Source organism: Pholcus phalangioides, unplaced genomic scaffold, assembly GCF_987345545.1.
Source record: "Pholcus phalangioides strain wild (caught in Gottingen) unplaced genomic scaffold, Ppha-v1.0 ptg000008l_1, whole genome shotgun sequence".
In the NCBI taxonomy this organism is placed as follows: Eukaryota; Metazoa; Arthropoda; class Arachnida; order Araneae; family Pholcidae; genus Pholcus; species Pholcus phalangioides.
This window is the reverse complement of record NW_028301601.1, coordinates 61,288,563-61,360,651: the sequence shown is the minus strand read 5'-3', so window position 1 is coordinate 61,360,651 and position 72,089 is coordinate 61,288,563. Positions and strand designations below refer to the sequence as shown.

At 38.3% G+C, this 72,089-nt stretch overlaps 3 protein-coding genes and 1 pseudogene across 3 annotated transcripts; 3 read left to right on the top strand and 1 right to left on the bottom strand.

The window, feature by feature from the left end:
• Positions 1-14,353: 14,353 nt before the first annotated feature.
• Positions 14,354-26,857, top strand: Rrp46 (exosome complex component Rrp46). The gene is made up of 5 exons (XM_089235128.1): positions 14,354-14,494; positions 14,741-14,854; positions 22,202-22,323; positions 23,600-23,740; positions 26,612-26,857. The coding sequence occupies exons 1-5, from the start codon at positions 14,416-14,418 to the stop codon at positions 26,813-26,815; spliced, it is 660 nt and encodes a 219-aa protein (XP_089091254.1). The 5' UTR covers positions 14,354-14,415; the 3' UTR covers positions 26,816-26,857.
• A 3,282-nt stretch (positions 26,858-30,139) lies between these two features.
• Positions 30,140-36,473, bottom strand: LOC149084707 (mitochondrial genome maintenance exonuclease 1-like). The gene is made up of 4 exons (XM_089235127.1): positions 35,509-36,473; positions 31,994-32,210; positions 31,653-31,785; positions 30,140-30,378 (listed from the first exon to the last, which is right to left on the bottom strand). The coding sequence occupies exons 1-4, from the start codon at positions 36,167-36,169 to the stop codon at positions 30,223-30,225; spliced, it is 1,167 nt and encodes a 388-aa protein (XP_089091253.1). The 5' UTR covers positions 36,170-36,473; the 3' UTR covers positions 30,140-30,222.
• A 6,029-nt stretch (positions 36,474-42,502) lies between these two features.
• Bka (FCF1 rRNA-processing protein Bka) lies at positions 42,503-60,020 on the top strand. Its single transcript, XM_089235126.1, has 8 exons — positions 42,503-42,538; positions 43,851-43,909; positions 46,610-46,675; positions 51,188-51,336; positions 53,096-53,168; positions 55,158-55,245; positions 57,708-57,802; positions 59,935-60,020. Exons 1-8 carry the CDS (start codon positions 42,536-42,538, stop codon positions 59,981-59,983), a joined length of 582 nt encoding a protein of 193 aa, XP_089091252.1. The 5' UTR covers positions 42,503-42,535; the 3' UTR covers positions 59,984-60,020.
• Positions 60,021-68,192: 8,172 nt separating this feature from the next.
• Positions 68,193-68,948, top strand: LOC149084705 (ubiquitin-conjugating enzyme E2 Z pseudogene; annotated as a pseudogene).
• The last annotated feature ends 3,141 nt before the right edge of the window (positions 68,949-72,089 follow it).

Sequence of the window (72,089 nt, the reverse complement as noted above, 5' to 3'; positions counted from 1 at the left end):
CTTTAGAGCCGTCCCAAAGCACAAAAGTATCGTCCACGTATCTTCGATAAAATGAGAAGGGCACAACGTTCAATGTTCAACGTTCCTATGCAACAGAAACTTTCGTCTTTTCGCACCTTTGTAGAGAGAGCATTTAACATCTGTTCAGATCGGAACACTTTAGACCATGAACTTGAAACCATCAGAGCAATTGCGATAGACAGGGGGTTCAACACCAAGATCGTTGACGAATTAAGTAGAAAATTCTTGAAACCGGCACGAGGAACCACTCTAGAAAATATTACAGAGAGACCACTCAGAGAAAGTGTAGTCATACCCTACGATCCAGTGCTCTCACTGAAGATCAAACCGATTCTTAAAAAGTTTAATCTAACAACCATAGATGTGCCCACTAAAAACTTTGGTTTCATGCCCCCTAAGGATGCTATACCGGAGAATAAACAATGGGGCATTTATTACATTCCATGTGGTGATTGCTCTCTTGGTTATATAGGACAGACAAGGAGACCCATAAAAGCAAGATTAAATGAACACGCTCGCTGTGTTAAGAATCAGGAATGTGAAAAATCGACCATCGCCGCTCACTGTTGGCAAGAAGGCCACAAATTCAAATTTCAAGAAGCGAGAGTTTTTCACAAAGTCAAGTCCACAGTTGATCTAGATTTCTACGAAGGCACATATATTCGGGCCTTCAAAAATATACTAGTGAACGATAATAAATCTACACCCCCGATCGCAACACCATGGCTTAAATTCATTTTGAGCGGGAATTACAAGAAAATTCGAATGGACCAATCGGATAGCACTATTCCGCAAAGGTCCAATCAGGACGCTGCATTAGTATCTCACGCAGGCTCACAGCTTCATTCTGACCACGCCATTTGAAGTGAACAGACGTACTTCTTCCGCTGAGCAACCGAGCGTGAAGATTTGGTATTCAACCCAAATGGGAAACTCGGTCAGCGCAACCTCCCGCTTTGGAAAATCGAACTGCCAGATAACGAAGAGTCAAAGGCCATCTTCGATCTCAAACAGCTAGCCTTCGTAGCTGTCACTATCTCTAGGTTCAAAAGGAACCCAAATAGACTTACGCCGAGACAGTGCTATAGGTGCCAGTCATGGGAATGTGAGGGGAACCCATGTGACAGACCTCAGCGCTGCCTCAAATGTAAGGACTTTCACGCAGCTCGGATGTGTAAGAAGGTACGAGGGATTGATCAACCAGAATGCTGTAATTGCGGGACGGTTGGTCACCCCAGTAACTACCGTGGATGTGCCGCTTACAAGAAAGCTCTTGGAAAAATACACGCGGAAATATACGGGAAACCTCTGGATGTCCACGACAAAAATATTGCTCAACCAAGACACAAGAAAACGAATGTTGAAGTGCGGACTGCCACTTACGAAAAGTCTGGAAGAGTCTACACCAACACGACTTTTCTTCCTCGTAGCGTGTGGGAAAATTTCCGAAGTCACAGGAAACTGCAAAACGGTAAAGAAATCAGCGAGACGTCATCTAAGTCCGCGAAATCCGACGCAAACCCTACGCCAAAAAAGCAGGACAAACTCGGAAAAAAGGGCCGACAAAATTCGCCCAAAGAAAAAACAGAGTCCCGCTCTACGGACTTGGTGAAAAATCAATCTACGGACTCCAGAAAAAACTTAGAAAAAATTTCCTCCGATGCAGAACTGACCTCCGTCAAACCGGCAGCCCAGATGCCGGCCAAGGAAGCTGACCAAGACGGCTCCACAATGATATCCTTCTCGGATGACTCGGCGGCCAGTTCAAATTCGACTTACGACATGTTTGAATTCGCTAAGTCTTGCATGGAGGACATTATGAAGTGCGCTTCAAAAAAGGATAAAAGATCAATCCTGGATAAGTTCCTGACTGAAGCAGGGAACATTCTCATAAAATAAGCGACTTCATCTCAATCTAAAAATTATTTATCGGAAAATCTTCTATTCCTTCATTTCCTTTCACCATCTTTTGCTATCAAAAAATGAAAAATTCTCTTCAAAAAAAAAAAAAAAAAAAAACCCTTATTTTACTCAATTCTGAGTTGGAAAAAAAAAAAAAAAAATTAATAATATTTTTTATTCTTCTCTTACTATCGTTTCCCAACTTTGAAATAATCGATTAACTCTATCTCTAAATTTTCCCTTCTTCTACTAATAGTATCGATTACAGGTCCAGCCAATGAGAGATGACCAGGACTCCGCAGCCAATCAGATGCGAAGCAGTGGCGTAGCTGATGAAAAATCGCCTTTCTAGCTTTCTTCACAGCAGAAAGCACTAAAATAATAATCGTACTAAAAAATTGGGGTTGTGCCGGCATCTTTTCTGCAAAATTCGTTTAAATTTAACTTAATTTAAACATGACCAGGACCATTTCATTTTTACCCGAACTTGACAACTTTCTTTTTACACATGCACTTTTAATTCACACATACTCTCTTGTCTTTCCCTTCACACGTAGTCCCCGTGGCTACAGTTTGTAAGCCCGCAGATGGTTCCCTTGAACCAGGCCCGGGAGGAAAAGTTTAATTCTGGTCTGGTCTGGTGCGTGAAGATTTGGTATTCAACCCAAATGGGAAACTCGGTCAGCGAAACTAGTGGTTAAATTTTTCCTCTGAAGACGGCACCCATTGGTGTTGAAATGCATTAGGACTTTTATTATTTTTTTGTGTATTTGCCTTATTCGTTGGTGTCTTCTAAATAACTCATGAGAGTAAACCCCGTGCTAAGTCGACCATGCTTCATGGACTTATCCAAATAACGATGCGATTTTCCCACGATAAGAATGCACCATGACGTCGGACATCAAATTGTGAGAGATTCGTTTTTGATTCTAGTAAATAAAATAAATATAATGAAAATTTGGAGGGGAGCACCAAAAAGTGAAAACATGAATAGATTGCGTTCATGGAATTTTTCATTTGATTTGCTTTCGCAACTGATTTTATGGCTCAGAAAATGATCCACGATTATAATATATTGAACATTGTGATTGCAAAGTTATTGGATTTGGGCATTGACTCGAAATTTTGAAAGTTAAAATTTTAAGTTTTTACTTTCTTGATGAGAAATTCAAAATTCTGGAAATTCTTGAGTAAGAATTCTGAATCTCTCTGGATTCTCTTGAGTAACAAATCAAAGCTCTGAAAGTTCTTGAATCAGAATTCAGGATTATAAAAGCCAATTTCAGCCATTTAATATTGGATATAGTCTCGTATTAAAATTTTTTCCTTTGACCACAATTCAAGTCATTTTGAAATAGAATTTCATTCTGGAACACGAATCGTATTATCCAGTCATGGATGTCTTATTCACAGCCGTTCTAACTGGAATGTGGTCATTTAACAAGAGAAATGATCAGAAATTAAAATTACAAGCATCCTTGAATAGAAATTAAAAAAAACTATTCTTCAAATCTTTTTTGGATCCGAATTTGAAACATTCTTCAAGTCTTCAAAATACATTTCTAGGACTAAAACTTGCCTTAGGCATAGAGGTCTCCTTCACAGCCGTGTGAATTCGGATACGTTTATCAATACAAATTCGAAATTATGGAATTCCACTGATCAGAATTCAGAAAATAAGATTTTGGAACTTGATGGATTACAATTCATTGGCGTTATGTAAGTTTCCGAGGAATGCTTCGGTCATAGCTGTTACTACCAGACGCAAATTCAAAAAATTCAGTGCCAAAAAATTTTATGGGAGAAGATTTGAAACATCCATTCATGCATAATTACCAGTACCTAAATCTACATCGAATCGAAATTCCTCAGTGGAATTTTTACGAGGTGCGTGTACGGTGAAGTTACGGTATTGGTATTACATGCAATTAAAGTATAACATACCACTGTATCAAATACATTCCCTGAGAATGTGGATTTGTGGATGAGGATCTGTAGATATGGATTCCAATATTTCTTAAAAGCGCCAGCATACTGTATAAGTAGAAATGGCGTATAAATCTACGCATGCAAATTCAATTTGCAAACAATGAGATGTTAAGGAATAAGGCTAGGATTATGCACTATAAAAGATTGATAAAAGTTCTTTTATGAAACTTGGAAAATGCAATCAAAAATCGTATTTGTTACATTCGAGCGAATATAACCAATAGGCTTATTTGTTTTGCACTTTTCAAGTCTTATAAAATATTTTATTGAACTTTTAGAGTGTAATATCGGCCCAAGAAACGTTATAGGTTACGTTTTCGTAGAAACAAATGTCGAATTTTTTCTACTCCGATCTATACATGCACTATTCATAAATCTTAAAAAAAATCACAGTCGACCCTCGTTTTACGATCATCCGTTAAAACGACCAGTGAGACAGGATTCAGATATTTTCCTATTCCCACCATGTTATTTTTATCCATTATAACGACCGGTAAATATCATTCAATCCATTACAACGACCGTACTCAGTTCGATGAAAATAAATAATTTTTTGGTACACCCTGATAACTTCTAGAGGATTCGATTGGAGAGTTTACTATTGCGGAAGCATTTGCTTCTCAGAATGGTACCTCTGGTCGGTAATGACAATATGGCCCTGAGACATCTTCAATCTTTCCAACAAATGCGCATAAACTATCGGGTATCTTCTTGAATCCACGAAGTTTATGTCATAAATTACACAAATTGAATCTATTTTTCGTTGCATACGACCCATCATTATTATGCGTATCTTAATCGTGGCTAAATGAGCATTGGAAAGGATTCTTTATTGTGTCCAAGATGCTGTGACGTCTTTAGATGCTACCGAAGTTTTTCAACGGGGGTGCAGTTAGTATCTTTGCCAAACATTCGTTTCACCTTTCTGCTGTTATGAAGCATATTCAATTCTGACCTCACAAAAGCCGAGATTGTTTCCGTTGGTGTCAGAATCGGCGATCAATAATCGGCAATTTCACCATGAGAAACATTAAATATAATTCTCATTACCTGACAACACAAGATGCAGACAATCTATTTCTGGCTTCTATTGCTAAACAGGGGATATTTTAGTTGGTTGACTTTCCCATTAAAAGTGATAACTTTTTATCTTTAGATTTCAAATCGAAAGTTTTGGCAGAAGTTGACAAGAAATCGATTTCGAAAGCTAAAGTAACCCGAATCATTGAATATTTCAAAAATAATTTTTTACCCTGGAAGTTTTGGTCACATACAGTATTTTCGGAAGTACAATTTACTTACTGTATTAAGCGTTAGAACATTTTCATTGCGACATTGTAACAAAATGAAAGAATTTTTTTTATTTATTCCGTGAATGCAACATGCAATTTTCTGGCGAAACTAAACGTTATGATTTTTTTATTGTTATATAACAACCTAACAAAATATAACACCCGTTTTCTGGAGAACGAGGCGGGTCGTTATTACGAGAGAGGACTTTATTCTTTAAAAATACTTATTTCTATTCTAATTTCTAATAAAAGGAATCTGAAGATGTAAAGCCGGAATTACACTGTAAAAGTTTGATGAAAGGTCTTTTCAAAAATTTGAAAAAAAAGCAACCAATAAGTCTATTTGTTGCATTCGTTCGAATTTAACCGATACGCTTATTGGTTGCATTTTTAAAGTTTTATATATTAACGTTTGTAATACTTTTATAGCGTAATCTTAACCTAATATACCTTATATACGTTTCCTCATAGTAAAACTGGTCAAGTCTTCAACAAAAACTAAGAAAATTTCTTCAGAGAACAGCTTCTCACACCTCAACACTAATACGGATATTTCCGTCACGTATTTCGTTAATTCACTTAAAATCGAAAATCGCTGGATTTTTTTGTTCTTTTTTTCTTCACTTCAATCAAAGGAAGTAAATCACAATTTTATCTTCTTCAGCAAAAAAAAACAAGAACAGAAAAAGTTGCGTCAGATGCGGCAGAAAGAAAACGCACTGATAATAATAATACACTCCTTGAGTTAAAAGATTTCCATCTTATTCATTTCTTTTTTGTCTTGGCTGTGTAATCCTTCTTACGCGGCTTTTTTGTGTGTTATCTTCTTATTATTTTCTCTCCAATGACGTGCAAAAAAGAAGAGAAAATCCCACTCTGCATTTAATAGAAGATCGTCCAAGGTTAATCAGTCGATTTGTATGGAGGACCATGGGAACTGCCGAGATACGCCATGGACCCCAAGGATTCTTTTATATATATATATATAATACTTAACTGGTTATGGAATGAAAGGCAAAGAAGCTCAGCTCATGAGGCTACTATAAGCTGGTGCTTCTTTTTACGGAAGGCAATGAATGTGTGTGTGTGGTGGCTGTGTGGCCACACAGATCATTATTGTATAAGTGAGCATGAAAGGGAGGGGAACAAGTTAAAAGGTAGTGATGTCCATTACGTGTAATGGCCGCTTTGAGGCTACAATCTGGGGGAGAGAAAAAAAAAAATAATAACGGTATTTATACCTGGCCTCACGCGTTTACGCTACACGTGCGCAAGTGTTCCATTCCGTATCCGACTTTTGTTTTTGTTTTGGTTGGTTGGTTGAGAATTTTGTTGGTCTGAGAAATGGGTGATCAGATATCTTGCAGTTTGTTTTCCAGATGCAACAGTTGTAACATTTTGTCTTGAAAAAAAATGATAAGACTATGGAAAAACACTTAAACACTGCTCATGGAACAAGTCAATATATATCAATCAGATCAGTATAATAGGTCCAAAACACGCAGAAATTTAAAACAAGTTAACATTTGTAGACCAAAGGAGTGTAATGGATATAAGTTAAATATGTGTTTGCGTTGAATAGAGCTTCGAAATTTGCAAATCCATATCCAGGAGTTTCAAATCCAAATCGCAGAGCTTTGGTGCTTTAAATTCAGATCCGAAAGTTTTGAAATTTTAGATTCAGCTCCAAGAGGTTCGAAATCTTTGATTCAGATCTAAGAGCTTTGGCATCTTTGATTCGGATTTGATTCAGATCTTAAAACTTTAAAATTGTTGATTCAGATCCAAGTGCATTAAAATTATTGGTTCAGATCCAACTATATTGGAATTGTTGATTCAGATCTCATTCTAATCCAACAGCTTTGAAACCTTCGTTTCTGATTGAAGAGCTTTGAAAAATTCGATTCTGATTTGATTCAGATCCAAAATCTTTGAAATCTCTTATTTGGATTTGATTCAGACCCAAGAGTTCTGATATCTTTGATTCAGACGCTCTCAAACTCTCCCACTCCTCCAAGAGCTTTCAAACTATTGATTCAGATTTGATTCAGATCCAAGTGCATTGCAAATAGTCGATTCAAATCTAAGTGCATTCAAATTGTGAATTTATATCCGAGTGCTTTGAAGTCCTTGATTAAGATTTGATTCAGATCCAAGTGAATTCAAATTGTAGATTCAGATCCGAGTGCTTTGAAATCTTTGATTCAACTTTATTCAGATCCGAGCGTTTGAAATTCTTGATTCAGATCCAAGTGCACTCAAATTGTAGGTTCAGATCCGAGTGCTTAGAAATCCTTGATTCAGACTTGATTCGAACCTGATTCAGATCCGAGTGCTTTGGAATCGTTGATTCAGGTTTGATTCAGACACAACAGCTTTAACATCTTGGATTCAGATACGACAACTTCGAAACTTTGATTCAGATACAAGAGCTTTGAAGTCGTTGATTCAGATCAGACAGCTTCGGAGCCTTTGATTCAGATCACAGGGATTTCAAGTATTCAATTCCGATCAGAGACTTTCGATTTTTTTCAATAACAAATGTGCTAAAAGCTTTCAGCTGTCAGATTTTCATTTCGAAGTTTTTTTCACCGTAGTTATAAGTGACGAATATGAAATTTTTGTTTTTATCGGACGATTTCCAAATTTTCAATTTTTTTCCGTTTGAATTTCAAACTTTAAATTCTGATCTAGGGATTGAAAAAAAAAAAATTTCTTTACAATCCTGGTACATCCAAAGCTGTTATTATGTGCGAAATGACTTGCGCAATGGATAGAACTATCCAGTCTATCGAGAAATTTACTGATTAATACGCCGTTTTGAATTTTTGCGTTATTTCATTGGTGTCAATTGTACCCGAAACCTGTTCAACGAGCGTTTTTCTCCCCAACAAGGAAAATTTCGAACTCGTAACCAAAACATTCAAGACAGAAACGAAAATTGGGTTCAAAATTGTAGAAGTAGGAGAAAAGAAAAGCGAAAAAGAGCACTCTTTTGGTGCTTGATTTTATATGATAACAAGTGACCCGTCAAACGAGTTATCAAATACATAATTCATTTCGAAATTCCGCTTGTGCGGATGAAAAGAAACACTTCCGAATTTTCATTATTTTTCTTATTTCGAGCAGATTTTTAAGAAAGATACCCATGGTCACTCAAAGATGAAAAAAAGCAGAAGAAATTATAACATGTGGAGAGAAGATTCCATCAGTCATCACTGATTTTGATTTTTTTTTTAAAAAAACCTGTTTTGAAGTGTAAGTTCATACAATTTATTCAAAATATTGAGAATGGCAATGACAAGTGCACTGAATTCGAAATATTCATTTCCATGGAATGACCATTTTTGAATTTTCCTGTTTGGATTCGAATCAAAATACTCACAAACTTTGAATTGTGCTCTGAGCAATTCAAAGTATGCATTCTGATCTGAGTACTTCGAGGCAGTGTCATAACTAGGCAGATGCAATAGGTGCACGTATGAGTGAATATGGGAATGATGATATGAGAGACCAAGTGAGTGACTGTATGAATGGTCAAGGTGGGCATTTACCTCCTGAGATTTCGCTTTCCCTGAGCGTATGAACGACCGTATGAATGATCAAGTTCGACATTTACTCCGTGACATTTTGCCTGCCCTGGCCGTATGAGCGACCGTATGAACCGCATGAATGATCGTGCGAGTGAACATATGAATGATAGTATGAGTGGCCATCACTTGGTCACACATACGTATGATCAATCACTCGGTCACTCAATTGGTCACTCATACGGTCAATCACTTGGTTACACATTCGGTCATGCACTTGGTCACTCCTGTGGTCACTCACTTGATCATTCTCATGGGCATTCACTCAATCATGCAATCGCTCACGTTCACATACTGTATGAGTCACTCACTTGGTCACTCACTTGGTCACTCACTTGGTCATTCATTTGGTCACTCACTTGGTCATTCATTTGGTCACTCACTTGGTCATTCATTTGGTCACTCACTTGGTTAATCATGTGGTCTCTCACTTGGTCACTCATACGGTCAATCACTCAGTCTCTCAATTGGCCACCCATGTAACCACTCCCGTGGTCATTCATACTGTCACTCACTCATACAGTCAATTTCACACTCACACATACGGTAACTCACTTCGTCACTCATTCAGTCACTAGCTTAGTCATTTATATGGTCACTCACTCACTCATAGTCAGTTTCACACTTGGTAACTTATACGGTCGCTCATCCACTTATATATATGGTCACTCACACAGTCAGTCACTCATATGTTTAAGGCGGGCGCGGTAGCCCAGGTCGATAAGATACTCGCCTAAAGTACCAAAGGATGTGCAGAGGTGTCGCGAGTTCGATACCCGGTTCGTCCTTGTCAGAAAACTTTCCTGACACAGGGGCACAGCAGAAACGGCGACATGACCACAGAAAAATTTGCTACCGCAGGGACTCCCCCATCGAGGGGTTAGCGCACCAATTCCTCGACGAGTATAAAAAAAAACAAGCCTGCCGTTCGGAATCGGCAATAAATTGTAGGTCCCGGTCTAATTAGCCCTAGTGTGCAGAAAATGATCGTGGTGCAACAAAAATGATCAAATGATATGTTTTAGGGAGTGAAATATCCGGGGCGAAATATAACGAGGACGAAACGTTCCAGGAGCGAAATGTCGGAGGCGAAATTTCCGGATCCCAAACGGGGTGAGTACGAGTATCAGTAAGCGTTGGAACGACGAAAACAAGTCGTAATAAGCGGGAAAACATTCTAAGCGGGAACGTTTCAAGTGGATACTATCGCATTTTCCATTATTTATATTGTACGCATATTCCATTGTACGCATATTCCATATTATATTGTACGCATATGCCCCAAAGGGAAATGTGATCCAAAAATGTAGACAATTAAATTTGAACAAAGACATTTAATGAAAATTTCTTACTGGAAAAATTTTGAAATATTGTGGAAGAAATAACTTCTAAACTAATTAAAATTGAGACGAACTGAAAGAAACTGCTCGAAAATTAACGTAAATTGTTGAATAAAAAGTGAGAAAAATAATTAACAGAGAAATAATCCCAGCACCCAAAATTCAGAATAAATGAAAGAAATAATTCCAGAATTGATGAAAATTCAGAATTCTAGAACTAATGAAAATTCTGAATTCTAGAACTAATGAAAATTCAGAATTCTAGAGAATTGAAGAAAATTCAGAATTCTAGAGAATTGATGAAAATTCTGAATTCTAGAACTAATGAAAATTCAGAATTCTAGAACTTATGAAAATTCTGAATTCTAGAGAATTGTTGAAAATTCAGAATTCTAGAACTGACGACAATTCAGAATTCTAGAACTGACGACAATTCAGAATTCTAGAACTGACGACAATTCAGAATTCTAGAACTGACGACAATTCAGAATTCTAGAACTGATGAAAATTCTGAATAAATGAAAGAGCAGTAACTCCAGACTTGCTGAAAATTCTAAGTTCTAAAATTAACGAAAATTCAGAATTCAAGAGTTGACAAAATTAAAAATGGCGAAATTCACGAAAATCCAGCATAAATGAAAGAAATACTTCTACAGTTGGTGAAAATTCAGCGAAATGAAAGAAGTACTTTCAGAAAATTCAGAAATTACCTTTACCTTAAAAATGCGCCGCCCCCCCCCCCTTCCACAAACGTGGTACCTGTTCCGACCGCATCTGTCGCACACACACCAGGGCGGTTCTGTCACGTAATTGCCACTTCTACACCACACATGCACCTTGTCCATATTCCTCTGCGGATCTTACAAGATTTTACCGTTGTATAGGCATGTTGCTGTCTGTGGCGAAAGTTTATAACGGGGACATATCGGCTCGCATTCCCGAAAACAAACTTCCGCCGACCACCACTGTGGTGATGACGGGGTGTGAACCCGAGACCCTCACGATGCGAGTCAGCCACAGTGACCACTCCACCACCCCAGCGGCTCGTAATTGCCACTAAGAAGGTTAATGTATAGAGGCGAAATATCTCGTCAAATAAATACATTCCAGCTGTCTCTCCGTTCTTACGAGACTTCATTGGCAACCCTGTAAATACGAATTGGGGGGTTTTTTTTTTGCCCTTTGCGTCAGCATTATCTTCTTTCTCGCTACGGTTTAACGAGTAAGAAATTTTTTTTTCGCCTGAAACACGAATGCGTATCCCTATTTAGAAACACACGTTACAAAACATTTTTTAGGGAAAATAACGTCCATGGGTAGAGTAAACATTCAAACGCCATTTCCAACGTTCTTTTCTTTCCAAGGACGTGTCTGTGTGTGTTGCACAATCGTACTTTAAAAAAAACCCTGATTTGGATTGCTAGACGCGTCACTGCAATCGTCCAAATTTATATTAAAAAAAGTACCGTATCGCAGTTAGTTTAGAAAGAAAGAAAAAACAACTGATTAATTAATTCAATAAGTCTCGCCACAGAGAGCAACAGACCCACAAACGGTACAAACATTCAATCACCTTCACTTCGTGAGTGAATCCCTTCACTCACTTCAATTCTGAAATATAGATGGCAGCACTGAAAAATCAGACACAACACTAGATTAGCACCTCCTAGAGATAGAAGGCCTCCGCAGTCTGCTTGTGACGTCAGTAAGTAGTCCATTTTTCCTCAGAATATTAATGGGAAAAAAATTCCCTGCTTGTGCCAGTATCATCGTTGTGAGGAAAAGAAATGATCGGGCCCAGAATTGGCGATTTCTATGCCCCCACATCCAATCACTATGCGGTATTTCTGAGCCAATCGGGAAGATTCTACACCAAAGTAAGAAGAAACGGAATAAGATACTGTTTCAAAATGTGTCAAACTTGCTAGGTAGTCTGAATGACGTTTATGGCAAACACAGTGCAGAGGCCTTCTATCTCTAGGAGGTGCTGACTAGATACGCGCTCACACTGTTAGGTACACACACTTACATTTCCGGCACAACTCAGTCAGTAGTGAATTGGTAAATCGCCAATGGGTGGCGATAGACCTGAGTTGGGATCGGTTTGAAAGAAAGAAAAGGAAAGAGTCCAGAGAGAGAGAAAAAAAAAGTTGACCCCTCCCCCGATAAAAATCCTCCGACACTGCAACAACTCGGATAGTTCAAAACTGTTTATATATGTATTTTTTGCAATCCATAAAACAGTGGTGGTCTTAGGGAGCCAAATAATAAGGGGGTGCCGAAACAAGTTGAGAAAGTCACACACTCTGAGTTCTTTGGAGTACAGCATGGCCCTACTAAAAGGTTGGGCTGACAGGGGCTCCACCTCTTGACGAATCTTAAAATTTTTTGCTATAAATTTCATGCTGTATGTTTACTATAGAGGGGTCCTGTACAAGCATGGTCTGCGGATCTGCTGCCGAATGTGGGGAGCCATGGGGGGAACAGCAGCGGTATTAGGACAGTGCAACCTGTTTAAATGCCCAGGGTACCGAATGATACGGGCGCTAAAATGCGTTGAAAATTTCAAAACAATTTTTATTGTTCAAGAAATAAGAGAAGGAAGAAAAAGGAAGAAATTAAGCGCTCGCGTGCATTTTACGTGTATATTCAAGAATATAATTTCCTCCTCATTTTGCACATGCCACTGATCGTGAATCCCGGTAGCTTTAAGGTTAATTCAACGCGATCCGCATTTGAAGTTTGAAACTAATGAAAGAACAACATTATTCCAGAATTAATGAAAAGCATTCCCATAATTAATGAAAAGTGATTCGGGTATTGATGAAAAACAATTCTAAAATTGATGTAAAATAAAATGAAAATTAATAATAGAAATATTTAGAACTGTAGTCGAATCCCGTTATAACGAACTCGAAGAGACCGGAGAAATCACTTCGCTATAACGAAATTTCATTATAAAGGAATCCCAGATTTTTGCATTATTCCTATGCAAATTTATGTCGGAGATTAGAAAAGTTTTCGTTAAAACGAGATTTTCGCTATAACGGTATTCGTTAAAACGGGATTCGACTGTATAGTTGTTTTCCTAATTGAAGAATAGACCAATGGGTCGCAAAGTTGATAGTGTTAATTTTGAGTTTTGGGTCGAAGAATGTTAAGAGAGAACCCGTCTTAACAGATGCTGAGGTGATTTGGATCTATGTGATGCTTAGGAAAATATTTTTATGATTTATGCTAGACACTCTATGGAACCGCGACACAACATTTGGGAACCACCCAGGGCCGTCTTAAGAGTATCATGGGCCCCCGGGCCAATTGATTTTTCAGAGGTCCTACCAAACAAATTCTCGAAAATTTCCACCAGATCTTATTTTTGTGAGGCCCCTCTTCGCTTGAGGCCCCCGGGCCGTGCCCGGGTGGGCCCCATGCCTTAAGACGGCACTGGAACCACCGCAATAGATAAACCAAAACAAAGGTGGATAGGGCGCCAAATTTATATTGTTGCTGAGGGCTCCACTTTGTCAAAGACCGGCCCCGCCAGAAAAGAACATTACGCAAAGAACTAAATTTAGTACTGGAAGAGTAAAGAAAGTTTAAAAACTTCTGTGGATCACCACAGGGTCGCCCGTGTCAAACGCGGGGCTCAGTTCGAAATGAATAAAGGCCAGACGTATCTAAGCAATTTCGGGGACCCTTTAGCCGGCATACAAAAAAATTTTTGCATTCAAACAGAATTTACAGAAACGTTGAAAAATTAGTATTCACAAAAATAGACAGAGTTAAATGCAAATTAATGCAAAAAATTAAAGGAAATTTTGGAATTCATGAAAATTCGGAAATGAAAAAGAATCAGGGCCTGATAAAATAAATTATCCGGGTGGTGCTGCCACCTACAACCTGAGTTATTAGTTATTACAGAAAGCGCATGTCTCGTATTCAGATTTCTGAAACATGATGATATTGCATGTTTCTCAATCAAAAAATTTTCTTCTAAAATATTTAATTTTCACAGAAAGTATTTGAATATGGAATTCTTGAATTTTTCTTTCGAAACGTTTATTGATATTCACTTTCATTTAAAATATAATTTTGTGCATTCTTCCCAAGCATTCCGCTTTTTACGCACTTGCAAATAAGTTCCCACTAGTGACAGGTAGATGGCAGCACAGTAACTGCCAACTTCATATCTTCCTGTTCGAAGTCAAAGCCGTCCGTATTTACACAACGTGGTTGATATATTTTTGCCGGTTCGCGCATTTGAATTTCCACGGGCTCACGATGACGACGGATTCCCGAACGTACGCCGTGGAGTTTGACAACTTGTCTCGTTGCGATGGATCGGCGCTGATGTCTCTCGGTCGGGGAATCAATTCAATTTATCTATTGAATGCAATTTTCATATTAATCATGAGTTTTATATGATCATGAGTTTCATTATGAGTTTTATATGATCATGAGTTTCATTATGAGTTTTATATGATCATGAGTTTCATTATGAGTTTTATATGATCATGAGTTTCATTATGAGTTTTATATGATCATGAGTTTCATTATGAGTTTTTTATCATCTCATTTATACTGATTTCCTTTTTGTTTGTTTCAGGTGAGACTATAATCCAAGCAGCCGTGTACGGCCCCTCCGAAGCGAAAATGAACAAAGAAAGGTACGACAAGGCCGTTCTAGAGGTATCTTTCCGTCCCAAAGTTGGCCAATCAGGTACGAAAATTTTTGTCAACATTAGGGGCTAAGGTTCCGTCCCCCTACTACTTCAGGGGGGGGGGGTCTTCAGGTTAGAACCCCCGGGTTCTAACTTGGGGCCGTGACAGCAAACTTTACAGTGGTAGACAAGCATCTCACCACCACATCATTCAGACGACCCCATCCCACTTTACAAAACCACACATGTACTTCGTCCACATTCCTCTGCGGAACTTCTAACAAATTGGTACATGTTTGAATGTGTGTGTCTGTGTTGTGAACCTAATGTGAAGCTTGTTTCTAGGAACAGGTGCAGTGTAATCCAGACCGCCAAATCAATATAATCCGGATCGCCAAGGGTGTTATAAGTCGCCAACGCCGGTGCTCTCAGTTGTTCTGCCGGGTTGTCGTTCCAGAATGTTCCTCGGTAGCTTCTTTCTAGAAGCTTCCATTACCCATCCATTATAGATGGTCCTTAAAGCATGGGCGATTCAGTCGGATAACAGGGTTTTTTCCCTCACTTGCCAACCTTTGGATTATGCAGCAAGCTTGCCCTGTGCAATGCTTGTTATAGTGCTGTTATCTACCCCCCATATTTTTTTCAAATTATGAGTGAAGTGGGATGTTTGAAGATTTTACTGTTGTAAGCCCCATCCCACTACATCCTGAAGCTTGGTCCTAAAGCCTAACGTGTTTACTGGCCCCTCTTTTTATGAAATGTACATTGCTCCGCCAATGCTGTCTGGCCCTGTCGTCTTCCCCAATGTGAGGGGCACTCATGGCCCCCACAAGGGGGAGGCTGACAGGGTCCCAGGGCTGGAACCCGGGACGATTCTCATAATTTTTTTGCTTTTTCATGCCATAAATTCACTATAAAGGGGGCCGTGGAAAGTCTGGTCTGAGGGCCTGCCAAAGGTCCCATCCTAGGGGCCCTGCCCCAGGATGTGGGGGCCATGGGGGGCACTTGCTCATCAAAACACTTCTTATTGATATTACAGTCAACACTCATTATAACGACCCTCCATCGGTGCTGTTGAAAAATGGCCATTATACCCCGTAGTCGTTACATCGAAAGGTAAACATACGGCGATAGTGCTTTATATGAAACATTTGAGACTTATCCCACTGGTCATTGTAATAGGTTGGTTGCTGGGCCCATTATAACAAGCATCGACTGTACTTGGAAAATTTATCTGTCAAAAAACGCTAAACGATAGTAAGAACTATATTTGTACTGTACTGAAAGTCTGTGATGTTAATATGGGAGACTGACAGTATTTCTCAAACATTAATTATGCATTATTCCCACATCATAAAACACGGTAGGACTACTCAATATACAGGGTGGGCAAAAAAGTCCGCAGAAACTTTCATAAAAATCAGAAAAATAACAGAAATAAAAAACAGTTTGCAGGATTAGCATTGCTAGGTCACAGGAATGTTTTTAAGACGGGAAAAAAAACTCAAAAACAGCCGATAGGTGGCACTGACATACACAAGTCAAAGAAAATATATGCAAATAACGAACAGTATGTCTCAAATCATTTATTACAGCAGTATGTGTTCCACATGACTAAACTACCACAGGGAATAACACCTTTCAGACGATTCACAAATCCAGCAATGGATGTATACAGGGCACCTCTCAGCAGATCACATCTCGTAGCTGCCAAGACTCCCGAATTTTTTGGGAATCTCCCGAACTTTAGCTTCATTGCTCGACCTCCCGAAAAGTTCTTAAATCTCCCGAATTTTTACGAAAATCACAAAAATCCCTAATTGTCCCTAAAAATTTCCTACTTCATTAAAAAAAATCCCCGCTTATGAAAACAATCCCTAAGGAATTTCTTGTGGGGCATGAAGCAGGGCCGTCTCTGCATGAAGCCTCTTTTTTTCCCTTTCGAAATGATGTCACACGTCATAAATGGGGAAATACCCTTTTTAACCAGCTGAGGGGCCGCGACGCATATGTGAGTCAAAACTCTAGTGTACCAAAAGGGGCAGCAACTCACATATGCGTTCACCAAAAATGGCTTCGAAAGTGCCAGCAACGCACATCTGCGTCGGAGAAAACCAGTTCCTTCCCCCATATCTTTTGTATTGCACCGGACACTAATACTTCCATGTCATACGCCCCTTTCCTTTCTCCATTTTTAATCTTTCAGACTGCCCCTCACTTGAAGATCAAAGGATCTAAAATAAAAGGACACGGGAAAAGAAGAGTCCTGGGGCACATGTACCTTCCTACACATTGATAACACAAATACTCATGCATAGACGAACACAAATGAACAATTGAGTGTTGTTTGAAATCGGTTTTCTTCGAGGATTATCACGAAGACTACTTTGGGTTGGGAAGGTATTAGGAACTCAGCAGTGAAATAAAAGCATTCTTGGATATCAGATAATTCCCGTCAACAAAGGGAAACAGATTTTCTTGTAAAAGACCTTGATAGACTGTAGCATATTTCATTCTGTCAATTTATCAATGCCGCCACTTTTTACTAAACGTTGTGTTTATCATAGAAATTTTATGCAACCTTTCAATAATTGTGTATTGCAATTGAAAATTAAATACCTATAGCAGAGCAATAAAATCATGAGCGGAAACAGAGGGGACTGGTCGCCTCTACCGAGTGGCGTATGCAGGATCAACTTTCGGGAGAGGCATAAAAGACTTCAGGGAGGGGGCACAAAAATTTTCTTCCTAAGAAATTCTGAGTTACTACCCTTCAAAAAGCATTTATATTAACAGAAATTGGTAAATATAACATATAAAGAGTATTTTCTTTTGATATTTCTTTTTTTTTTACAAAAATTTAGTGAAACTTTCATAGGCGCCAACCCTATTCTCTGGCCAACTTACCCTTTGCGGGCAGTTTTTCTCGGAACGGAAAATAGGCTCCATAGACATAATACAAAAATAACCCCTATTTCGCGGCCACCTCTGTATGCGATCAGCGGCCAACCTGTCGTCTTAGAGGAGTTTCACTGTATAATTTCTTTTTCCTAATTTTTAATGGGCTTGGGGGGGGGGGGTCGGTGCACGGGTCAGCCGCACTGCCCCTTTGCCCTCCCGCCCTCCGTTTATCCAAAACTAAATCTGTATTATCATAGGCGGAGAGTGGAGGAGGAAAATACGCCCCTTCCCCCTCGTTCAAAGCGCCTGCATCCGTTTATGAATGAAATACAGTGTGAATCCCCTCTCTTGCGGACACCCTGCGGAACAAAACAACTTGTCCGTAAAAGAGGAGTGACCGTAAAGAAGAAGTTTTTCGTTTGTGATTGAGAAATTACTCTGTGAAAAAAATTCATCATTTGAACATCGGTGACAAAGTGTTCAGAGGTGGATCCTTTGATCTCAGATTTATTTTTCTTGTAATCCTGCACATAGTAATGAGCAGAGATACGGAAGTTCACGGGGAGGGGGTTCAACATAATTTTTAGGAATTTATTCAGCTTTATTAGCTTTGCGTAGAGATAAGTAGACCATTCTTCAAATACAGATAAATATCCCGTATTACCTGTACAAAATACATTCCTACATTCCTATTCATTCTACTAGCAAGTTTGAAAGAAATGTAACATCAGTACAAGTGAAAAGAGATAAAGATTTTCCTTTCCCTTCTAAATCCCTCTTCCTGAAATTCTTTCTTTCCTGATAAGAAACTATCTCAAAAACGGTTATTCAGTTGCCTATAATCAATTGACTGCTTCATCACCTTCATTTTAACTTGCGACAATATTGAAACAATGTAAAAAAAAAAAAATGAGTGACAAAGAAGAGCTTTTTTATCAAGCTCGGAAAATGAATCATCTAACATAATCCGTTTCCGAGTCGGAAGAGGAAGACATAAATGATGTAATATGAACTGGTGCAAACTTAATGCAAGAAATCCTCGAGAAATATTATTAATATTGCAAATGTGCCGCTAGTTCTCCATGCCTTGCAATGCGGAACATTTTACGGAATTTTTGTTGCCTACTGTATTTTTATGGGGACTTTTTCTCATTCTTTTATTTTTCTACTATCGGTTCAATTCACAAATTTAATAATTACTACTTCAATTGTCTTTCTTATATTCATTATAAATTTCAAGTACTTCGTTTACCCCACATCTGTATGTTAGAGAAAATACTTGATAATAATAATACATTGAAAAGCTATCAAAACTCATTTTGTGAGAACGGTATGAACTCATGTATATATGTTGCAGTAAATATGAAAAATCAGTGATTACCCATAATCGCCAGTTATTATGCGTAATCACCAATCGCGTAGGTATAAAATAAATTAATTTTCCTACATTTATCACTTTTATCAGTGATTACGCATAATTCCCGAATGTATTTGATAAATAACATAAATATGGAACAAATCATGCAGAAATATCCCCAAATTCAACCACTTATCAGTTTTTCCCGTACTTGATGGGAGGAATTAAATTAAATGAAAATAATGTTATAATGATAAAAACATATAAATTATAATCTATCTTGTAATAATATCTTATAATAATCTATCTTATAAAGGGCAACAACTTTCTTGTTTAATTTTTGGGTATAGTATGTCCGTATAGAAAGTTAAATTTTATATTTTAATAACTATAGTACCCCTTGCAACATGAATGCGTGTCTGTGCATTCACGACTTCAGTAAATTTACAAATTTAAATAAAGCCTCTTTGAAAAAAACGGAACAATTTGCATAAAAAAAATAATCAGAACAAAAATTACAGGAATGTCCCGTAATAGGAGACACATGTGGTCCGAAAATTTGTATGAGACATTTCAGTGGTCCTTGGGTTCAGAAAGGTTGAGAAACGCCGAACTAAAATATTCGAGTATTGAAAACGGAAATGACATGGCATTAAATTAAATTGGAGTTTTTTTACTTTTTTTAGCCGTAACACAAATTCAACAGAATGATCAACTTTAAAAGCCTTATATTTTGTATCTGAAAGCGCCTATTAAATAACAATACAAACGCCTATAAAAAAAGTTTGTACACACCTATACAAAACAAAATGTTCAATTTTCATTATTTGTGAAATTAGTGGAACAGCAAATATAAGGTACATTTATAATTCAGATGGATTTGTACAACCCATTTGTGAAGCCGATGCGATAAGAACCCCTAAAATAGATTGATGATCTAAAAAAAAAATCAAGTATAAATTATACGTTCAAGATCTATACACACTTTTCCTCCTTTATTTTTTCAACACCTAAATTGTAAATTATCTCATATGCAGAACACTTAAAATACAAAAATTTTTCAGCATATTTTCCTCATCTATATTTCTGAATAGTTAAACCGGAACAAGTAAGTAACTCTCTACTCTGTCAGTACGATTGAGCAGGTTCGACAAAAATCCAGAGGTGCACTATTGTTTAGCCTAAAGAATAGAGGCATTAAGTGGGCGTTACACAAATGCCACTTCAGTCAAATCCCTAGCACCCCTTGCTCGATGTCCTGCGGAGCAGAAGGGGGGAAAGCATTTTCTAGCTGGCCACTTTTGAAAACATTTTGTTGAAGGTGAAGTGTTTTTTTTCAAACCATTTTGTGAATCTTCTGTGATCCTCGGAGGGTTAAGGAAGTTTTACAAACCCTCTGATGGTAACAAGAAAGTTGTTTGTCTTATCGTGTAGGGGAATGGCTTAGCAGCCAATAGTCCTGGATAATAATTGAAGATTATAGTGATGCTCATATGGTCAAAAATTCTTTTGTTGAAGTTACGTACGTGCGATATAACAAAGCATGAATACTGATAAGCAAAAATATATTTAATCAATTTTAAAGATACTTATTCCGATGAATTTCCTTTCATCAAACATTCCAGAAGAGGGCCGACTTTCCCTTTTTGTACAAGTTGTGTTACGGACATAAACATCGGTCATGGTGGAAAGAGTGACATCATCACTCATGTGAAATGAAAAAAAAAACAAGCAAGTGTCACAAAAATGTCAGTGTTCTTCAAAAATTGACGGTGTTTTCCTTCATCTTCCAATGATTTTGGGGTCATTCGCGCAGAATGTTTGTTCACAGCGTTTCTGATTGAACACAATATTTATTTTTACATCATTGAAGTTTTGGCCTCCAATTTCACTTGTTTTTTGCGTAGGAATTTTATTCCCAAGGGTTTAACTTCCATGTGTGTAAAATCCCTATTTTAATTTGACTTCAGTTTTTGAGTAGAGATTTTATTCCTCACACTTTAACTTTTATGTTTAGAAAATCCCTATCATATTTATTAGGGAGTGGTTTTAGCATAAAATACGGGTTTGCGCGAAAATCTCCCGAATTTTCATTTTCAAAAGTTGGCAGCTATGACATCTTTCAGTTCCAACAGATTGGATGGACCGGATCGATACATCTGGTATTTCAAATATCTCCAGATGGCTCATATGCATCATTGCTAAAGTGGAAGTTTGGCATAAATTTTTTTGATTTCGTAATAATGTCTTCAAACACGGAAAGTGGTCGCAATGTACCAGAAAAGTTTTAAAAAAATTATTCAGGACCATTTTTCATGGGGAAAAACACATGCTTAGCGGCTACTTTTTTCTCCGATTTGTCCAACCCTGGCCTAATGTCCAGAAATCAAAGATGGGTACCAAAAAAAATAAACATGCATTTATTCAAATGTCCCAAAATTAAAACAATAATACAAAATTTGTAAAAGGTAAAGAAGGTTCCGTTACCTCTCATAACACAATACCCATTAATAAACACTTTTTCGAATTGTGTCAACTGGCTTCAATGTATTTTACTATCTCTTAACGGACAAAAATTAATCTCCCTTTGTATGTATAGTTCTGTAACCACAAGATGAGACTTGGTTACGTCATGCCAGATGATTCTATTCTTTTAGGTAAATTGATCGAGCATTAAGAATTGTTCGTCAGCACCTAAGCTTTCACATTTGGGTACTCCTAGACAAGAATAGGACCATTTGACATGATGTGACACAGTCTTTCACGTTTGGCTTCTCCTTCTGGATAAGAATAGGATCATTTGTTCAAATCTCATCTCATGGTTGGGAGACCGTTTGCGGAAAAGTTTAAAAAATTTGATAGCAGCACTACACATAACAAACATTACACAGAAACAAACTTCATGGAAGATTCACAATATACACACACACACATTCCAACATGTACCAATTTGTAAGAAGTTCCGCAGAAGAATATTGATGAGGTGCATGTCTGGTTTAGTAGTGGTTGGGAGACCCTACTGGAAATCTGAAGGTATAAAAAAAAACTTGTTCGTTACATCTAGAGGTTTGCTATAAGCTGCACTCCACTCAAAATTTCTGGTTTTTATTGAATAATTTCTGACCCTTTCCTCCCCACTTCTGTGTAGGTTGTCCAGAAAGATTGAAAGAACATCATATAGCACATGCAGTCGAGGCAGCGATTATGACAGTGGCTAATCCCAGAACGTTGATCAGCATTATTTTGCAAGAGATCCAGGACAATGGAAATGTGAGTTATAATAGTTTCTTTAAGTTCTACTGTGAATATGTGTGCTGTTATTATGTCGAATCGTGATTGATTTTCAATTGAACTCAGTTGATTGTAAGGATGTTGGTTTTTCTCAGTGCCTTTTATATATATAAGGTGAACGCTACTTGTTCTATCAAACAAAACGGGGTGATAGATGAACCCAAGTAGAACATGAAACAAACACCCTACCAACCCTCTCCTATCTCAAACCGTTTCCGAGTTATGGTAGATAATGATGAGGAAAAAAATAAGTCTGGGGAAAACCTCAGATTTGTGAAGTTTCTGGAGGACCCACATTAAAACTAAGCACATATTTGGAAAGAATAGAAACAATACTATGTGGTGACACCAAGTTCATTGAAATATCTGGATTTAATTGCGTGATACAAGAGCTGAAAGGTAGTTGAAGTTGAAAATCAAACTGTTGTCGAAAGTTTTAATATAAATAAATAAATCATTTTGATCAAACTTTTTACGTAAAAAGATAAACATGTGCTTAACAAATGACTATTTTAAAGATGTACACAACAATTAGGTATAAAAGGCAATTAGTACAATGTTGTGGTAACACAATCTTGAATGTGTTGTTGCAATGAACTATGAGAATATGAATCATGTTTTGTGGCACTGTGCACAACATGTTGTTAATATTACCCCAGTTCATTTTTGTTTCGCGGAGGAGAGGATACATTTGAATAATCCTCAACCATCTCTTGCAAATGTTGGATTGTGGAGAGCTTGTAAGATGGGGCTGGTCGAGCATGTATATGTGGAGATTTTCTGATGTATTCGGGATGAGACGTGCATCCAATGGTCTTTTTCCTGTTGAAAAATAGTTTGAGGATGCAGAAGAAGAATGGGCTGCAGCAGTAATGAGATGAATGGAGAAAATGGCAATAGAGAGAGAATTACGAGATGACTAGAGATGAATGACTGTTATCTCTAAACCATTATTGATGAGTCGTGATGCTCCAAAATGGTGGAGACATCCGCCTTGCAGCCACATCACCTTCACACCCCTCACATGGCAATTATTTATGACAGAAGTAGGGTCTGTCTTCTCTGCACAACTCTGTTATGACGCCATCATTGCAAACATTTCCTTCTTTGTGTCATTGTCTCTGTCTGGCTCTATATAGGAAAACCCCTCAAATTATGCATCCCTTGCCCCTAAATACCGCCCTGATCATGACTAATCAAAGAGTATCATCTTGAAAACCACCTGCATACAATAATTTGCTTTATGATTTCTCAGTCCTTAGCTTGTAGTATCAACTGCGCTTGCTTGGCCCTCATAGATGCTGGTATACCAATGAAGTGCATGGTGGGTGCAGTGTCAGCTGTTGTTGATAAAAGTGGTGATGTCATCACGTTTCCATCACAAGAACAGCAAAAAGTAAGTGAAAATTCAATGAAATTGCCTGTCTTAACTTTTACGAAGGTTTGAAACATTGTTAAATAGGTGCTATCTATACAGGGCTGTCTTAAGAGCATTATGCTCCCCCCCCCCCCCCCCCCGGACAAGTAGATTTGTTTTTCTTTATCTGAGACTCTTTATCTGACTCAAAATGCCTACCTACCAACTCATGTGCTTAATCTCAAAAATCTTGACCATATCTCATTATCACGATGCTGCCTCCACTTCACCCTACACCAACTCCAGCCACACCACTACACTGCAATTTACTGCTGTTATAAATATAAATTTGGGTTGGGAATGAAGTTGCCATCTCTTTCTCAGTGGTCGCCTCAAACTTAAAAGGGGAAATATTTTAATCTATATTCTTCCCCCGAATCGAACCTAGGACCTGACAGCAACCTTCACTGTGGTAGATGAATATCTTACCACCACATCACTCAGGCGCTTCATGCTCCCTTTAATTTCATTCTATTATAACACAATCAAACCTCATAAACAAGAATTACTAAAACAAATCAAACATTTGGTTTTGCTGTATTTTTTAAAATTTATTATAGAACATGTACTTTGATTAAAGTAAAATCATTTTTCTAGGTCGCTTTGGTTTCACATTTACAACGTTTGACTATGTAAAAATTATTATATATGCCTATTCATCTTAAAACGGTAAATAGTACAAGAACAGTGTTGTCGATGGTGAAAAATATCAGATTTTTATTGTTAGAAATAAATTGACTAAAATTAACTGCAGATTATCGAGAATCTCAGGTGAAATACTTTTTAAACGAATTGTGTAGTCCAGGCTGGGAAATCATACTCAGCGTAAGCTTTGATCAGTGGAATAATCCTTATGCAGTGATTTCCAATCTGTGATGGGGGATTCAAGGATAAGCAAAGCACAATTGTCAATGGCAGGGTATGAAAAAATCATGATTTTTTTAAATTTAAATAAGATTTTATTGATTAAAATTAACTGACTGCTTATCAATTGAAACAAATCTTGTTAATCATTAAGAATGCATATTTTCATATTGCCTAACTGCTTTTTTCTCTTAATTGCTCAAATTTAATTAAGCATTAATGAAACTACAAGCAAAAAATACAAACGCCACAAAAATCTGTTTATGTAACATGAAAGGTGTAGTTGAGCCCAAATTAACTTCATAGATTAAAATTTTTTTTATAGAGAAAAGTGCTTTTATTCATGAGCCCCCCCCCTGCACATTAAAGTGAATGAGTGGTGGCAACTCAGTATCACACAAATGGTGTAGATATCTGAATTCACTTGATCTACTACCAAAGAGTCACTCAGCATCAACTAAATAAAAAAAATTCTATTGACAAGATTATTTCTTGCACAATTAATGGATGTGTTTCTGACTTGCTTGGTGTTGTTTAATAATTTACGCATTTTTATTCATTCACAGATATAATGGGTTTTGGGGCAAAAAAACGAGCAAACTCAAAATTTTAATACTAAAAGTAAAGTTGAAAGCCCAGTGATATTTATGTTGGTACAACATCTGTTATTATTTTGGATCAGCAATTACGGCATAGAATTTACCATGGTATACAAAAAATAATTTCTCTTTTTAATTAGGGGAACCCTTGTGCCAAATTGTAATTCACTGAAAATACTTAGTGCAGTTAAGCTAAATTCAATTCCATATATTTTTGTGCAATTTTTTTCTTTGCACAAAATCTAGAAATAGAGTAGCTTTCTTTCTGCACTGTATCTAGGGATTAAGTTCAATTCTATATATACCCCTAAAGATCTTCTATACTATTTTAAACACAAACTTTACCACATATCAGTAACATGCATACCATACCAGAGAGATTACTTTTACTTCAATATCATTGAAGTTATGTATAAATTTTTTGATTTAAATCAATGATTTAAAAAAATATTAAGTGATATAAATTGTGATTTTAACCGGTGTATCATGGTCAATGGTGGGACGAGTAAAGTGGTTGAAAAGTCAGAAACATTAATTACAGACAATATAATAGCAGGGTATGTGGACCTTCTTAAATAATATAATAATTATGAACCAGTTTCTCCAGAGGATCTGTAAGGATCTGACTTATTTCAAGAGGGTTCTTGAAACAATGTTTCTCAAAGTGTGCATACCGTGGCTTCTAGGGGCATCTCCAATCTTTGTTAGTTAGGTGCATTGTGATGAGCTGCTGACATTAATGTGCACCTTATTGGTACTCTTCTAGACCATAGTTTCCCAACCTTTTGTGTCCCATCACCCCCCCCCCCACACACACACACAATCTAACCCATAGTAGGTCCTAACCCCCCCCCCCCAGGGGGTCATTGACTCCCACGTTCGGAATCATTGTTCTAGACCATTCTAGGAAGTCATAGATAAACAATAAATAGGCAAAAGAGCCATGGATTGAAAAAGTTTTCAAACCACTGCTTTTAAGGGTGAGAACTGCTGTCCTAGTGATATCAGATTTAAATTTCTGAGTGTTACAAGTTACTTTTGAAAAGCTGAGTTTTTCCCATAATTTACAAGGCTCCCAAACAAAGCTATTTTTCTGAGGCTCCATACTTGGCTAGCAATGCTTGCCTACCTATTTACATGCTTACTTTTGAAAGTTTCAACTAGATCTAATTTTTATGAGGCTTCTTTTCTGCACTGGAGATGACTGGGTGGGTTGATGCATTAAGACAGTACTGAAATTAGTGGGACCATAATTTGTTCAAATAATGTCGAATAGATTTATCTAATTATGTAATTTTTTTCTCTAGGATGAAAGCCTCTGCAACAGTGTTTTAGATTTTAATGATGCTTGTGGCAAATGTCTATGGCTTAACCTTTATTTATTTAGGATTGTGGTGCTCTGATGACGTTCTCGTTCTCAAGCTCTACGAAAGACATAGTTGATGTCCATACAGTGGGTTGCTACAGTGAAAAAGACTTTGAAAAATGTTTGCAGACTTGTAAAGAAGCTGTCGAGGACATTTTAGGTTTCTTCAGAGAATCGATCACTCGTAAATATAGCAAAGAAGCTGAAGCATATGTAGATGAATAATTTATTATCAGTTTTTTGTATAAAAATGTACAACACGCCAAATTGTTGTTGCTAATTTGATCTTTTCATTTTTATTATGGCTGGTATCAGGTTGGTTAATACAGGGGTCTGTCCAGACTTTTTGCACAGGGTCCTGTTTTTATGAAAATGTACCTTATTTTTGTGAAAATGTACCTTATTTTTGTGAAAACGTTCAAAATAGCAGTGAAAGTAATACTAATTAAACAGCAACCTCATTTTCCTATTTTATTTCATTTTTATTATCATTTTCCTAGTTTTTGATGCACTCACAGCTTGTTTGTGTTTCTGGCTATATATATGCTTGTTGACACATCGTGTTGGGTGATCACCAAATTGCACCCCTTGGTCAATCCAGGGTCCCTTATCAAAAAATGTAGAACATATTTTGCAAAGAAAGCCAGATGCAGAAATGCTGTAACATAGCCAACTGTGAAGCTTCTCAAAACGTGCGATGTTCAACAAATTCGGTACTTTTGGACCCATTTTTCTAGCTTCTGTAGATGAAATTTTCTTAAAATCCGGCTCTACCGACGAATTCGTAGCATCTTTCAGCGCTTCCGATAAATCAGCAATGTCTTCCACCGCTTTCGACGAATCGGTAATGTCTTTCGAAGAAACGGAATTGTCTTCCGCCACTTCCGATAAATCGGTCATCTCTTCCGCCGCTTCCGAAGAATCGGCAATGTCTTTCGAAGAATCCGAAATGTCTTTCAGCGCTTCTGATAAATCGGTAATGTCTTTAGGCGCCTCCGATAAATCGGTAATGTATCGCGCCGTTTCCAAGGTTTCGACAGCGTGGTTCGAAACCGATGAAGGAAGCAATGTTTCAGTAATTTTTTCCGGGTTAGCACAATTGGAATTATCTGTATCTGACGTCTTTTTGGTGACGTTTTCAGATCCTCGTTTAAAAAACGATGTTATGGAGCTGCATCCCCGAACGTGAGTTGGCCGTATTTTTTTAATGTAGTAATCACTATTCCTTGAATTTCCACCTGTTGGTGGTCGACCACGCTTCATATTAAATTTTCAAAAATGAAAGCGCAATACAGGAAAAAAAACGTGCACAAAAAATCCAATTCTACAATAAGCATCAACTACGCCGATTTTACGACTAACAAGAGGTTGTGATTCAAAGACCATTTGAGGAGAAGTGCGGGGCTAAAGCGTTTGTATAATGGCATACAAAGCTGCATTAATTACCTTTCAAGCGGCTTTGATGGCATAGGTTGTGCGATAAAATATCGGACGCGGTCAACCAGCGGGATGTCCTAACCAGAAGACTAGAAACAAGGAAAGCCCTCTCAAGGTCACGCTCTTTCTCCGATCGCCTTTTCAAGGTCATGTTTTCCGGTATCCAACCAACAACTATAGATAAGATTACTCATCTATGGGGGAGGGGGTGGTGGTGTTGGGCCAACAATGCATGCTTAAAAAAATAGATCAATGGCTTTCTATTACGACTAGGGTCATAACTGATAAGAATTTTGTCGCACAGCAGTCGCAAAAGTTCGTTTTTTACGACGTAATTTTCATGAAGGGTTCGTTTTCTGGAATTTTGTGATGGATCCGTTTATTATCCTCCAAATTTTGTGAAACATCCTTTTTTTAGCCCCGGAATTTTGTGAAGGGTCCGTTTTCCGGACCCAAATTCCTTCTGGACAGACCCCTGTAATAGATTAATCAGTTAATTGATCCGTTCAGTTAATCACAGTCCCGTTCAGCGCACACAAGCTCTAAGAAAAGATTGAGATTTGTTGCCTATTGCATTCACCCGGCAAGTGAGAGGATGTGGGTTCGATGCCCCGCAAGGGCTGTTGAATTTTCTTTTTCTTGAATTCATCTTCGCATCAGCCAGTTGTTGAAAACCTTTAACTAAACAAACAACAGTATAATTAAAAGTACTTTCAAAATGACTGACTAACCTAAAATCACAGCAATCTTTTAAAGAAAAAACGAAACCGTAAGATTCAAATGTGTGAAGTAATTCTAGGTTTTGACGAAATATGTTCAGCATATTAAATTGCTTCAAGCTAGCAGCCTTAACTTCTTAATCTACTCATATATGTGTTTACACCTGGCGAATAGGTGCATGAAATGAATAAAATATATTTTTATAGCCTCAATATTAATATATGGTTACAAAAAATGTTCGATTAAAATTTGATTATTTCATTAAAAATTTTCGATTAACCAGTTAAAAATTTTAATCAATTCCCAGCCCTAATTTTTATCCATGCATAAAACATACAATGACGACAAATGAAATCCCAACATCTAGAGGGAAATAATTCAGATGAATGAAATTCCATACATCCGGGGGGGGGGGGGGGGGGGGGGGTCTTGGACAATCTTGTTTTACACTGTCAATTCACTATGAAGGGGGCCCGTGAAGATCCTAGCTTGGCAGGACCTTTCTTAAAAGCCAACACTTTGCTCGTGTCGAGATTACAATATAAAAGTTAGACCTTTTTCAAACTTGAAAAAACAACCTATAAGCCTATTGGTTGCACTCGCTGAAACGTAAGCAATACGCTTATTGGTAGAATTTTTAAGTTTTATAAAAGAACTTTTATAATGTAATACTGGAATCAGGCGGGGTCTCAAATTATTTAGACTCTTTCTTGACCTCATGGCTCCCCTTAAGTGGAGAGCTAACAGGGCTCCACTCCAAGACTATTTTTATTTTTTTCACACAATAAATTCACTATAGAAGGGGGCATGAAAAATATCCCCTGCAAATGATTCTAGCATGGGGGTCTGTCTCTGAATCAAGAGGTATGGGGTGCAAGACTCACCTAGAGAGCAAGCGACCAGGTCAGTGAATGACCAAAAGAGTAAGGCACCAGGTCTATGAGTCTCCTAGAGAGTGAGGGACCAGCTAAGTGATCAACCAAAAGAATAGGACGACCTAGAAAGTGTGGGAGCATTCCAGAGATTGATCCAGAGTATGTGCAAGCATGTTAATGATCAAAAAATTGACTTAGAGAATGAAGGATCGGATCAGTGATCAACCGAAAAGTGACTAAGAAAGTGTGCAAGCATGTGAGTTGCGACTGGCCAAAAGAAAGACTTAGAAACACCGGCATAGGGAAGTGGGGCTAACCAGGGTATAGCAGAGAGTGGAAAATTCGAGGAATGAATGGCCAAGAAAAAATTAGATGAAGGGTGGCAATACCATAACCTCCCCCCCTTTCCTCGTTAACAATAATAGATTTCTAGCTATCCTGAAAATATCCTTTGATAAAATGAAACATTTTTCTTTCCAGAATACCAGAATGAAAACAAGTAACATTTCGAATGATATAAAACTTCAAAGAGAGATGTTTAATAAAAGTAAAATGTGTGTATATGCCTTTATTAGCGAAAATATTTTCAGTTTGTAAAGATCACTTTAATCCTTTTGATTCTGCAATGTTTGCCCAATAACATTTCACCCGCTGTAGCCACTGCTTCCAATAGACGGATAAAACATAATCTTCCATAAAATGCATTGTAGCTGGACTTCCCGATTCGTAAGCTATCACCAGGAGACCTTTATTCACCTTTGATAAAAGGAAAAAAGATGATATTTAATAACATAATGCAATTTATTAATAGTCTGTTGACATTATTTCATAAAATTTGTGGGGAATCGTGAATTAATTCAAATACAATGGTACCTTGGCTTGAGAGCATACTTTGTTTCACATAAAAATTATGCCAGCTTAAAATGATTCATTCCACAACAGTTCTCCATTGTGCTAAACACACTCGATTTAACGAAACAGTTAAAACCAAAATTTTTATTCATTAAATTCAAGGAGAATTGTATCAGGGTTGGAATCAACACAAATATATGTACGGAAACTTCTAAAAAATTCATTGAATGATGTAATTTGTTGAATTGGAGTTCTTTCATCAGGGTCTGACTGTATTTTATTGCATTTTGAACTTCAGATTTTATATTAAAACTCATGGATATCCCGAATGGTACGCAACTGGAGGCTCAACTTTTAAAACTCCTACTGGCATCAACAAAGACCCATGCTATGAATGAAACTTAACAAAGGGGTCAATTATATTTTGCTTCTAGTGTCTGAGCCCAACAAATCTTGTTTGCTCAAACACTTTCGAGGTTGTAGTGCTTTACAATACTAATTTAAAAATTTCCCGGACATTAATTTTCAAGTTCCTAATTTCTAATTCGAAAGTTCCGGGAAAGATTTCCAGACAGGATTTATGCCATAGCCAAGGGCATGAAATTTGAAGAATGAGTGATCAAGGAAAATTTGTAGAATGAAAGAAGGGTGGAGAAATTTCCTTTTGTACACAAGCTCTGTCTAGACAGCAAGGGGACTGAGCCACAGGAGTAGTTGGTGCTAATACACCCACAGTAATTTGTGACATGGGTCTCAGCAACCCCCAGAATAAATTCAGAAAACCGAAATTCCCTAAATAAAACTAAAGATGAGCCTCCACAGGTTTGAAACACTTCCGATGAGAGGGCAATGAGCCAAAACTGTGACCTAGAGTTCATAAGAATGTGTGAGTGACCAAAACTGTGACTTAAGAGAGATGACTGAAGCAATGGTGTAGAGAGCGAGGGACAAGGTCAGCCAGTGACCTAGAAAGTCTGTAAGCTTGTGAGTGACAGAACAAAGAGTAACCTAGAATGGTAAACTTGGGGAATCACTGGTAAAGAAAATTCCATTAAACAGTGAATTTTTTTTTCATTATCTACTGTCAGAAAAATAGCATGTTTCCATTAGCAAACATCAAACGTTAACTCAGAGTAGCGACCATAAATGCTGTCATACATATTTCTGATGATACTCACTAAATAGTTAAACCTAGGATCGAAGTTCAAGGCACCAACATAAGCAGCAAGCTGGAGAGGGTTATCATATGTACTGGCGAGACTTAATTTAGGTTTCTTTGAAGTTTTCCATTCAATGGCGACGAACCTATTCCTGGAATGAAATAATTAATATTAGAGTTAAAAGTCAGTTGAGCAGTGAATCATTTTCAGAAATGACAACACAGGATATGTCGAAAGAAGTTATTTGGGAGTAACATCATTGAAAAATGACATGAAATTAATTGATCCGGTTAACACACACATGCATCAGCAAATGACTACGAAAATTTAAATACTAATACTAATTTAAGTCTAAATACCTGAACATTCCAAAGCAGTCTACTATTCCATGATATCTAAGGAAAGGATGCTGCAACTTTTCTTCGAGGATTCGAACGTCATGAATGCATGGCAGTGCATAACAGATGCTCTTCCAGTGACCGATGTTCACTGGATCTATGGCAAGTTCGGCTTCTGGTGTTCCACTCAGATGCATGCTGACATTGTGATGGAATAACGAGCCTTGTTTCAATGTATCTGAAATGAATGAAGGAAATGTAAAAACACTACTCATCGGGTACAGGTTGGAGCAATTTTGGCAAATTTTCAAAAAAGATTGCCCAAATATTGATATTTATCTTACGTAGGAGCTAATACACCAAAACAAAACACACTGTGGCAATTTAAAATACAAACGCTGACATTATTAATAATTGAATAATTAACTTTCCACCAAAAATGTCTACAAGGGAATCAATAATTGATATCTGAGCCAGACGCTCTCCACGAAAAATAGCTTTGAGTTGGTAGGCGTGCAAATAAGCACTTATGTGGGAGTGCAATTCCAATTGATCTGGGTTACCGAAAAAAAAAGTGCCAGAATAAAATCACAATTCAGCATACACCTTGATAATTCACTTTAACTGAAGAAAAAATATAGTGTTGAAACCAAGGGTGCAACAAGGGACTTGGTTAGCTGAGAAAACCTCACAATTTGACGCCCACCATTCGGAATTCAAGAACAGGTGAAAGTGTCCATTTCATTATTTGTTGGCCATCTTGATAGCATTAGCAGAGTCCAGGCCACTCTGGACGAGAAGCATATTTACAGGGCTGGGGTAAGCAGACTAGAACCCCAGACAGGGCCTGATCTTGAATTCTACAAACTATGGGGCCACAGAAGGGGGTTGATTTTCTAGAGTGCCAACTGAATGGAAGGGCGATTTTTTTAATCACCAAAATATTATTCGTTTACACTAGAAAAATACCCAAAACTGGCCCTGGCCTAGGACAGCAAGCTTGAAGGGCGGTAAAACCATAAATTCGCCTCTGCCATGAGAGCAAGAGACCAGGTGAGTGACAGAAACAGTGACATTTAGAATGTGAAAGCATTTGAGTGAACAACAGAGGGACCAGAAGTCAGTCAGCAGGCACCTGAGTGGCCCAGTGATAAGATGCTCGTCTTCCACCACGAAGGTTATCGTCAAGGTCCACAGGTTCAAATCTGGGGAAGAACATCAGAAACAAGTTCTTTACACCAGAGCCATCACCAATAGATGGCTCCCTCATTTCCCACTTAACTCCAATGGTTTGAAATAGTTGCATGGCGATATATGACCAGAGTTGGTGCGTGATAAAGTAGTAGGAGTCAGTGAGTGAAAAAAATATTGACTTAGAGAGGGACCAGGTCAGTGAGCAACCACAAGTGACCTAGAGCACTGATTCTCAACCTTTGGAAGCCTGCATCAGTCAAATTCTTTTTGTGAGTAGAATGCCGATTTATACAACTAATGGCAGATGAAATGGGAAAAATGAAACAATGAATCACTCATGGACTGGTTCAAATAATGTCGGGTTCCGGCACTTGAGAAACACTGCCCTAGAGAGCAGTGCCGTCTTAACGCATGGGCCCGCCTGGGGCCATGAAAATAGGGACCTCACAAAAATGAGAACTAATTGCAATTTTCGAGAACTTTCCAGTTAGGGCCTCAGGAAAACCAATTCGCCTGGGGGCCCACGATGCTCTTAAGACGGCCCTGCTGGAGAGTGTTCAAACATGGGAGTGACCTAAAGGATGCATAAACGTGGGAGTGACCAAAAAAATGAACTAGAGAGACACATCAGTGAACATCCTAGAGAGTAAGAACAGGAGTGACAAAAAGAGTAACCTATAGAGATTTTAATCATCAAAATGGCTAAAAGAGTGGTTTAGAGAGATAAGTAACCTAAAGTGGCTAAGCAGGCCATGATGGTAAATTTGAGAGTAGTCTAGTGACTAGAATGAGTAAAAAGGTGACAAACCATACATTGGCCTCTGCCCTGGATGGCGGTAAGGATTCCGAAACAATTGATATTGATTGTTGCCAGCAAAGTCATGAAAGAGAGCTCTAGTGAAGTCAAAAACAAACAATCGGCTCACTCATCTTAGGAGTTCATTCAAGTATTACGTCAGCATTGATTGGAGGGGGGAAGGAGGTTTCGGGTTTGATGACGGGGGGGGGGGGGTGAATGATGCTTAACGTCATAAACCACGCTTTATAAAAACATGAAATAATCTTAATCTTACCGGGTGTACCAAAACGAAAAAACCTTTCAATAGTTTGTGGGAACCTGAATTAACATTCTTTGTTTGGATAAGTCCTTTATAGAACCACTCTAGTGATCTCTAAATCTCCTGCTCATCCTTTAAGTGATCTGGAAATATGTCCTGGCCACTCAAGTGTTCTAGAAATGTGTAGCAGGCAGCTCAAGTGCTCTGGAACTGTGCAGCACGTCACTCAAATGATCTGTACGTATGTCGTGGATCACTTAAATAATCTGGGAATGTCCTCCCGTGGCTAACTTGAGTGATGTAGAGCTGCACTGTGGGCCGCTTAAGTGTTCCAAAACTATGCCACATGAGGGATGTCTAAATGTGCCACAGACCACATAAGTGTTCTGGAACTATGCCGTGGGTCACTCAAGTGATCTGTAAACGTACTACAGGCCTACTTGAGTGATATGTAAATGTGAGGCTTAGTTCATTTTTTACAAAATTAGATTTGAGGTGGTGGACCAAGTCAGATAACACTGAGGTCCACACGTTTAGCATATATGGCTTAGAGTAGCGGTTCTCAACCAATGCTCCGTGGAGCCCCAAAGGCTCTGTGTGCACCTCCCAGGGGCTCAGTGGTGACTCGAGGAAAATAAAATGAATCAGTAAATTTGATGGATAAGTAAATAAGAGGCCTACAAGGTTCTACCATAAAAATTATGTACAAAAAAGGGCTCCTCGAACAATGGTCAAACAGGGCTCTGTCATAGAAATTATATACTGGAAAGGGCTTCGGGAGTCAAAAAAGGTTGAGAACCGCTGGAATAGAGGGTGGGCCGCAATGAATTGCTTAAAGAGAAATTTTGAGTTCTTTCCTTCAAATAGCATTGAAATTAACAGAAATTGATTATGACATATATTATAATGGCATTTTTTGTCGAAATTGTAAATTTTTTTTTAAATATTGCTTTCATTAAAAAAATAAAATTTTGAACATCTGGTGGGGGTTATCCCCGTGTACGTCTCTGATCCCAATATATGTTAGCAGATTTGGGGAAGTGTTGACAAAATTTTGCTGACAAGGGTAGGGAGTCGAAAATGGCATATAATCTGCCGACGCAATACTTGAATGACCCATTACTGCTTGGTGAGGAAAAATAAGTGAATCAAAATTTGCCGTAAACTATGGTCCAAGTCTAATTAGCTCACACGATCACGGTGTGACAGAAACGATCAAATCCTGTACAATGATTTTGAGCTAATGAAATGAGACAAATAAAGATCGTGCAAAACATGATCAACCTTGTTGATATTGTTTGAATCTCTCTTCTCCCATCTCCGCTATCATCTTAGCTTTCCACCTCTCTAAAATCGCTCTCCTCTCAGGTGGCATTGTCTTTTCCAGGATGGTAGTAACGCTCGGCATGTTATCCGACCCATTTAAATACTCCAAATACTGCCTCGTGCTGTTCAACTGTCGGACAATGTCCTCGGACGGCCCGTCTTCTCCATCGTCAGTCATCGGGAACTCCAATATGCGGGAAATATCAATGTCCTGGGGAGGAGCTTCTGTGACATCTTTGACAGGGATAGGATTATGATTGAAACACTCGCCAGCTTTTCGAAGTGTACCTTTCTTGATGAGTTTTCTATTACTACCGAGGGAAGCGCAGGTCTTTTTCACTGCGGATATAAGGTCGCCAAATAAGTGCTGATTCTCCCAATTGAATCTCTTGATGACATCGGCTGCTATCTTTATTTCTATCTGTTCAGTTGGCTTCAGTTCATCGGCAAATATTCTTTTACGCACAACTGAAACTTTGCCTTTCTTCGTACTACCTTCAGTTTTTATACCCCTTCGACTAAAACATAGATGGCATGATCTGTCAATCGATAGCTTATCCAGTCTACAATGCCACAGATCATGCAGTTTCATTTCATAGGCTGAAACGATTCTTAGCATTCTTGTTCAAGAGGCTTGTACACACCAACGCATAAACATGTAGGAGCACTCTGTGATTAAAAAACAAGGAAAAGGTGCTCATGATACACTGATAGTTGACTCAATCATGATCATGAGTTTTGTTTTTTCCATGTTGGATCAGGAGCTTTGTCGGTGCTCTACTTTCACTGGAAGAATCAACTGTTCACTGATGTCTCATTTGGATGAATTCCCTCCTTTGAAAATGTAAACAAAAACTCTTCAAAACAAAGCTTAATTTTTCGGTAGGCATAACCACAAGTGGTCACCTTGCCGAACTCATGCTACAGTGGAAAAAAAAAAGAAATGTTGATCTGATTTTGAATTTTTTCCAAAATATTGAGATTCAAAATAATATCATGATTTTTTTAATGTTAACATTTGGTCATGAATATTGATGGATTTGTCCAAGTGTTTGAAATTATGAGAGTTAAGGCCGTCACAGACCGAATCAAACTCTTAATGCAGCTTTGGTTACGACCGTCTTGATTTACGTGACAGAAGCCAACGCACATGGTGTTTTTTCATCGTCGTAACAGGTGCGAGTGTTAATTCGCGTTTTTCGTAAAAAAAATTTGTTTTTTTCTCGTTTTTTCCTTTCAACGTGTTTGAATTATTCTATACTTTTCTAGTGGTTCGGTGATTATTTATTTTGATAGTTCGTAAATTATTTCTTCGATTTGAAGTGAAATCTTTTAAAGTTCGGACTCAAGGTAAGGGCTCTGTTCCCCCACGTGGTTACAATGCCCTTCGCAAGAGCAGGGATAAGTTCATAGATTTTCTGGCTAATAGTGTCAAGGTGTTCCAAACAACTATGAATTCTGCCGGGTCAGAGACCTTCGCTTCGGCTAGCACAGGTAAGGTGCCTAACCCTTTTAATGTTTGGTCGTCCTCGATTTGCGACATGGATATCATCGATCATTCCGAACTAGCGTGTCTTTTTACTCTCAAACTTTCCGGTCCGCAAGCTATTCCGAAAACAAGACCCATTGATTTGAAGAAATATATTTGTGGCCAAATTTCAAACCCCAAAAATATTCATGAAATTCGCTTCACCCGTGCCGGTGAGCTTCTGATTACCACAGGTGATCCACAAATAGCTAAGGAGATCTTGAAGATAGTCAATATATTTGATATTCCTGTCAAACCTTTCCTTCTTACAGAATCCATCTCATCTAAATTTGTTCTCAATAATGTCCCTACTGATATTCCGGTTTGCGAAATCGCAGATGAGCTCCAAAGTGAAAACCTCCAGGTTATCAGTGTCCGTCGTTTCATCAAAGACAATAATCCCTTGCAGACGGTATTAGTCACGATTCTTGGTAAAAATATACCAAGTGAGGTTAAATTGTGGTTCCTAATTTTCCGTCCACGCCGCTTCATAGATCAACCAAAACAATGCCAAAAGTGTTTTAACTATTCGCACAGAAAAAAGTTTTGCAGAGCTACTAATCAAATTTGCAAAAAGTGTGGTGGCGATAACCATGACTATGACCAATGTCAAAACTCTGTTTCTTGTATAAACTGCAAAGCTTCTCACTTTGCCACTGACCGTAATTGCCCGACATTTGTTTTTGAAGCGAAAGTCCTCAAATACAAAGCTGAAAATTATGTCCCCATAAACATTGCGCGAGCCAGGTGCAAATCCAATGATACGTCGTATGCTGGTCGAGCCAATATTTCAACTTCGTCGGACATTAACTCTTTGAAACAGGAGATCAGATCCCTTGTTCATGCAGAGGTAAACGCTCTTAGAGAAATCGTTCTCAAGGAGCTAAATGCCAGTCTCCAAGAATCTCTCCACAACTCAATTAAATCCTTGATACCGGTGATCGTGAGCTCAATTCAGTCATCACTCCGAAATACGTGCATGCCAGCTTCAGACGGTGCACTTGTGGACATGGAGGCCTCCGGTCCTTCTGGTATAAACGTTAATGACACACTATCATCTGAGAAAGGTCTAATCTCCGATGTCTCTAGTGAATTCGAGTGTAATGATTTCTCCATTTCGCCCGCGGAAAGAGCGAAGCAACGCCGAACAATTAAAAGACAAAAAAAGGGGTCTGAGCCCCAATCCTGAACTTGAGTGCCCCCGCACCCGATCGTTATCAAGTAGATAGCGATGTTTTTTGTCTTTTTTGCCTTTGTTATGTGCGTAGTTTTTTTTCCCCCCTTGTTTTTCTTTCTGCATTCAGTGAAAAGATTTCATTGTTATTGTGCTCAAACTTGTTTTGTTGTTTTTTTTTTTTCCCTCCCCTAAAGTCGGTTATTTTTATGTTTTTTTTTTCCTTACCTTTTTTTTTTTTTACTATTTGCTATATAATGAATAATGTTGACAGTAATATCAAGATTATCTCATGGAATGTTAGGGGTATTTCATCTAAATATTTAGCGATACATAATTATATGTTAGATTATGATGCTTTATGCTTTCAGGAATCTTTTTTGAAGCCATCAAAAAATTTCTTCCTTCCGGGTTATCATATCTATCGTGCTGATAGACCTGACGATTTCGGGGGTGGTCTTGTACTTGCAGTTCGTTCAATCTACCCCTCCCAATTTATTTGGAAAAGAGTGGATTCATCGTTTGAACTCCTTATTGTCAAAATATTTTTTACAGATCGTCCGTTATACCTCATCAATGCTTACCGGCCCTCATCTCCTTTCTCTTTCACAGCTATTAATGAAATTTTCAATTTTATTTCCGGGGACTTTGTTCTTCTTGGTGATTTTAATGCCCATTTCTCTGCGTGGAATTCGCATTTTGATTCAACTGCTGGCCGAGCTCTTTATAACTGGTATTTATCCAATAATGTTTGCCTTACTCCTCCTACTTGCCCTACCTATTATGGTGCTACCACGCAATCCTATCTGGATTTGTGTTTTTCATCGCCTGAGGTTCATCGTTCACTATCCTGGTCACCGTTGTCATCATTATTTGGTAGTGATCATCTTCCTGCTATGATCTCATTCTCCTCATTGTCAAGTTCCAATATCTACTACTCATACAAAATTCGTTGGGCATCCTTACTTAAAGATTTAAGTAGGGTTTCCGCTAACGCACCGTTTGATACTCTCTATGCTTCCATTTCTGAAATGGTTCAAAATAATTCCTTTATCACCAGGCGCCCTCGTTACCCTCGTATTTCTCTTGATAAAGAAGGGCGTCTTCTCCTTAAGGAGAAAAAACTGGCCTTTCGTCATTTTAGGTTTTCTCCTTCGCAAGACAACTGGGTCTCATACAAACGGTTGTCTGCTAAATTCCGGTGCCACCTTCGCACTCTGAGAGTCAAACTTCTTTCAGATGAGATACTTCCTTTCTCTCCGCCTTCCAAGATTTATTCAACACTAAGACGTCATAGATACGTCGCAAACAAATCTTTTGATAACTCTCATCTTTTTTTTGTCATTTCCCAAAACTCTTATGCCGACGCTCTTGATCAAATTGACCTCTTCCGCGATCATCATTTCCCGTGCGGTCGTAGGGTTCCCCCTCATGTCTTTGTGGGGCCCCCTCATTCATTCGGTGAACATATGGATATGGCGTTTACAAATATAGAATTACTGCGAGCTCTTCGGACTGGTAGATCGAGTACTCCGGGTCCAGACAGTATCCCACTACGAGTCTATAAAAGTCTTCCAAAAAAAGGTCTGGAATTTCTACATGCGTTCAATGATTTATGGTCATCAAATTATATCCCTCCTTCATTTAAGGAAGGCAGAATTGTCTTTATTCCAAAACCTGGCCGTTCACCATCGGAACCCTCTGCTTTTAGACCTCTCACTCTGATTAACACTGTGAACAAAATTTTCGAACGCCTCATTCTTTTTAGATTAAATTGGATTTCATTCAAATTTAATTTGTTCTCTTCCTGCTTTTATGGATTTCGCCCCAAAACTGGTTCAGAATCATGTTTACGAGACATTGTGTCCACTATCTGGGATGCTTTCAAGAACTCTCATGTCTTGTATCTCATTGCCTTAGACTTGAAAGCAGCGTATGATTCGGTTCGTCATGATCTTCTATTTAACAAATTAGCACGAATGGGGTTCGATAAGAAATTCCTATCGTGGCTTTATGAATACCTCATCAACCGTCTCCATTTTATTCACTGGAGAGGCAGGAAGTCCAGTACGTTTTCTCCTACTACTGGTCTCCTTCAAGGCTCTTCGTTATCGCCTCTTCTGTTCGCTTTATTTACGATTGATTTACCTTCATACTTGCCTCCTAACATTCATCTCTTCTTGTATGCGGACGATATTTTCCTGGCCGCAAGTAGTTCGGATGGATCCTCCGCTGAATCTTCTCTTACTCTCGCTGTATCTAAGACCATGCAATGGGCCGAAGACAGTGGTCTCACTATCTCCCTTCCCAAGTCAAAATTTTCAATTTTTACTAGGAAACGTTCCTTTCATGTTCCTACATTTACAATTGGTGGAGTGTCTGTTCCTTTTGATCCCTTCATAAAAATTCTGGGGGTCTTTTTTGATAGATCTCTGACTTGGGCAAAACAACTCAGTACAATTAAAACTAAAGGCACTTTTATTTTAAATATTTGTCGGTCCATCGCATTCCGTTCTCGAAATGTTCCTTGCAGGTATACGAAACCCATTATCTTAAATATGGTGTCTGGTCTTCTATGCTATGGTGCACATGCTTGGTTCAATTCCTCTCGCTCATCTCTTTCTAAAATTAATATTATTTATCACTCTGCTTTGCGTTCGATTTTAGGTTTACCTATATCTACTAGAATTGACAAAATGAGAATGATTTTGGCATTACCGACTCTTACTGAACTCCTTTCATCTCGATGTGGCTCTGCTTGCATTCGGTCAACGGCGTCACCCTCCCAGGGCCCTTCTAATCTGTGGGACTCAGGTTTCAGACGTTTAGCCCCCCCTCTGAGGACGAAAATGGAAAATTTCTCCGATATTATTGATTTCAATCTTACAAGCACTCTTCAACCTATTTTTGATTTTTACCCTTGGCATCTTCAAAACGTTTCTTTCATCACTGATGACTTGGATTTTCAGAAAAGTTTCCCCCATGGTTCTTTGCAACTTTCGTTCCAGCACTATTTAGACTCCTTGGACCCATCTTCCATCATCATCGCCACGGATGCCTCTAAGAAAAACCATGTTGTCTGCGGTGCTTTCTGTCCCTTAACTAACGTCGTCAAGACATGGTTTATCAATTCTAGCTCTTCTGTGTTTACCGGGGAAGCTCTTGCAATCATTCTTGGCCTCCGATTTTTTATTCCTGGTTCTCGGCAACCCATTGTCATAATCTCAGACTCCAAATCTGTTATTTCTGCAGCACGAGCGTTCTCATTCCATTCTCCTACAGTCATTTTTCTTCTTTATTACCAGCTTGTTTTCACAAGCTCTCTTTCTAATCACATTTCTATTATCTGGGTCCCTGGTCACTCTGGCATTACTTTTAATGAGATTATTGATAGTCACGTTCGCACTGCGGCTTCTTCTCAGCGTGTAACCCCTTCCAGCCTCTACCCAGAAGATCTGATCTCAATTTTTAAATCCCGATATAAAAAATATTTCACTCAATCACTTAAAAATACACTTCCTGATTTCCGTCCATTTTATGATTGTTGCAAATTGTATTCATCCTTTTTTTCGTCCGGTAAATTTGAAAATATGTTTTACAAGCTCCTCTGTAACAGGGCTCCTCTTTTTGAGTATTTACATCGCATTAATAGGGCGGATAGTCCATTGTGTAGCCATTGTAACAATTTGGAAACTGCTTCTCATTTTCTTTTTTATTGCAGTCATTATGATTCTGTGCGTAATGCTACTTTCCGCAATCTTCATTTTCCGGTCTCTTGTTGGCGAGATTTTGCGTCGACTCCTCCTAATATTATTATTCCTCTCTTTGAACGTTTCGTCACTTGTAGTTCCCGTTTCGTCTAGGTGTTGGTGTTCAAGTTTCATCCTATCGATACTCACTATATATATATGTGTGTGTGTGTGTGTGTGTATATATATATATATGTGTATAAATTTTTCAGTATTACTATTCTTTGCTTTGTTTCAATACTTTTTTTGTTGTCATTATCTGTGCTATGATTCTTATGCTTTTGTTGTTGTCATCACCTGCGACATTCATGGTTTTTGTTGTCATTTAATTTTGACAATTATTTTTTTTTTAATTATTGACTGTTAATGTATAATTGATAGGCATCATTTCTTTTTTCTAATTTCCTAGATGTTTTTGTTATGATCTTGGCATCGCTATTCTCAATTTTTTTTTTTTTTTAATGATCAGGGGATGGTCATAGTAGCCGAGAGCCCTGTATAATTATTATTGTATTGTATTGTATTGTAACGCACATGGTATGCACATATTTTTTTCCCTTTTAATAATAATAAAATAATAACTATTAATCAGTCTATTTTATTGCATATATTAATTATATTTATATAATCTCTAATATATAATGGGTATATGTTTTTATATATTTGTTTGGTAAATATTAGAGATCTGTAATTGAGGTAGTGAATATTTTTGGCCGTGATGTAGGCCTACCTGATTTTGTATTAAAGCTTCGTAACTCGCTTTGTGACCCCGCATACCGGAGCCGAGATCCTTCAAGAGCTCCCTCATTACAGGATTTCTATTGAATGCTTAATGTAATAAAAAGAAACAAAGAAAAAAGGAGTTGGACCCTATATTGGGCCTACCACTTGGAGCGCTTTGAACTCTCAATTGCAGGCCATTCACAATGGCTAGGCTTTAAGAGTGAGTACTGCTGAAGTTGGTTTTCTGGGGTTCCCATGGCGTGAATGCAAGCTGACATTCGTGTTTAAAAGTGTCTGTAATCCAGGGCGATGTGTTTGGAAGTGGAAAATTGTCTTATAGAAAATTTTTTAGCCCATTTGAAGTGCTGCAGTTCCAGACAGCAAATAGTGCCCTCAGTAAGCAAAAATCATCTTAAATAGACTGGTGCGAAACATTTTATGACAGCCGCTCTTTGAAGCAAGGTGTCAAAAGCCTGAAACACCAAAAACAAAAAACAGGCTGATGAAAAGATGTTTGATAACAAGACAGTGCAGAACAGACAAGTTTTCTCAGAAATCCAGCTCTTGGAGGGCCAATCGTTTTCTTCCCACACGAACTGGATCAGTTCCTGTATGAAGATATATCTTTAGCTGTGAATGGGCGAAGGCAGGTATCTCTAGTTGTGGGTTGAAGTGCAGTGTCCGGTCCCCCTTAATTCGTCGCCAAATGCGGCGGAGTGACTTCATTAGGCACACGCGGTCAAACGGTTCTGCAACCACGGTTCCCTAATAAATAATCTGACCCGCATTTTTATATGGTCAGCTGTAAGGAAACTGAAAATGAAATGAAGGCAGGCCACTTCAGCTGTGAATGAAGCTGAAGCAGAGATTCTCCATTAAAGGCAGGGTGATGTGGGACTTATGGTGTAGGTTCATTGGATCATCCTGTATTTTACGGGATAGACAAATTTACAACATATTATTCGGCTCTTGGGAGGGGCAGTTGCCTGCCTCCTGTATCCATGCTTGCAGTAATCTGGTGATTTTGGCGAATCTGCCTGCACTGGTCTGATATGTACCAGATTACGAAAACCTACTGTTATTGTATATTAGTTCTTATAGCATTTTATTTCTTAACATTGTATAGGCGAAGACAAGGAAACTTCGAACTGAAAAGAAGCTCCTGAGTTTATCTGATAGCAGGATGTAAGTATTAATGCGGTTAATTTTCTGGTACAAATTGGTTACCAACCTGGTTGCATTCTATTGGTGATTTTTCTTTTCTGTTTTGTGCCAGAAACATGTTATTCATTTACTATGTTTTTAAAAATTTTATTTCATCTATTTTGTGTGTAAATAATATTTATGAAAAATCATAATTTATAAATTCCTAGTTATTCATTAGGATTCAACTGTGAATGCAGGGGTGGGAACTCTGCGCTGCACTGCACCAAAATTAACATTTTGCGCCATCCTGCTCCAATAGCGTATTTTTGTATTTTTTGGTGCCAAATAGTGAATTTTGCTTCAGTATGCCTGGAATTTTGGAAAGGATGGCAAAAAATTTTGCCGCAAAACGATTCTTTTCGAGAAGATCGTGTTTTATTCCACTGTACTTAAACTATCGCCTTATTTAAACTATTGGCCCCTCATCAGGCTTACCATTGCGAAACCCCGACAATATCTGTGATCGTGCAGCTGAAGATGGTTTGCAATGGTCTTTCAGCTTTAAAGCGCAAATGCGAGTCAGTTTCTGCTTTCAAAAAAAAAAAGTCGCTACTGGAAGCAGCAGAAATTACCGTAGTCGATCATCATTGCATCAAATCCCGATGTTTTGTGAAAAAAATTTCATTCCGGGAGCAAAAAGCGCATGTCTGTCAAATTATGAATGCTAATTTAGAAACTTTGCAGAATATCGAGCGTTATATTGCCAATGTTGCTGAATAACAAGTATTAAATTGCCAGTATTGCCAAATAACAAGTGTCAGATCACCAATCTTGCTAAATAATGAGTGCTGAATTGTTAAACACTGTGTTGAATTCTACCGAAATTCTCTCCCATTTTGCAACTATTTCTAAGTTTAAAAAAATTGAAAACTTATAGAAAATTTTTTAGCCCATTTGAAGTGCTGCAGTTCCAGACAGCAAATAGTGCCCTCAGTAAGCAAAAATCATCTTAAATAGACTGGTGCGAAACATTTTATGACAGCCGCTCTTTGAAGCAAGGTGTCAAAAGCCTGAAACACCAAAAACGAAAAACAGGCTGATGAAAAGATGTTTGATAACAAGACAGTGCAGGTGTTTCATTTTGAAAAAAGGGGTGATGGTTAATGAAAATATTGTTAATTTTGCTGCTCCAAAACTGCTCCGAAATGGACTTTGTCACTTCCCACTCTTGTGAATATAATAAAACCTTTTGTCATGAAAGAAGAACAGAAAAGGCAAATAATTAAAATGAATCAATAAAAATTAGCCATTAAATTTAAAAATTAAAATTGATTGAAATTTGAATAGATCAATCAAATACAAATGGTTCCATTTCTCTAGCAACCAATTAGAATGTTGCATTAGACTTACATGCAGGCACTGAGTTTCATTCTCATGTGGTGATTGTCACTACTGGGATAAAAAAATAAGCATCACGTACAAATACAAGAAAAGTGGAAAATTAGAATTCGCATAACAATTTAGATTTAATTTACATTCAATGTTAAAAAATTCGATAAATTTTGATATCACCAAGTCGTTGGTCCATATCTCCATTCACCGGGAGTCAGCTCATCATAGCAGCATATTGAAGTCAACTTGTTCATTCTTTTACCTTGATAGGCCTTACATGATGAAGAAGCGGCCTTATAGGAACGTGGAGGACTGCAGAAACATTCCAAACTATGACATCCCAGCTCCCTAGGTGGAGCTAACCAGCAAGTGGGGAAATATGACTGAAAGAAGTGAAGTAGCATTGCAAGTGGGGAGAGACCACATTATTGCTGTCTTTTATACTGAATACGCAAGCAATCACCATTGATCACATCACTGATTTACATATATTCCGGATTTCGATGCGGTAGCTGTACGGATGACATCATTTCACCTCAAAAAGTCAGTTAAGTGTCTTGTTCGTAATGCAATGTTTACGGATCGCACCAGGTCAACATGCACCTTGATATGCTATGCGACGACTTTGGGTTGACAGCAAATGACCAGACTTGTGGTTGTGATATTTACATGACAATTATTTAATTTTTAATTAATAAGAAAATTTTACTTTAAAGCACTTATTTAAATGAGGTGGTCTCTCTCCATCTACTGCAGGTTCATACTTTTGCACTGCGCACAACGTTTGTCTTTTCAGATGTATATTTTTTTCCAGCTGAGCAACCAGGAAATAAGATTCAATAGCCATCCCTGTGGGATCCCCCAGTCAGCATGGTTATATTTTTTTTCTAAAGACACCATCTATAGTGTGTCTAAATACATTAGGGAATTTAACACTTTTTGGTGTGTTCGATTTTTTTTATGTTCTAATTTTGTGACTATCTGGCAGAGGATTATTTGCTCTTCTAAATAGAGCCTTGCTCAACTGAGGCACGCAGTTAAAATTAGGAGGACTGAAAGATAGTCTTGTATTTCTTTCACTGTTACAACATGGTGAGTTCTGCATCAAAGCCAAAGTTTATTGCAACGTTTGGCTCTAGTATCAGATAATACATGACGAGTGCCAACATGTTGCATCGAGTTAATTTGAAGTGGAGACCCATTGAATGAGAATCACACGCACACAAACAAAAAATAGATTTGACGATAATACAGGATTGATTTTTGTGGATGAAATTTATTTCATGAAGTTTTGAATATTAACTGAATACACTTATTTATTTTGCTCGATTATTATTTTTTGCTTAGAAAAGAAAAAGATAGAGTCATCAAAAAGAAGAAGAAGAAAGATGATAAGCCAGTAGTCAAAGAGTTGTAAGTAGAAACACTGTTATGCTTATATTATTGCTTAAATTTTTCTATGGCTAAGTTAACAGTCTAGTTCTGTTGTAACAAACCTAAGGAACAAAATATGAATTTGGTTTTCTATATCCAGAGGTTCATTATATCTGATCTGGTAAGCAAAGAACCCTATAGGATAAGACAAAAAAAAATTTGTTTGTATCTGGAGGCCTCAAAGGAGAATGTTTTGCATTGTTCTGCAGCGAGCCCTCCGTTAAGTGGAAATGTTCTGCAGCAAAAATCCCCACGACGTTTTCTACACTTTTTTTAAAATTCGTTCAGATTGTTCTGCAGTAGCACCGATTGTTTTGCAATGTACATTGCATATTTTGACATATTCTGCTTTGGGGTCTGGAGGTTTGTCACAAGATGGTTTGCTATAGCAGGGGTGGGAACTCTGCGCCAATTGCGCCGCACTGCGCCAAAACTAATATCTTGCGCCATCCTGCTCCAATAGCGTATTTTCGCATTTTTCTGCGCCAAATAGCGAATTTTGCTTCAGTATGCCCGGAATTTCGGAAATGACGCCAAAAAAATTTTGTTCCTGCTAGCCACGAAACGTTTCTTTACGAGAGAGAAGAGCGTGTTTTATTCCACTATACTTAAACTATCGGCCCCTGATCGGGCTTTCCATCGCGAAACCCCGATATTGTCCGTGATCGTGGAACTGAAGATGGCTTGCAATGCCTTTCAGCTTTAAAGGCAAATTCGAGTGTTTCCGTTTAAAAAAAAAAGTCGTCACTGGAAGCAGCAGAAATTACTGTAGTCGATTGTCATTGTGTTAGATCCCGATGTTTCGTGAAGAAAATTTTCATTCCGGGAGTAAAAAGCGCATGTCCGCCGAATTACGAATGTTAGTTTAGAAACTTTGCCGAATAACGAGCGTTAAATCGCTAATTTTGCCGAATAACGAGCGTTAAATCGCTAATTTTGCCGAATAACAAGCGTTAAATCGTCAATATCGCCAAATAACGCGCGTTAAATCGTCAATATTGCCAAATAACGAGCGTTAAATCGTCAATCTCGCCAAATAGCGAGCGTTAAATCGTCAATCTCGCCAAATAGCGAGTGTCAGATCGCCAATCTCGCCAGATAATGAGTGCTGAATCGCCAAACATCGAGTTGATTGTTCCGAAATTCTCCCATTTTGCAACAATTTCTTTCCAAGTATAAAAAAATTAAAAACTTATAAAATTTTTTTAGCTCATTTGAAGTGCTGCTGTTCAAGGCAGCAAATAGTGCCCACAGTAAGCAAAAATAATCTTAAATAGACGGGTGCAAAAAATTTTATGATAGCCGCTCTTTCAAACAAGGTGTCAAAAGCCTAAAACACAAAAATCAAGGTGACGAAAAGATGTTTGATAACAAAAGACAGTGCAGTTTTATTTTGAAAAGGGTTTAGGGTTAATGAAAATATTCTTGTTAATTTCACTGTTCCAATTTATAAATATCTGCTCCGAATCTCATATTTTGCTGCTCCAAATCCCGAATTTGCTGCTCCAAATCCTGAATTTGCTGCTCCAAAACTGCTCCAAATCCTGAATTTTGCTGCTCCAAAGCTGCTCCGAAATGGACTTAGTCACTTCCCACCCCTGCTATAGCATTCGTCAACTTTTTTTTTAGATTCACGAAAAATATAAATATTATGCATTTCACTTAATGTGAAATAGGGATGGGCACACAATTATATAAGGTTCTGCTAACTGTGTACTATAACATGTGAAGATATAATTTTAAAATGACATTTATCTGCAATGAAGGAGACCATGGACATATTTTTGCTCGTCTTCAATTGCTAGTTCTAGTGTATAATCACTGCTTCCACTCAGGCAATTGCAAGTTTAGAAGTAAAAATTATATTTCACTTTTTGATCCTGTTATTGTATTGTTTGAGGGTGTAAATCTGGTGTCTATTTTGAAGTATTGTCCCCCACAATGTTTTATTTTATGAGATGCAATTTAATTAGGGAGATGCTATGTGTTTGCTCTTTTCAAAAGTATTTTATCTACTTAGCTGTCTGATGGTCCCCACACATTATGGCCCCTAAAATAGTGGGGCTGTTGGGGCTTCAGCACTGGGGCCCGGAACTGTTGTCAGCATTTTTTTTTTTTTCATGTTATAAATTAACTATGGGGGGGGGGGGGGTCAAAGTTCCTAGTCTTGGGCCCTGCTCCAGGATTTGGGGGGGGGGGAACATGCTCCCTCACAGGTGGAGATAGGCTTTAATGTCTGGGGAAAGGGGTAAGGGCACAATGGTGATTTTTAATACATATACATGGTGTCTCATAAGCAGAGGTACAAACTTTAAAGGGAGCTAGAGAACATAGGATTGAGAATTGTACAGGAGTCCATGACTGGAAACACAATCATATGTCACGAGGCGCCACTGTTCATGACAGTGCAGGAGGGAAAATGTATGGATTTTTTCCTCATTCAAGCAGTAGCTGTCTGGGGAGAAGCATGCAATGATGAGGATTTTTTACAAAACTTGAAAATAGCAACCAATAAGCCTATTGGTTATATTCGTTTGAATTGACCAACGTGCTTGTTGGTTGTATTTTTCAAGTTTTATAAAAGAACTTGATTAAACTTTTATAGTGTAGAAAGGCTTAATTTATAAAAGATGTATATGCCACAGATGGAAGTGTCAAAATTTCTGCAAGAAAAGGGCTGATATTCACATACTGCACACATGCTAATGACTTTTTGTTTATGGAAGCATTTTCATCAAAATAACTTTCAAAATGTGGAATCAGCGGCGACCAAGTAGTTAGCAGTGCCAATAACAGATCTGGTTTTGAGAGTGAGACAGGTTTTTTTTTCAACCCATTACATCAAGGAAAAGGCGCCAAGGTGAACCGGGAAAGAAAGTGTATGAAATAAGGAAGGCAGGATCATGTCTCCAGTGTTGTACATGGTAGCACACTTGCCCAGTTTGCAAGAAAACATGTTTGATTTCTAGTGGAGACCACATGACTTCTTTCCAAGTTTGTTCACCTTGGCATAATATCCGGAAAATACCTGTTTCCTACATCTTGTTTTGTCTCCCAGTGACTTGAAATTGCAGGTCTTAGTTTTATTTGCTGTGAAATGTGCAAAATGACTGGTATATGACAGAAATGACAAGATTATTACCTTCAGGTTGGATATAATAAAGATCGCTTTCATAATTCCATTACTGATCTTGGTGGAACAAGAGGTTTAGGCTCAGGTTGCGGGACTTCCAGTTTAAGTTACTAAACTCGGTGCTGGATGCAGTCTTCTGAGTACAGATTCTGGCAAGGGAGTTGGTTTGCTTTATAACCTACCAGACAAGGCCCAGGCTCTGTCCCTTCCAGAATATAAGCCCTTTACCTGCGTGGGTTGTAGCTTGACAACCTTCAGAAAATGAAAGACAGGTGGCAGCATGAACACTGAAACAAGCACAACTCGACGACATAAATATGTTGGGGCCACACATACACTCAGAACACATATTTCCGGCATGCCGATTCATTAGAAATTCCATAGAGCAATGTGTATGAGGTGCATGTATGGTTAAGTAGTAGTAGCTTGATAATTTGTGTGTGGTCCTTGATAAATTTGGTTGACAACATCTAAATTATTTTCAAATTTGTCAATCCTGCTGTATATCAATTATTACACTTCACTCACAATTTGAAACATGGATGGCATCGGAAAAATCAGACATAACACTACATACAAAGTCGGACTGTTAGGCACACACACTCTGTTCCAGACTCTGCCATGAAGCTGGGCTAGAAGAGAGATCTCAGCAGCAGGATAATTCCGGTGGCAGAGACCTGGTGTTCATTCATTGATTGTATATCTGCCAAAGATGAATGAAAATGTCTTAAGACATGTTTGGCAAAGACAAACCTTGGGAAGAGCCTACTAATACCACACATGCACCTCATCCACATTCCTCTGTGGAACTTCTAACGAATTGGTACATGTTGGAATATATGCATGCAGTGAACCTGAAGTAAGTTTGTTTCTGTGTGTGCATGCTTGTTATGTGTAGTGCTGCCATTTGCCGTTTTTCTAACTATGAGTGAAGTGTAATGATTGGGCAATTGTATCAACTGTTGCTCTGTAGGGAGACCTTTTTAATGGGAAGATTGGCCCTCAAAGTTGGGAACCACAGAAATGTGAAGAGCCTGAAAGATCACCAGAAGCCTGCTTGATCGCTAGATATGTGTAGTCGGATTGATCAAAATCTGTTGGGCATGCCAGCTGATCATGGCTGAATATTGTGTGCCTTATATTATTAGCAAAAATTAGCAAGTAAAATAATTTTTTCAGAAGTAATTATTCAAATATCTAATTTGATTGAAAATTGTTGTAATATCGCTTTATGAATGCTCTAATTGATATCACAGGGGTTGATTGATATCACGTAAGGTTGATATCACATTCAAGTATGGGTATCTTATAATGATTATTATTGAATTTATATTTCTTATATTATTATATTTTTTTAGGCCACAGTATTCCTCCGCACTATACTTCAAATACAACACTCAATTAGGGCCTCCATTCCATATAATACTTGATACAAATTTTGTGAATTTCTCTGTCAAGAACAAGTTGGACATTTGGCAATCTATGATGGATTGCTTATATGCGAAATGTAAGTCACTTTTCCATTTTTTTTTTCCACAATGTGACATGATGTATGTTGTTGAAATTGATATATTGATTGATGTTGACGAAGATTTTTGTTTATTCGGGAAATTTCTAGAGTACATCCACAGGGGTTGTTCAGCTGAAATTTGGGTCCGTTTTCTGCACCGTTCACAAAATTCTAGATCTCAAAAACAGACCCTTCATTAAATACAAATTAATGAAATCATTTGTTTGGCATTTCATTTTTTTTGTGTGATAAATTAACTAGATTATTTTGCTTCCCACAAAATTACTTATTTTTTACAAAATTAATGAAACCTTTTCACAAAAGCAGGACCCTTCAAAAAAAGTCTGGACATACCCCGATCAATGAAATCACACAGGTAAGTAACACAGTTTAAAAGTTTCTTTCATACTTAAGGTTTTGGCGATAAGTATGGAAAAAGAATTCTTCAAACATTTTGACTACAGTGTTTCTCTTGAAGACTGGAGTGAGGTTTGATTAGTAATTTGTGCTCTCCGATAAATATGTCTGCCATGGTTACAGGCAAAATGCCTTGTTTGTGCTATTCTGGATCATGACACCGTTTACTGTCGATTTATCAGATTCAGTCTCCACCCTCTGTGTGTGTTGGAGAAAATACAGGTGCATTTTCTTGTTTTCATCACATATATCGCTGGTCTTTTGAGATGCACCTATAAAGATTTGTGTTTCTCAACACCAGTATGAAAATGGCTTACCTAGGCAGTAGACCATACCATTACAAATTATTCATTTATGCTGTCACTATAGCAGGGCTGGGCAAATCCCAGGTGCTAGGTTGCCATGGTATGGTGACTAAAAAATTGGCATTGCCGCTTATATGAAAAATTTCCTATACATGGTTGTTAAATTGTAGTTAGGACAATGAAAAATTTTTGGAATTCATATCAGCATAACTGTCAACATGGAGGGGGGCCACTATGCACTGGAGAAGTTTGAAAGAAATATTATTTCAAACCTGTTTTTCTTTGAAAAAAAAATTTGCTATACAAGACGACCATTCATAAGAAAAGAAAGAACTGTTTATAAAAGTTGGAGAGAATTTCTATGATTGAGAAAGGGAATAGAATTTGTTCAGTTTTTGAAAAGCATTTGCGTGTCTTTGTTGATACCATAGTGAGCCACTCGCATGTGTTGTGGGTTGGCCACCCTGATCTATTGTGTGTGTGTGTGGTGATATTTTCTGCAAAAAAAATTGTTTAAGCACAGTCATCTTTAATTGAGGGGGAAGCTTTGAATCTGGACATTTTTTGCCCCCCCCCCTCCCCAACATATTTCTTTGCATGCTGTTTTTTGTCCTGAAAAATGCTGAATGGATCAGCCAATAACAAAATAAAATGAAATTATGAAGGAAGAAAATTCAAAGAAGTGATCAAAATGGAAAAAAAAATCACTGATTAGCCAAAACCCCCTGTGCCCTTTGCCTGAGACCCATTAGCCTACTCATTAAGATCTCGCTAATTTTTTTTAACTCGTTTTATTCAACCTTTCCATTAAATATTCAATTGAACGTTTTGGCCATTGTGGCCTGAAACAGTTAAAAAAAAAAGTTCAGGTTACGTACGGCTGGTTTCAGATAATTGAAATGGCCTACTGAATTAGGGTTGTTGATTAGGTTTGATTGTACTTATGTTGGTACAGATATATTACTCACTGATTTCATTTGAATTTCCATTTTTCTCCTTTCTGAAATAATTATATGGATGATTGTGTATTTCAGGCATACCGTACGTTACAGACTGCGTCCTTGGTGAATTGGAAAAATTGGGAAGGAAATATCGATTGGCTCTGAAGTGAGTTATATTTTAGTTTTTTTGTGACTTTGAAAAACTGTTTCTGATCATTTTAGGTTTTCGGTTTTTAAAAAAGTAAGTTGAGCGAAAATTGAGGAATTTGTTCCACTTTAAAATAGTGATTCTATAACTTGTCTCCCACACCTACCTTGCCCTAGCACTCATCTACCTATAACTGTTTTACACTAGCAATAATTTATCTGAGGCTTCTTTGCCACAGCCATAACACCTTAGACTTGATTGTCTGAGTAATACCTTTGCTAGGGTTGTACCTTGCCCTGAAAACATAGCTGCCAAGTCTCTCAGATTTCTAATCTCCCGGACTCCCGAAAAATTTTTACATCTCTCGAATTTTGCCTGTGGCTGTAAAAAAAATTTCTTGCATTTAGAGTAAAAAATTAATTCCAAAGAATTTATCCAAAGAAAAGGCTTGCTTTTGTTTCTGATCCATGAAATGAGGTCACAAGCGTTGTGCAAATTGTTGCGTCGCCATTGCGTCAAATTACAAAAAAAATTTGTTTTTGTGGAGAAAACACAAAATTCACCAATCGACTGGTGTCAATACATCCTTTCCGTATTCAAAATTGGTTTAATCATGTTTTTATATATGCTTTATCCACCTGTTGAGACTATATGCTTCATTTTGGGCTCGTTGGAGATTTTTTGGTTGTGAGATTTGATTTTTGAGAGCTATATATATATATATATATATATATATAATGGCAGGTAGTTTAACCCAAAGAACTCAAGCTACTGGTTGGCCATGATTGGCGATGGCTTGCATGATGTCACGTTTTGCAAAAACAAAGCCCCCCCCCCCCCAAAATGACGGGCCTGAGGGTGACTATATTTCTCTCACAAAAATCAGTATTCATAATGGGATATTGCCAATTATTATTAAAAAAAAAGTTCAATGCAAGTGAAATTGTCAATTATACAGATAAAATGTCAATTATACAACAATAAAAATCCCCGACGAGGTGGCTGAAAAATGATCAAATGAAAATAACCAAAAAATTGTCAACTGCAAGTAAAGTTATCAATGATAGTCAAGTAATTCGCCAAAACAAAAGAAAAAAAAACCACGCCTTTTTCACAAATACATGAGATGAGTGGAGTATTTATGTGACTATAATTATTTATGATGTGTAGCCATAATTATCATAACATTATAGATCATGAAAATCTAAAAATTCTTGATTTCGAAAATTCAAGTAAAGCCTTGTTAAATATAAGGGAAAAAATGGAACATTTTATGAAAAAGTAAGGACAACAGAATTTACAAGAATGTTCTGTAAAATACTGGGTATATGGTCACCCGATGTATATGTTACTTCCAAAGCCCAAAGTTGGCCACTTCGCGAGGTGGCCAACCCAGTTGACCCAGCCAATGTCCAAAATTTTGGCTTTCGCCTGCCCCATATGTCGATCCTTATACATCCCTATATATGGATCACTAAGATATCAATATTCAAATTCCATTCATCATTAGGGTTGCCATAGATTACCATAATAATTATGGTTAGCTAGGCTAATTATAAATGGTCATAATTATCACAAAAAATATACAAGTAAAGCAATGACCCTGAATTATAGAAATTGATACATAGAACCGGCGAAAGCCAGAATTTCAGATATTGGCCAAGTTAACTAGCCGGGGCAACTTCTGGCTTCGGCAGTAATATGTACAAGTTTTTGTCCTGTGAGTGGCAGAAATACTGCATATTTTGCCCGCCGACTTAAAAGATACTGAATCACTGATATAGTGCATTTTTCAGCAAATGTTTTTTTTCTTACAGCTTTGATTACTTCCTTATAATGTGTCACTGTATATATGCAAATTTTAAAGGTTTCAAAACATTTATGTAACGTTCTTTTTCAATGTATAATTCAAATTATATAATTGATATGGTATCTGTAATTTGTAGAGGTGCATCTGCAAATTATTGCTGCAAGCTGAACTTGTATTTCTTTTGATTGTCTTTATAGAGTGGCGAAAGATCCACGGTTTGAGAGATTACCATGTATGCATACGGGCACATATGCTGATGATTGCATTGTACAAAGAGTAACGCAGGTAAATGGTTTATTAAGCAATTTTTTTGGTGCAATAGTGCTTATACAGTGAAACCTGTCTGAAATGGAAACCTATCTTTAAAGGGATCAAAAAGTCCTATGTGTTGGCTATCACACCCTGAAAACTCAACTTCGGGTGACACAACAATTAATTTTAATTGCAAATATTAGCGCAACATTATTCCAGGGAATACATTCCTACCGAGGCATGTCTCAGCATGACATAAACATCAACAGCACTGCCACATCTGGGCAACTTTGATCACACCTTTTTCACAGCCACATCTGCTTGGCTCTGACCACACGCATTTCACAAATTACAAAATTATAATACAGGTAACACCATCTAGCATATGTTTACTGAAACTCAAAAGTATGTTGCACATGATGGTAAGTGCACTTTTACAAGTAAGTGTGAAACTTTGATGTGCATCTTTATAAAACAGGAACATGCCTTAAACAGAATAGTATTTTGGTCTCTCGATGTTCCATTTGATGCAGGTTCCACTATACCATGGAATGGGATGTATCATGGGCCGCATCATGTCCCCTGTAATGTTACAAAATTCACTTTTAAGTATCTGTGCTATACTGCAGTTAAGTTATGATTCGGAAAGTAAACTATTTATCCAAATTGAGTGAACTGTCAACTGGCAACAGAATACCTTCTCTGTTGTGGCACTGAATTAGTCTTTCAACATTCAGATTTGCTGAAGATACCTTAATTAGGGAGAGGGTGTATGGGTATATTTTAGAGGCTCTTGTGAAAGGAGAGAAAATGAAAACTCTCGTCTGGGGGTGCAAACAAGAAAGACAAGTTTACACACTCTAAAGCAGCTTAAATTGGACAATCCCACTTGGCGGATGTTGTCACTGATCGGATCACACAGGTGTCAATGCTGGAGATTCGCCCGGAAGCCTTCTGATTTTAAAAGGGAGCAAAGGTCTTTGTTTCAAGTAAATCCTTTGGGAATAATTTTTCCCCAAAAGTAGGGATTTTTACAATCATGGTCAACATTCAGGAGATGTATGAATTTTTTGGGAGTCTAGGATATGGAGTAGAAATTTGCGCCCCCCCCCTCCCGAAGATCAGGAGACTTGGCAGCTATGTTATTGTTAGTATTTGTGTAATGTGTATTTTTTGCTGCAAAAAAAAAATTACAGGAAAAATTCAGGTACCTCCTGGAAAATAAGTCATATGGTCTCACTGTGCCACCCCGAAAAAACCCTCTCATTTCTATGATGTTTTTTTCTTTTGGCAGCCAAATATTTTGTCATGTGACAAACTATTGATTTTTTTAAGCTAGAAATCGGCACATACGAGATCAGAATTTGAATTTTCACGCTGGTCTATGAGCCAACTACATAGACTAAAGACTGAGTATGAAGGTTTCGAAAGCTTCCTGTTTCAAAGATAAATCCAGGAAAGAAAATTTAACTGGCCTTGTGGGGGAATCAAACCCATGTCTTCTCACTTGCTGGCGGGTGAGTACTGAGTATTTATCTTTACATCAGCGAGCTGTTGAAACCTTGCAGCAATAGCAGAGAATGACGTAATTTCGGAATAAGTCGCCATCTGGTGGCAGTGGCAGAAATTCTGAGCTTTGGCCTGAGTTAGGTCTGGCTGTCCATGTATGGTCCTGTTCAGCATACATGAGCTCTATCGAAAGAGGATTGGTAGGTTTTGTAGTCATTACTGTGAGGTTGTATAAGCATTGTGCTGGACTCTTGTGCTGAGGATCCAGGTTTTAACCCAGTTGACGGCATAGTGGTGGCTGGCTGAAGTTGATTTTTTGCTGTTTTCCAGGTTCAAGGCGTGAAAGCGAGATGGTCGCTCATTTGAAAAAGGTCTTCACAGAGAAGCAGGCAGACCTACAACAAAGATACTGACAAAACATGAAAACTCAAGCATTTCCAGCTTATCTACTTCAGAAAATGGAAGACATCACAAACATGAAGCAAGCACAGCTCGACAACATAAATATGTTAGGGCCACATATACTCAGAACACACATTCCATCATGTGCTGATTCGTTAGAAATTCTGTAGAGGAATGTGTATGAGGTGCATGTACAACTTATTATTAGTAGTAGTGGGCTTTGTAGTCTAGTACTCTAGGACGCTCACCCGGCAAGTGAGAGGACATGGGTTTGATTCCTCCCAAAGCTGGTTGAATTTTATTTCCTGGATTTATCTTCATAGATTATTTAACGTACTTGTTGGTGATAATTGGAAATGGCTTGCAAGTTTTTTTAAAATGAAAAATCCCTACCATTGTATTCCAAAAATCCCTTTTATATTTTTGTGTAGAATTTGCATCCCTGCAAAAGATCTCCCCCGATTCTCATTCTCAAAAATTGGCAGCTGTTCGATATTCACATATTATTTGTTTTGAAATATTTATATTCCTTTATTATACTTTGAGCATTCTATTTAATTTTGTTCTGATAATTCTGTTTTTAGCATAAGTGTTATATTGTGGCAACATGTGACAAAGATCTGAAGAGGAGGATTCGTAAGATACCTGGTGTGCCTATCATGTACATTAACCAACATAGGTAAGTATCATCACATGCAAAATTGTTTATTCACGATTTTTGTATAGGAATTTAGTGCCAATATGGGAATAAACAAGATTGCGTTCTCACACCAAAAACAATCTTTAATCTGGGCCGCCCTTACCAGATGTGGGACCTGGTGTAATAGTGGGGGCTCTTTTACTGCATGAAGTTTCAATAATTTAAATGATGAATGACTGCATATTGATCAGTGAGACACGACAAAAATGCAAAGTTTCTACCAACACAAACTATATAAGATAATAACCTAAATAAAAATCTTGGCATACTAAGTATACCGGCACCATTTGTCTCAAGGCAGAAAAAATACATCATTGCAACATTTTACACAAATTTACACATTTGAATGCCATCCTCAAAAAACAATTCAAGTTATACCAATCTGAATGGCAACATACTGAAATGTATCAGCCGGTATCGGGAGAACAAAAATTAAGCATGTTTCAACATTATTTAGAACTCTAGAGACTTTTCTCGGACTCTTATACTAGGTCAAGTTACAGGCTTCATCTGCTGTACCCCCCAAGGGAGACTATCTTTGGTAAGGGGCCATTCAAGTATTACGTAAGCAAATTTTTAACCATTTTTGACCCCCTCCCCCTTGTCAGCAAAATTTTGCCATCATCTCTGCCCCTCTGAATCCTAACGCATATTGGTAGGATCAGAGACGTACACAGGGGACACAGGGGACTCATGCGTCTTCCCCAGGTGAAATTTTTTTTTATGTAAAAAACATTATTAAAAAAAATTAAAATTTTGAAAGAAAATACCTTATATGTGTTGTTATAATAAATTTGTTAATTTCGATGTTATTTGAAGGCTCTGAACTCAAAATTTATCATTAATAAATTCATTGCGACCCACACTCTAAGCCATATAATGATAAATCGCATAAAGGCTTTTGGTCCATGGACCAAATATGGCCCTGGGGGTTATCTGATGTGGTCTGCCCTCCTCAAAACTAATTTTGTATTTTGTAAAAATGAAATAAGCGGCACATTTGCAGATCGCTTAAGTGTCCCGTGGTACAATTCCAAAGCATGTAAGCGACCTGTGGCACATTTAGAGATCCCTTGAGTGACATGTGACATAGTTTTAGAGCATTTAAGTGGCCCGCAGTGTGGTTCTACATCACTCAAGTTACTCGTGGCGCATTCTCAGATTATTTAAGTGATCCGTGGCATATAATTATGGATCAATTGACTGATGCAGTTCTAGAGCACTTAAGCAGCTTGGACACATTCCCAGATCACTTGGATACGTGAAACATTTAGAGATAACTAAAGTGGCTCTGTAGGGCACTTATCAATAGGGGGGAATGTTACTTCAAGTGCCCACAAACTATCGAAAGGTTTTCCTTGTTTTTGGCGCACCAAGTAAGATGCCATTAATAATATTTCATATTTTCATAAAGGGTGATTGATGACGTAAGCATTATCCAATCCCCCCCCCCCTTGTCATCAAAAGTCAGCAAATCGGAAACCCCCTCCCCCATCGATGCTGACGTCATATTTGAATGGCCCCGAAGCAAATGGTCATAAGTAGCTTGCCAGTCAAATTTAGTTGCAGATCTCCATTGTAGAAGATATAATTTTTATATAAAAGTTTCACTATGTACAATTCAAGACTTTTATGAATGAGACACCTGCTTGCGTTCTTGCCTCGAAATAAATAAAAAAATTCAATTTAAATCACAGAAGTCCAGGAAATTTATGCTCAGAATTGAATGAACTAAATGAAATTCATACACAGGCATTGATATCAAGGTCAATGGCAGGCCCGTCATTTAGGGGTGGGGCGGGCGTTACCTCCCCTCTGGCTTTTGAAAATACACTACAAATGGTGTATATATATATATACAAATATATATATATGCATACTTTTGGTACATGCTGTTTGCCCCCCCCCCCCTGTAAAAAGTTGAAATGACGGCCCTGGTCAATGGGGTAGGGGTGTAATGCACTGGTATATCTCAGTAGCCATCTAGAGTTGCAGCTTCAAACCTGCAAGCCTGATCCATTGATTAGTTATGTGTTATTTTAAAAATTGATGACGTTTATTCATTTATTTACATGATATTTTGTTTTGCGTAATTTTTTTTCCACTTGCAGGTACTCCATAGAAAGAATGCCAGATGCATATGGAGCGCCGGCACTTTGATATATGATACAATAAAATTTTGTTATATTTCTAGTAATGTTGTTGTGTTTCCTGATGCTTTAGTTCAGTTACCCTTAATTTATGTTTAGTTTAGACAGTGGTTCTTCCCTCAAAGTGGGCAATATTGCTGATTAGGGATAACATAGGATCTTATGGGATGGATTGACAGACAAGGCGGATTTATGGTTTTGTGCTGCCTGTGGGATATATAAATTTTGCCATCCTTCTCCCGTTCTAGTTTAATTTTCTTGACCACTCAAACTTATACGAAGTACGAAAGCCTGGATAACCAAGCGGAGATTGAGATGTTGTTCGGAAAGAAAATTCACTACACTCAATTCTCTACACTCAAACTTGTCACTTTGGGCTACTTAGTTTGGATAAAGGGTGGTGTGTTGTTAGGAAGGCAACTTATTGTGTAGGTTTATTGGATCGTCCTGTATTTTGCGGAACAAAAAAAAGTTTCTTATATATTATTTCACTCTTCGAAGGGGGCGATAGCTTCCCCTCCTCCCTTGGAACCACTCTTGAGCAACGTAGCATATTTACAGATCACTTGAATGACTTGCAGCATATTTAAAATATTTACATACCACTCAGACAGCTCATTGCACATTTACAGATCACTGCGGTTTCACATTTCTTTAGTGACACGCGGTGCCGTTTCACATTACTTAAGTGGTCTGCAGCACATTCCTATAGTGAGCATTTCGACTTATTCACAGGTAGCTTGAGTAACCCTCTACGCAGTTCCCAATCACTGGAACGGCCTCACTCACGCGATCCGCGGAACAGCTCCAAATCGCATAAATGAACTGTGGCACATTTACAGGTCACTTGCCTGACCAGCAGCTGTTCCATATCCCTCGAGTGACCCACGACACGTTTTTAAATCGATGAAGTGGTCCACATTCTCCTAGAGGTTGAGCACCCTGGCTCTAACCGGAGACGTCGGAAGAGTTCTAGACTTGTAGGGGTGCTCGACATGGTCTTTATGTAGGAGATTTTGATTTCTGAATTAATTCTGGGGTGCTCAGTTCGGTGCGCTACAAAATACTGTGGGTACTCGAGCCTCCGATGCCACACTGACGCTATTTCTCGTAGAGCTTTGTTGGAAAAAAAAGCTGTTATAAAAGTGGAATTCGCCAAGAGAGAAGTCGGGCTGGAGGAGATCTCGACAACGAATAAGTTTGGTTGCAAAGTTCTGTCGTTCGTGCCATGCAAAAGGAACAGATGAGAGCTACTCAGCGTTTCACTGAATTTGACATATATATATGTTCATGTCATTAAAAAATAATTAGATTCATTCGATTGCAGTGAAAAGTCCATACCTCCTAAGAGGAACATTGGTCCATTAACTAATTCAGTTGGTAGAACCTTTATTTTCTAAGACACTTAGTGATTCCTTTCCTCAGATGAAAATTAGGATTCCTGCTTTCTAATAACTTGTCACAAATATGACATCTATATATAAGAGACCTTATACAGTCCGTCTCAAAAGTTTAGATAATGCACTTTTCTTGTGTGAAATAACACGAAAAATACTGCGAGTAAAATCAGCATTTTTTAGTGGATAATACCTGAAGCATTTCTACATTTATAGAACAAAACATTTTCTACGAAAAACATTCAGAATATTTACATTATCGAAAATACAAAAAAATGGCTGCCTCACACACACAAAAGTTTAGATAAAATTCAGATTTAATGGGATGAAAAACGATGAGGGATAATTCGCATCACTGGAGACAGATGCGAAATGGGCGGCGATATAGTGTCCGCAATTTCCCTCACATCGCTGATGATAGTGCCATTGGCATTTAAAATGGTGATTTGGTGAGACTGATAATGACAATTGATTTTTCGGATCCGGTCCCGAATGATAAAAAAATATTAAACGCATTTAAATATATCTATAGCCAATAGATTTTCCATTTTTTTCCAACAACCTCACTCTCCATGGATCTAATAAAATGCTGTAGGGTTTCAACATAAAAACTGTACCATGCTTCCTCGATAGAGCTCTTTAAATCATCAACAGTCGAATATGGCATTTTATTTGCAAGCACATTTATCGTAAGCATGCCCCGTATATTCCTAATAGGATTCAAGTCAGGACTCATCGATGGCCAGTTATTTTCGTGATGAAAGAGCTTTTTTATGGCAGAAGATCTTTGATCATTTTTGTCGCACCACGGTCATTTTATGCACACAAGGGCTAATTAGACCGGGATCTACAATTTATTGCCGATTCCGAACGGCAGGCTCGTTTTTTTATACTCATCGAGAGGTGCGCCAACCCCTCGATATTGGGGGGTTAAAAATTGCTACCGCAAGGAGTGGGAGTACCCCTTGAGGTAGCAATTTTTTCTGCGGTCATGTCGCCGTTTCTGTTGTACCCCTGTGTCAAGAAAGTTTTCCGACAAGCACGAACCGGCATCGAACTCGCGACACCTCTAAACATCCTTTGGTACTTCAGGCGAGTATCTTCACTATCTCCTATGTATATAGGAGGTAGTGGTATCTTCGAGTATCTTTGTACTTCAGGCGACCTGGGCTACCACGCCCCGAAGATCTTTGAATAGATACGCTATATATAATGTTGAAATGCCAAGTTTGGCCTTCCTAAAACTTCTCCAGTCAGCACAGCTCCATTTTCTTTTGCACCACTAAATATGATACCAAATAATTTGTCTCCATCAAACATATGATAGCCATCCCAGTCTCTCTTCTCCGCCTGTCTTTTGTGCTTCCTGGTGACAGGCGATTTCCTAACCACTCTTTTATGAAATCAAATACAAACTTCTCTGTGATTTATCTATGAACTGTATCTGTTGACATTTTCATTCCGGGATCGTTCATAATTTCATGCAAGTCATTTTTTGCGTTAAAGCCAAATCTTGCAACGGTTTTTTTCTTCTCGCGTAAACTTGAACTGCGGTGTCTACCACAACCATAGACTAAAGATATTATTATTATATATATTATTATTCTAATTCTGTGACCACAACCAAGTTTTGGGACACACGTTGGGTCGATACACCTCAGACACTTCATTTGGACTTGTTCAAAAGCAATACCTTTTACAGCCTTTCTTTCTTTTTGCTTTTAAACGAAATACTCGAAGGATTTTATCGTACAAAAAAAACATAATGACGACTTCGGCCATTTTTTTTTTTTTAATGGGAAATCAATCCAATAGCTTTCCACTTTTATGCTATCACGTCTCTGATACACCATGTAGAAGAAATCTTCGAAATTTGCATATAATCGGAAGTTTTTCTGAACTTTTCAGACAGCTATATTTCAAAATTTTGAGTATAATAAATCTTAAACTTGTTTACAGCGACACAAATCACCGAAGTTTAAAGAAAGTTTTTGCATTCTGATCAGAAACCAGAAAAAATTGAAACGGTATTCACGACGTAGTTAAAAATCTATAGTACCTAAGCTTTTGAGACAGACTGTATTATGGAAACTCTCCTTCATCACTGCAATAAAAATCGTAAGAGCACTTTCGTTCCCTCACCCGTGTTATACTGCGTATTAGATGGTAATGAAATGGTACAAATTTAAAAATAAAATTATATATTAAAAACTTCTTTTTTAACAAAACAATAACGATAAATTATGTACTCATTTTACGGAATGTATTTAAAAGCTTGATAATATTAAGAATTTATTAATCGTTTGGAAAAGAGAGAAATTTCTAGAAACTGTTACTTTTTCAAAATAAATAAATAAATATAGACTACCCAAAAGTTTTTGTGATGAACGACAGATGACGCTCATCGTTTATGTGCAGTGAAAATTCTACAGTTCGATGCAGGAATATAGGAAAAAAGGTTTCACACGGAACCTAAATGTGGCCCTGGGAGTCATCTAATGTGGTCCGTGAACTCACAGCTAAATTGGTGATTAGTGGCACATTTATAGATCAACTTGAGTGATCCTTAGCATAGTCACAAAAATCCGAGATCAATGCAGTCTCACATTACTTAAGTGGCCCGCAGCCATGGCACCCCACAAGGGCGGGGCTGACAGAGCTCTAGTCCTGGGTCATGGGACAATTCTCATGATTTTTTGCTTTTTCACGTTATAAATTAACTATAGAAGGGCCCGGGAAAAGTCTGACCGGGAACCCGGAAATGATCCCAGCCCAAGGGCCCTGCTCCAGGATGCGGGGACCATGCCCGCAGCACATTCCCAGATGACATTTTGGAATATTTACAGATCACTTGAGTAACCCGTGACACAGTTACACATCACTCAAGAAGCCAGCGGCACATTTTCAAATCACTTAAATGACCCTCGGCATATTTACGGACCAATCAGGATGCCCATGGCACATTTACAGATCACTCAAGCAGTCTGTGGCCCAGTTCTAGATCATAATCTGTGGCACATTTGTGATGGTACATCACTCAAGCGATCGGCGGAGCTGTTCCACATCACTGCGGTTTCCCTTTACTCAATCATCCAAGTTGCATGGGATTGCATAGTTATTCAAATAAAATAAAAATATTACGTGGACACATTGTTCTCAAAAAACTCAATTAGAGAAAGTTTTTGCCTCGTCTCTCCTGAGGCCAACTTAAGAAATTTCACGTTTCGAAGTGAAATATTCGCTGGGATATTTGAATTTAAAAAAGGCAAAAAACAGAATGAATCAAGGGAAAAAAATAACTTTCCGTTAGTTTATGCTGTTTTCTCCTTCAACTTTCCTCCGTCTTTTGAATTCGAATATCTCAGTGAATATGTATTTCACTTAGAAACGTAAAATTTCTTTAGTTGCCATTAGGAGAGATGGGGCAACAACTTTCTAATTGGGGTTTCTGGGCGGACGAAGACGGTATAACAAGTTATTGTTTTTAAATTTTAGTAACTATACAACCCCTTGCAACATGAATGACATGCCTGAGTGTACTTTTCGGATGTGTACTATTCGGATACTTTTTTTAAATTGGAAGTATGCCTCTAGAATCAATTGTTTGCCAGTAATTTGCGGTTCGAAGCGTTAGCTAGGGACCCTGTAAAAAAATTTTTTTAACAAATTATAGTTTTGATAATTTTTCACGAACGTGTAAAACAATCTGCGGTATTTGTGCGAAATTTCATTTCAATTGAAGCAAAAGTTTTCGAGTTATTCCCAAATTCATTTTCTGGAGCTATTTTGTTTGGAAAGGAGTGCAAACTTGAGATTAAGGGCCGTATTCACCGACATGGCTTAAACCGTAGTCACAATTTTTGGGTAAGAGATCAACACAGATTGGTTAAAAACCTGAATTTAACCAATCCGTGTCGATCTCTTATCAAAAAATTGTGACTAGTTTAAACCATGTCGGTGAATATTGCCGTGAATCAATCAATCACTTGCTCACTCACCTGCTCATTCAGTCACACGCTACGCAGTCACATTGTCAGCGAATATTCTTAATATTCCTATCGTCGAAAATTGTCATGTCGGCGAATTTTTCCAAGCGGTAAATTTTCCTTTCAGTGATTTGCGTGAGTTGCGGTGAATTGTTGGCGATGAATTTTCCGCACCGGCTGCCAATCATAATAAAATTTTCAGAGCGTGATTTTGGCAGAAGAAAATCCTAAGGACTGAAAAAAAAAACTAGCTCATGTGTGTGATTCCTATAACAAAACGTATTCGTGCAAAAGCAGCTACATACTATTCTGACGTAGTCCCACGTCACGTCAGAGTAGGCCTACTGTGCAGGAAAGGAGTGCAAACTTGAGATTAAGGGCCGTATTTTCACCGACATGGCTTAAACCGTAGTCACACAATTTTTGGGTAAGAGATCAACACAGATTGGTTAAAAACCTGAATTTAACCAATCCGCGTGTCGATTTCTTATCAAAAAATTGTGACTAGTTTAAACCCTGTCGGTGAATACCGCCCTAAATTCTAAAAATTTCGCAGATCATAGCAATTTATAGTTAAAGTATTTCATAACAATAGTTTTAAAGAATTTATAAAACATTAACATTTATTTTTATAAAACAATTCCGGAAAATCATAACTTACTTTACAAAAGCGAAACGTTTCAAACAATTATTGTTTTACCTTTGGAATCAGTTGTTTTCTCCTGTGATCAGACGAAATGGTTGGCAGGAGTCGGGAACCACAATTTTTACACCGCAGATTTTTTTGGAATTTATATTGCATTATCTATCAACATGAAGGGGGCCGTTATGTCCTGGAAAAATGAAAGAAACATTGTTATTGGACCTGGTTTCCCAGATACAAAAATAGCTTCTAAAAAATTTATGCTGTCTACATATTTTTGTAATTCGGGGCTCGACTGATAAACTATAACTTGCATAAAACTACATTCATAAAGGAAAAGCGGGCGCGGGAGCCCGGTCGATAAGACACTCGCCTAAAGTACCAAAGGATGTTTAGAGGTGTCGCGAGTTCGATACCCGGTTCATCCTTGTCAGAAAACTTTCCTGACAAAACGGCTACAACAAAAAACGGCAACTTGACCGCAGCAAAAAATTACTACCGCAGGGTATCCCCCGTCGAGGGATTAGCGCACCAACCTCTCGATGAGTATAAAACACAATCCTGCCTTTCGGAATCGGCGGTAAATTGTAGGTCCTGGTCTAATTAACCCTCGTGTGCAGAAAATGACCGTGGTGCGGCAAAAATGATCAATGATGAAGAAAAAGTAAAGTAAAATTTTGAGGTTACACAGCATAATTTTTACTGAGGCTATCATGACAGAATATATACAAGCCTTATATACAAGCTTATATAACATGCCTTTCATTCACAGGTTAATCAAGACATTTTCTTAGGCCCTTCCACCATAATTTTTGCGTAATAAACGACTTCGAGCAATGTTTTTGGACCAAATTAATTCGGGGTTTTGAAATGGGAAAAAAATACCGTCAAACCGAAAGATACCCAGGCCACATCGCCCCATATGGCAAGATCGGCTCATTGTCCACACGGACTGGATACCTCTGGCAATTTATTCATAAAAAAGCATACATTACAAAATATACATTACAATCATAACAACTATAAAATCATAATCTAAGTATAAAATCAATTGCGAGATCACAAATCTACGTAATCACAATCGGAAATCAAGCATATAATCCTATATATTCCATATTAAATCTTAATTCGAATATAAAGTCCTAAATCACAGATTGAAATCAATAATAAAAATCAGATAAAATTCATAATTGATTTCATCCTCAATTTAAATCGTTCGATTTCCATGACATTATACTGGTCTTGTGCTATCAGTCAGCCTTCTTTGTAGTTGATCAGTTTCTTTTGTCTTTGTGAGCGGCGAGGTGGGGCAGTTTGTACTTGTGCTATAAGGCTGATAAGGCGTCCGTGGGATCACTTTGTCTTCATTGTCTTCTATCCATCTAATTATTCTCTTGACTTTATTTATTCTACTTTTGTTTTCAAAAATCTCTCTGATCCAGAGTGTGGCATTTTCAGCAGCGGGCACAGCCATGTGCTTCAGATGTGCAGTTAATGTACGTGTTGCCAAGTAATGGATGGGAGTGCCGATTTCACCACAAAGGCAATGATTTGTTCCTCGTTTTTTGAAGCGGTAAAGGTAATTTGGAAAAGGTCCGTGATTAGTTGTAAAAAATAACCAAAAAAATGCATTGATATGATTAAGAACATCTCTTAATACTTAGCGACTGTACGTAACTAATACTTAATGCAGCTTTGGACTCAGCCCACTGAAGTTGATTGGTTAAAGGGGGGATGAAAAACATGGTTTTTTATGCAAAAAACAGCTTTACAGCGTTTTTAGAAGACGAAGTACGTCGAGGTGACAGAAATAAGGCAGGTGAAATTTGACGTGATGTTTCGGGATTGCCGCTGAAAGGGTTAATATGAAGTGCGAGGTTGAGTGATTCCCCAGATTATCTGAAGGCACGATTGACTGTCTTTGAAGCCATTATATTGAAATTTTAGACCGCTGGAAAATGGAAGAGGATTCTACATATCGGAGAAAACAACTGCATGAATATTTTGAAGAAAAAAAAATAGTTTCCGTGATTAGTGAAAGCCAAAGAAGAGGCTTTAAAGCCTCCGCGCGATAGCATTCGTATAACGACTCCCGTTTTCCCGAACAACGACGTTCCAGCACATTTTCACCCCTCATTCGATTCTCCCGAACAATATATCCCGGACTGAAATTCAAGTAAATTCATGGATTCGATGATGATATGGGACCCTACCTTCGGCGAGGATTGGATTCGAGCGACTCCATCCAGCATGTGCCTCCACCGTATCAAGAAGGACGTGATGAGATTCCACGCAGAGCCCCCGGCGGATATATACATCGCCACGGATGATCGGGACGTATCCTTGGTGCACGCGCTCGTGCTGGGACCCGCAGGCACTCCCTACCACGGAGGTTTCTTCTATTTCCTGATCCGATTCCCACCAGATTATCCGATCCGTCCACCGAGAGTGAAGCTGATGACCACGGGAGAAGGTAAGGTCAGATTCAACCCGAACATGTACAGCAACGGAAAGGTGTGCCTCAGCATCATCGGCACGTGGAGCGGACCTTCGTGGAACCCGACGCAAAATCTGAGCAGCGTGCTGCTGTCGATCCAGTCGCTGATGAGCGAAAACCCGTACTTCAACGAACCGGGATACACGAGGGAGATGGCCGCGGGTGACAGCAACGCGTACAACGCGATAATCACTCACGAGACCGTCAGGGTAGCCGTTTGCGAGATGCTCGAAGGCACCACGTGTGATTCCAGGAACATGCCCGGTGAACTGAAGCAACACGTCGAGAGGATTTTCCTGGAGAAATACCAGCATTACTTGGACGTTTGCGACAACAACGCCGCGTTGGAGGGTGCGGACATGAAGGATCCTCATTGGAGGAACCGCGGTAAATTTATTTACGCGGGACTGAAGAGCCGACTCCGTGAACTCCGAGCTACCGTCGTGGCCTGAAAATACCTTGTGACCGGACAGTCGATGCTGTTACGCCATCCTTATACATATGCTGCGACGTTACTTTTTTTTTTTTCCTGTCAGTGTAGAATTCTATCTCAGTACTAAATTACTTCAGTTGGATGAATAAAAAGCAAAATATACTTTTGGCATAAAATGGCAATCTCTCTCTGTCAGTCTTGGTGGGTCAGACCACGGCCTCTTCATAAGGGAGGCTGGAGAAACCGCGAGAACAGCAGGTTCTGCCACAAGAAGAAGGTCCTAAGCACTTCGGAACGGGGGGAGGGGGGGAGGGTGCGCGGACCCGGGCATAAGGGAAACTGGCAGGGGCTCTCGCCTTGATTCGATATGGATGTTTGTAACTTTTTTTTTCCGGCACTATGAATGGGCCTAGGAACAATTCTGTCCTTGGTACACCGAAGACCCCACCCAGCGTAAGGATCAGCCGCTGTGGTGGTCGAGTGGTCATAGTGACGGACTTGCATAGAAGCGTGTCTGGAAAATTCGCCGATAGCAAAAATATAAAAAACTTTTTATACAGCTCCCTTGTTCTTAAAACCTAATTAGGAAGGTTGCCCTGTCTTTCCTGAGGTCAAACAAAAAATTTCCACGCTTCTAATTGCAATATTCGAAGAGATATTCGAAAAACGGAGGAAAGTTTTGAAAAAGGTAGCATTAAATGCGGGAAAACAATTTTAACCCCATTTAATGCTGTTTTTTTTACCCTAACTTTCCACCGTTTTTCGAATATCTCAGTGAATATTGCACTTAGAAAAACGTGGAATTCTTTTGTTGAACTCAGGAGAGAATGGCAACAACTTACACTAATTGGGTCTTTGAGCACAGGGGGGAACTATATAAAAAGTTAGTTTTATGTTTCATTCTCGCTGAAACATTCGTCCGAGTGGAAGACGATAGAAGACGAAGTGAACTCTTTGGCTTATTGCATTTAATACACATACACATGATATAGGATGAAGCACGAATAGAAATAGATGTTAACGCGTTGGCTACATGATTGCGAATGCTCGAGAGAGCGTGAGACACAGAAGCAGAACAGACAGCAATCTTAAATCACTTGAACATTATAAACAAAGCACAGAATAAGGTCTATTAGATGCTGCCATCTATATTAACGAAATAGATCACAGCACCCCTCCCTTCTTAGTTAGGAAAGTCATCGATTCCCAGTCGTTTTGGGCGAATGATTGTTCGTTTCGGTCTCGGAGTCTTTGTTGCCACAGTTCCGTTATCGTTTGGTATCTGCTCGTTTGCAAACGTTGAACTTGAAGGTTCTGCACTAGTCTCTGTTGACACATCTGCAGGAATTGGACTTGATCCGGAAATCTCTGAACTTGTAGGATCTGTAGGATAACGGTTCATCATTTGGTCAGCGTGACGTCGGACAACATCTCCGGTATTGGTGATGGCTTTGTATGACACTGGTCCGGTTGGTTTCACAACAGTAGCCGGAATCCAGGATGCACCCTGGCTATAATTTCTGATGTAGACAGCATCTTTGGCATCGAATCGTCTCACTTTTCGTTGCTTTTGCTCTGTAGCTGCATCTTGCTCTTGTTTCCACCTTCTATCACCCACCAAGTCTGGATGAAGACGGTCCAAGACAGTAGTTAGCCTCCTTCCCATCAGTAGCTCAGCTGGACTGACCCCTGTTACTGAAGATGGCGTGATGTGTTGATGAAGTAGGAAATTGGAAAGACGCTTTCTCCAGGAACCTGAAACGATGCGTTTTAGAGAGTCCTTCACCGACTGGACAGTTCTCTCTGCTTGACCATTTGCACATGGTCTGTAAGGAGCAATCAGTGCTTGACGAATACCATTACTTTCCAGGAAACGGCGAAAATCGTTAGATGTGAACTGAGGTCCATTATCGGAAACTACAACATCCGGCAAACCATGAGTAGCGAAAATCTCGCGCAGCACATCGATGGTTTCGGTGGCAGTAGTTGATGTCATTCGTCGTACTTCAGTCCACTTGGAGTAAGAGTCAATCAGAATCAAGAAGTTTTGTCCTTGAAATGGTCCAGCGAAATCTATGTGAACTCGAGACCAAGGCTTTGTCGTTATTTCCCACGGATGGATTGGAACTCTGGGAGGTGCATGCCTTGTACGTTGACAGTTCGTACATCTTCTTACGTAGTTTTCAATATCAGCATCCATGCCTGGCCACCATACGAACGATCTTGCAAGAGCTTTCATGCGTTCAACGCCTGGATGCGCGACATGCAATTCACTTAAAACTCGAGATCGACCTGGCACTGGAATAATTACTCTATTTCCCCATAATAAGCAATTTTTATGCACTGATAGTTCATTCCTTTTTATGAAATAAGTTCGAAACTGTGAATTTTTCATCTCAACAGGCCAACCTTTTAGTACCCAGTTCAACACTCTAGAAAGTATTGGATCTCTAATAGTCATTTTTGAGATATCCACAGCATGAAGTGGTGGATTTTCTAATTCTTCTATGAATAGCACTTCTAATGGAGAAGTGACCATGGATTCGGGAGTTTTTGCATTCGGTAATCTGCTTAGGGCATCCGCATTACCAATTTTCTTTCCCGGCTTATGAATTAACAAAAAATCATATGCATTTAGAAGCAAACTCCACCTTAGCATTCGCGGAGATAAAATCTCTTTCGTGGGCTTATTTTTATTGAAAATTCCCAACAGAGGTTGGTGGTCAGTAACTATAGTGAATGAGTGACCATACAGAAAATTATGAAACTTTTTTACTCCAAATACTATACCCAAAGCTTCCTTATCGATTTGAGCATAGTTCCGTTCTGTAGTAGTTAAAGTTCTCGAGGCATAAGCTATTGGTGCTTCTGAACCATCAGGAAGTACGTGACTCAAAACCGCACCAACTCCAAAAGGTGAAGCATCGCATGCCAACACAATGGGAAGCTTTTCATCGAAAGGAACTAACACACTATCCGAACTTAACAATTCCTTCAGAGAATTGAAGGCATCATCGTGGATCGTTGACCATTTGAATGGTGCATTTTGATCCAGTAATCTATGCAACACTTCCGCAACTGTAGCCTTATCCTTAAGAAAACTGTTATAGAAATTTATCAGTCCTAAAAATGCCTGCAATTGTTGTTTGTTTTTTGGAAT

Bases quoted from the DNA above. Each gene is read 5' to 3' on its own strand.
- Bka (XM_089235126.1), top strand. The intron at 46,676-51,187 runs GTAAGTAGAAAC...ATATTTTTTTAG, and splicing joins AAGCCAGTAGTCAAAGAGTT to GCCACAGTATTCCTCCGCAC. The intron at 55,246-57,707 runs GTAAATGGTTTA...TTCTGTTTTTAG, and splicing joins TTGTACAAAGAGTAACGCAG to CATAAGTGTTATATTGTGGC.
- LOC149084707 (XM_089235127.1), bottom strand. From the start codon at position 36,169: ATGCTAAGAATCGTTTCAGCCTATGAAATGAAACTGCATGATCTGTGG. The intron at 32,211-35,508 runs GTTGATCATGTT...CATTCATTTCAG, and splicing joins ATTCAAACAATATCAACAAG to ATACATTGAAACAAGGCTCG. The intron at 30,379-31,652 runs GTGAGTATCATC...CTTTTATCAAAG, and splicing joins ATCCTAGGTTTAACTATTTA to GTGAATAAAGGTCTCCTGGT.
- Rrp46 (XM_089235128.1), top strand. From the start codon at position 14,416: ATGACGACGGATTCCCGAACGTACGCCGTGGAGTTTGACAACTTGTCT. The intron at 14,495-14,740 runs GTCGGGGAATCA...TGTTTGTTTCAG, and splicing joins ATCGGCGCTGATGTCTCTCG to GTGAGACTATAATCCAAGCA. The intron at 14,855-22,201 runs GTACGAAAATTT...ACTTCTGTGTAG, and splicing joins TCCCAAAGTTGGCCAATCAG to GTTGTCCAGAAAGATTGAAA.